The 56,544-nt window shown below is 46.1% G+C and overlaps 1 protein-coding gene across 1 annotated transcript; it reads left to right on the plus strand.

Annotated features, from left to right (window-relative positions):
• The first annotated feature begins 6,887 nt into the window (after positions 1-6,887).
• On the plus strand, positions 6,888-53,233 carry LOC146601155 (calpain-8-like). The gene is made up of 23 exons (XM_085311184.1): positions 6,888-6,945; positions 7,403-7,521; positions 8,752-8,885; positions 9,190-9,358; positions 10,268-10,351; positions 11,193-11,278; positions 12,615-12,689; positions 13,709-13,869; positions 14,573-14,748; positions 16,572-16,583; positions 18,302-18,513; positions 19,131-19,167; positions 19,481-19,546; positions 20,463-20,520; positions 21,046-21,110; positions 21,916-21,984; positions 23,374-23,452; positions 24,348-24,464; positions 25,070-25,128; positions 39,320-39,385; positions 40,381-40,482; positions 42,188-42,337; positions 53,141-53,233. Exons 1-23 carry the CDS (start codon positions 6,888-6,890, stop codon positions 53,231-53,233), a joined length of 2,247 nt encoding a protein of 748 aa, XP_085167310.1.
• The last annotated feature ends 3,311 nt before the right edge of the window (positions 53,234-56,544 follow it).

Below are 56,544 nucleotides of genomic sequence, written 5' to 3' on the forward strand. Positions count from 1 at the left end.
GCAGAGGTGCGCGTGGGGCCGCAGAGGTGCGCGTGGGGCGCGAGGCTCTCCGGAGAGGGCCCCGTCCGCGCCCCGCGCCCCTCCGAGGCAGGCCCGGGAGGACCCCTCGCGCCGAGCCACCCCGCGCCGCGCCGAGCGGCCACCGGCAGCCGCCGTTTCCCAAGCGCGTGCGTCCTGTAAGCAGCCCGTTCGTTTGACATAGCCCTTCTGGTCAGGAGGGGTTAGGTGCTGAGAACTGTTTTAGAGCCGCCAGGTGAGGGCCTCGCTGTTTTTCTGGCCTCTCATTTTCCAGCTGTTTGCTTYTGTCCCTACTTCGTTCCTCTTTCCTTGTTTCACCCCTCCCTGAGATACCAAGAAGAAAAAAAAAAATTGGAAAAAAGGGGGAGGGAGGAAGGAAAAAACCCAGCGATGACTTACCTTCCTCGGGAGGGGAGGGAAGGAGAGGGAAAGGGAGGAAAATTTCAAGGCGTAGAATTTTTTTCTCATAAAAGGGAGACACTGGGAACACCGATGTGGCCCTAGGCAGTGGCTCAGAGGAGACAAGTGTCCAAGCAAGTAACGTGCCACATGCTGCTGATGCCGTCAGGGGCTGCAGCCTAATTTGGCTCCAGTTCGGCAGGTGGGGAAGAAACCCACGGACGACTCTTCCGGGCAGCAACCTCCTCCAGCCTCCTGCCCGCTGGCACAGCCGAGCACTGCGGTACGCTCTCCGGAGCCGGATGGAGAAGAAGAACCATCAACGTCAACGTCAACCCGCTTGGCCGACCCCTAAGGGCCGGGGGGAACAGCGGAGTCGCTAGGAAGAGTGTTAGYGTGGGAAGCAAGCTTGGGGCAGGGCAGCTAGGCGGGAGAGAACCAGGTCTGAAGCCCAAAGTTGGGTTTCCCCGCTGTCCTCAGACCTGCAAAACGTCTCACTCGTAGCACTGACAGTCTGCAGTGACAACGGGCCTCGGGATCTGGCTCGCGGCCCCCCAGGAAGGGCAGGTTGCAATGTAACGATGCAACGCGGTTGTGACAGCTGGTTAGTGGGAGAAAGGAGGAGGTGTGCACTTTTAGGAAATGTTGGAAATGTTTCGTATTTTCTGAACTTCATGTTGAAACAATGAACAAGAAATGGGAACTTTTCAGGCCAGGAAGGATGACGCATGCTCTCAAAATGTTTCTTTCCAGGAGTTATGCCCCAACCCTCAGTTTATAGTTGGAGGAGCTACTCGAACAGACATCTGCCAAGGAGCTCTGGGTAAGCAGACAAATTCTGAATTTTATTTTGGAAGAAAAAACCCCAAAGCTTAATTTAAAAGTTGCTCATACACCACATCCTCTTGGCTACCCTATAGGCAGGCTGGGGCAGAGCCCGCAGCCCCAAGCCAGGCTCCCCTGCTCCGGTGGTGAGGGGCACGGAGGACACTGGACCCTGTAGCCTGGTCCTTCGGGGTTTCATTCGGGAAGGGGAGCAAGCGCTAGCGAGGGTTGTGCCCATCCGCTTGCAAGCGTGCGCTAGAAACGAGGACCACAGCCTAAAAAAAAAAAAACCCAAACCCAACCCGCCCCCTCAACCCCGACCCTCCATGCTGAACGCTCACCGTGTATGTGCAGCTGTCGGGCAGAGCCGTGAGCGCCAGTGCTTGTCATCGTCTGCGCAGAGCCCTTAGGCTGGCGCTCAGAAGGGAGCTGTAAGTGCTTTTTATTCTTGCTGTCGGGGCCCTCATTCCTGGGTCCCCAGMTGACAAAATCCAGCTGCCAAAGACAGCAGCAGCAGCAGCCTCTCCTGACTCCATACAGAGGCAGGAGCCCTGAAACTCTGCTAATGAGAACTTGATAGATCAGACGCGGAGAAACCAGCCTTTCTCACTTGTGTGCTGCTCACTGCAGCACTTCTGACCTTACTGTACTGGCGTCTATTGTGCAAATAATGTGCAAACTCAGTTTCTTCAAGTTGTTGGCAATAAATGATACCAGTGCTAGTCCTGTAAACACAGCACCACTAAAGCAATTGCTAAAAAAATTCCCCAGTGTGTATGCCTATGTTCCACACGCTAAAAATAAGATGCCCGATCATATACTTGCTCCAGGATATTTATTCGATAGATGCTAGAGCAGAGTACAGGGAATCACTTACTGAGTTTTAGGAGAATTGCTTTGACAAATAATATAAGCGACATGTCTTGTCACCTCCAATTTGAGAAATTTCTATAACAGCATTAAAAATAAAATGCCTGCAGTAAAGCCTCATTTTCCTTGGCAGCTTACAAGCTAAAGAGCTGAGGAACATTACCTGCTCTCGAATTAGAAGAGGTCAATGCATCATTTGTGCTAAGCCTAGAAACTGACTGCAAACACCTTGAGCCCCTTTTTATTTCTGTCACCTCCTGAATGTCTCTAAGGACTCCTGGACCTTTGTGGGGCTTGACAGGCTTTCAGTACAGAGCAGTGCCAAAATCCATTAGATAGCGRTAACAACAGAATTGGGCCCTGACACCTCCCATCAATACGGGGGCACTGCCGGCTTCCCAGCTCGGCATCCTGTGGGCCGAGCCCCCACGTGCTGTTCCAGAAAGCTGCCCCTAAACTCACAAGAAAGGCCCCCAAAATCCCACTCTGCTTTTGTTAGGAGCTGACTGTTCTCTCTAAACAGGGAGGAAAAAAAAATCCCAAACCAAAAAACCCCAGATTTCCGCGAGGGAAAAGAATAAGAGAGYGAAGAAAATCCAGTTTTGGTTCTGAGAGGCTGTTTACAACCACTTCTACATACGAACTTCAGAATACAGGCATGGGGATAATCTTTTAGTGTTCAGGTATTTGCTTAACATTGCTGAGGCACACTATGCTTTTTTGTTATTTGATCCAATGCYTCAAACATCAAAGTACTTGTTATTAAAGCCCTCATGTAAAACACTTCTATTGAACAGACCCCGATTACGTATTTACATAAGCAGTGTATGTGACCCATTAACAAGTCCTTTAGGGTAATAAAATCTATTTTTAATATTTTTTTCTGACATGTTCCTTTTCTTTTAAAAATAACACTGCAGGTCTGGGTTTATATGAACAAAAGGAACAAGAAAAGCCAGAGTTAGTCTCGCTCCATTAAACTTATTTCTTTGACAACAGCATAAGCTAGATAAATATCAGCTTGGGAAGTTTGATGGGAACTTGAAAGACCTGAAATATTTTAAAACGCTCTTTGAACTGTATCCTTTTGATAGCCTAGTAAAACTTGAAATACAGTCGCATAGTCTTAGTTATTACAGGTGACTTATGAAGTTTACTTATAGCTAGCTGAATAAGTTAACCCCAGAGTTGTTTGCAGAAGGTCTTAAGTAGCAAGTGGCAAAGATTTAATTTAAAAGAATAGAAAACATACCCAAACCCTCTCAATTTAGTRCAGCTTTCTAGATCCACACCAGTTGCGCTGGTAAAGCTGCTTTACTTTGTAAGGAGCAGCAAGTGCTCCCTGCGCCTCAGCTCTTCGGCTTCAGGCTGGAGGAGAGCATCCTCATGCAGACTCATTTTGGGGGCGCCTTGCCTTACAGCAGCTCTGAGAACATCGCGGAGATTTGAAAGCAACCAAAGCTTTTAGCAGCTCTGAGATAGAGCAAAACCAGGAGTCAGATCTGCTTGGTGTGCTGGGAAGTCAGAGCAACAGGACTGAACCCTGGTCCCTTCTTGCAGAAATGGCAGCCAGGACACAGCCAGGRCAGAAAGGCCTCTATACGGGCCAGGGAGATGGTGGAGCTGGATGCTTTGGACTTTTGGCTTAAGCTCAGYCCTAGGTCCATGAAGGTGCTTCAGTGTAGATGCTTGGATGGTAGCTAAGCAGAAACCAAATGCTTCTCTGTAGGGACTGAAACTAATCATATTCCTCATTAATTTTATGGCCTATGTGTGTGCAGTGCACTTGGGTAAACATCATTAACATAGAAAAGAGGTGCAGTTCCCTGCTCACCCCAGATGCAGTGGTCACCAGAGCAGTTCGGTTAGCTTTGTAAAGCAGGAAGCCTGCTGCCTAGCACTGGAAACATGGGCCTTCTCCACGCATCTCTGAGCAGGGAGTGATTTCATCCGAGGTATGCTAATAGTCAAAGTAATTCTTCAGAACTGCGTATATATGCATAGCTAGGTTTCATGTTTCCATCACAAACTCAAGGTTTGAATTTTTCATTTAAAATTAAAAAAAAAAATTGGATCTCACTAGCATTACAAATGACTTTGGGTCCAAGAATCAAACCGGCTCCTTTTCAGCACATATATCACCAGCAGCAAGTATTGTAATTGGCAGCTGTTTGAAACTTCTATTGATGAAATATGAGACTCAACAGAAAGCAGAGTATGTACCTGTAGGTGACACAGCCTTGCAGGGTCAATGCCAGGAAGGCTTCTTTATTTTTGTAAGCTAAAAAGAGTACAACTTCAAATACATACAGTGAGCAGAAATGCTTTTTGTTGCGGTCATTTTTTTTTGACTGCAACTGTGTTGGAAATACATTCTAATTAAATATTTAATTCTTTGGCCAATTGGCCTCATTTTCCCTTGCTCCAAAAATTCTAGATGCACTTTTAGAAATGGAATCTAATGGTTTCCTCACATATTGAAAGGTGACTTGTAATATGTGGTTGTATTACGACAAGTTTTAATGGTCATACATAGGCTGCTCTACCAGGGACAGAGAGTGTGTGCTGCTGTGCCATGCACAGGCACAACCATATGCAAAACTCTGAAAGATGCTGCTGGCAAAATGGTGTTGAACTCTGAAGAAATGAATGTGCACTATCAGCTTGCACTTTTTTTTGTTTTTTTGTTTTTAATTAGCAATTTATTATTCTAGTAGAGCCAAGAAACTTTACTTACAGGCTGAGATCCCATCGTGGTGTACAAGAAGATAAGAGACAGGCTGTGTAATGTAGACCCCATCCTGGAAGTTCCTTGGTATGCACAGATTCTTGCATCCTCATTAAAACACAACAGCTAATTCCCAATTTCTTCCTTTCTGAAGGCATGGTTAATACTTGTTCAGCCAAAAGCTTAGACAAAGATATTAGGCTCCCAAGTAGCGTTTAGCGATGAGACTTTGCGTTGCTCAAGGCAAGCGTAGCAATTTTTAAGACAAAGTTTAGCCCTGCAATTCTTTCAAAACAGTTCTTTCCAGTAATACTTCAAGCAGGCTTGCCCCCGACGCTTCCGCAGGAGGTTAGGGTGCATTGTACGTTTGCGAGAGGCAGAGGCGTCCACACCAATGTCACTCGTTCTCCCGGTTAATTGATACTCTAGACAGTTGCAAAGGATTTTGCTGGCTCTAAAAGCTTGGTCTGAGCCAGGGAGGGGGAAGCCCTTCCAGAGGCTACATGTTGGGAGCGCACCACCTCATCACTCCTACAGACCTCCTGCAGCCTCCCCAGGGCACAGGGGGACAAACAGGGACACCAGGAGCCCTGCTCTGGCATCTGCTCAGAAACAGCCTTTTGTGCTTCACAGCAGGCCAGGAGCGGCTGGGAAGCAAGAAAGCCGGGGATAACTGAAAAAATAAGGGTTTCAATTGTAACTTTATAAGACTCTTCATCTTCCTCCTGTGAAGAGCTGTTCCCTGGACTTGGCACCATTATTTCTCCCTCTCCAAGGGGAAAGAGTAACGATAATGGCATAAGGCACGTACCAAGGAAAGCCTAGAGAAACAGCTGCAAAGTAGGTCTGAGGGCTCTCGGTCTTGCTTTTTCTTGTGTCTATGTTTCATTGGGAGAGGAAGCTCTTAATGCCTTTTTACCCTCATGTACTCTCCCAATTTTGCTTATTTTACACAGCCTTCTCTTTCTGAATGCAAGCACTTTGTAACGTAACTAAGTTGAAGGTGAGCTTGAGAAAGTTTTTRCTCCTAATTGCTCTAGAGGCGTAGGCTTCTGGACCCTCTTCTATATGCACGGCAGCAACTTTCTCTATTTCCAATTTAAACTTTTTATGAGCCATTTATTTTAATTTATTTCCTCTTCTGCAAGGGGATCTTAGCTTTCAAGTAAGAGCTCTTGGCTCAAACAGCTTTCCTCTAAAGTAGTATTTAACCTGCCTCACACTTCCTCTTCAACCTTCACATGTGTAGGATGAGCACGATGAGCATTTTTATTCTCTTCGCAGGAGAAATGCAGATGTTGGGGGAAATGGATAATCCAGCCATTTTCTACCCCCTTCCATCTTGAGCGCCCTTTCCTGACCGTAGCCAGCSTGGATGGTGTGGGGCAACCCTGTGGGAGGCTCAGCAGCGGCTCACGTGCCAGCACCCTGCTTTGCCTCCCYGTTGGCACGTTTCACACCTGCATCAGGTCACCCTTTCACACCTACATCCGATCAGTCAGCTCAAGTGCTTTGCACACACAGGACTGTCTCCTCAGGTGCTATTCCCAGGCAAGCAGCCCCTAACACACGTAAACGGGAAGGTTACAGTCCATCGTGCTCGGGGCTCCTCTTTGCAGGTGTTCCTCAAGCCTATTCTTGCCTAACTGGGAGCAGCAGTTTCTGGGTCAGCTCACATGAGGCATCTGGGTWTCTCCCAGCAGGGATAGAGAGAGCAGAAAGCACATAGCACTGGGCAAGTTCCCTAGTATCTTAGCATTACAAATCATATTCATTGCAGCATTGCAACACAAGACTCAAATCAATATAAAGAGTTCACTATTGCTCTGAGATATTAAGCCATGCTACGGTTTGAACTCTTTCATTGCTTTCTCCATTAGTTTATTTCCACTGAAGGAAGAGTTGCTAGGCTGATTTATTCTGCACCTACACAAAGAAACTAAATCTAGGCACAGATAATCCATGGGGAACCAGGAAGATTTTAGTACCTTCAGAACAGTTTAATTTTCCTAGACTTTCTGCACACCTAAGAAAGCATCACCGAACCATGGAAGCGCAGAAGCAGCTCCTTCTTCRTGTTTGCAGTGTGCAAGTACTGAGGTACTGTAAGAAGCCATGAGTTACTGAGTTTCGCAGGGCACCAAGTTCAGGTGCAACAGGGCCACGTACTCAGCCTCCAATCCACAGCAAATAGGCAGCCCAGCCTCCAGCTGAGGCTCTGCATGCCCACCCTTTCCAGGATAACCTGCAGTCCAGAGAAAAGACTCAGCTCCTTTCAGACTTCCCAGTGGACCTTGGCTGTTGTCAGACTCTGAGGGAAATCTGTAGTAATAGCCTGAAGTGCTGGTCCAAATKCAGACCTTCAAAGAAAGGTCTAACTGGGACTAGCCACTCAACTCTTCCTGCTGTCAACCAAACCTTCTCCAAAAGCTAAAAATGAGAATCTGAGTAATTAACTATTATAATCCTATTAACTATACAATTATATATCATCACAAATATTTATATTATAATTATAATCCTATTAATTAACTATTTGCTTTGGAACTTGCATGTTTTTAGGTGACTGCTGGCTCCTCGCTGCCATTGCATCTCTTACTTTGAATCCGGATATTCTGTACCGCGTTGTTCCCAAGGCCCAGAGTTTCCAAAAGGACTATGCTGGGATCTTTCATTTTCAGGTACCTATATGATCTGTGTATTGTGAATAAAAGAGAATTTGCCCATATTTAGCTAAAAGCAGCTTTTTTGTCTTTGGCATGGGGGGATAGAAAAGAGGAACAGAGTTAAATATTAAATCATGTTACATGACACATGTTCACTAGGCTAGGTTGTACTTTTTTGCAGCTGACATTTTACTGGCTTTTTAAAGWCAGCTGAACCCATGTTGCCATGTGGCTCAAGCCAAGCTATGTCTGAACTGCTTGTGGAGATGGAGTTCAGGTTGACAAGATTCCTCCTTCTTCCCTTCCCTCCCTGCCGCTTTGTCCAAATTTCCTTCCTGGAGAGCCAGCGCACCAATTTCAGGACTGAGCCAATCTACTTTACCTTCCAGGCTGTGTTGAGGATGTGGAAGTTAGGTTCAAGCACGAGCTCTGCTCCCAGAGTAACCTGGCGGTATGGCTTTGTCCTGTGACACTAAAGGACGTCTTTTGTTGAGGGCAGGTGCACTGGAGCCTACATCCCTTCTGCCAACTCATCCCAGCAGAGGGTTTATTGTGTAAATAATCCTTTTTCCTTTTCCATCTAGGATTGCATGGAATTCTAGAGGAAATGTTTCAAGTGTTCAAGGAAAAAAAAATATTCACAATGTTTCTCACATTTTCCAGTGTTTTCATAGCAGACTGGCACTATTGGGTGCTTCCAGTTTTGGGTCACCTCTCCTTGCAACGTTTTTACAGGGGCTTGATTTTTACAGTGGATGGCCTTCAGTGCTTTCTGAAAATTGAATCTCTTCAAGGTATCTTGCATTAAAAGAGTAGATTAGAACAGGAAGAGTTCAGAGTATAGTGTGTACCCAGTAGCTTTGTGTGGCCTCCACTACATAACCTATACACGGATCACAAGCAGTGTTCTGGTGTTCAAGATGTACAAGAAGTTGCTGTTAATATTAGCTATCAGCAGAAGTCTAATACTGTGTTAAGAAGCCTACTCAGTGGCTCACAAGCATAGGAAGGAGGAGTTCTTCCAGCTATTACAAAGAAGAGGAGTCCAGAGGAGTCCATGGGAATGACAGTCCAYAGTGGCTTGTCCAGGGGGACTAGATGACAGGCCAGTGGATGACRGTCAGAAGCCCCAAGCTGATACAAAACAGAAAGAGTAACATGAGCCTGCATTAAATAGGGGCAGGAGAGTGGTAATATTACACGCATACCAGCCCTGATCAGTGATTTCTCTCATCTTTTCATCAGTTCTGGCAGTATGGGCAATGGGTGGATGTGGTGATCGATGACCGGCTGCCCACCAAGAATGGGGAGCTGCTCTTCGTCCACTCAGCGGAGGGCAGCGAGTTCTGGAGCGCCCTGCTGGAGAAGGCCTATGCCAAGTAAGCTGGCTACCTGCGAGGCAGCATTCCTTTTTGTGAGAAACTTGACTGCCCAAGCAGTTATGGTGTGAGGCACAACATACTTCACCCAAACGCAGTCTCTGTTCCTCCCATTTTTAGTTTACTGTAGGTCCATAAAGGACACAACCAACCATCTGTTTCAAATTTCTTTAATTCTAGTGTCCCAAGTCACACTGATGATCGGAAGGACCAAGAGATACTGAATTGCAAGCCCTTCTTTCTGCACTGCAAATGATTATGAACCGAGATTACTCTTTATATTGCTCTACTGTCTCTTCCATAGGCTGAATGGCTCTTACGAAGCTCTCACGGGAGGTTCCACTATGGAAGCATTTGAGGATTTCACTGGTGGCATCTCTGAGTCCTACGAACTGAAGAAGGCTCCTTCAGACCTATACCAAATCATCCAGAAGGCTCTGCGAGCTGGGTCATTGCTGGGCTGCTCCATCGATGTAAGAGGCTGCCGCTGTTTTACTCTGTCACTCCTCTTCTCAGAGCCCTGGTCCACACTGTAACAAAAGCTCAGATCAATGTTAGGCATTGGTCATAAGGTCTGAACTAAAAGTGAACTGCAGTCAGCGAGAAACTTTTATTGATTTTGATGATAAAACCTTTGGACTGGGTTCTAAATAATTTACTCTTTTCATACCTCCCTTTTTAAAAGAGAGTCTGCTATAGCACTTAGAGCCATGAACCCCATGGGGACTGAGCTTCCTCAGTTCCGTTCTTCTGTCTCATTCCCTGAGTATCTTTGCTCATTTAAAATCTGTGTAATTTCAGCTCCAGATATTCAAMTGCTGGAGCAAACTCTGTGAGGTAATTTCTAGTGGTCTACAGTCTGATTCTAGCTTTGTTTTTTAATCCTAAAAATTATCAACACCTGTAATGCAAAGTCTCTCAAGTTACAGAAGATGTTTGTACATGTTTTGAAAACTCCACGCCTTCCACATCCTATTTCATAATCTGATTTCAAATCCTGGTTTGTGGCACATAAGGTTACAAAAGTTCAGATTCAGACATACAGGATGTAAACCAAGATAGCCTGGAGCTAAGTTCACACAAATGTGTCTTTGCAGGTGGCTGGATCTGTTACCTGAGATGAGTGTCTGGATTTAGATTTAGATCTCATAGTACTTTCTTGAATCTCGGCAGTGCTTGGGGCTGCCTATATAGGAGTATAAAACTCTGGATGTGAAATTTGGCTGTGGATCTAGCTTCTATTTAATATACTTGGCATCAGGAATGTTGATATTCATTGTGGATACCAATTTGGCGATCTTCACCTGTACTAATTTGTACATGAAAGCTGTGTGCTTGTATACAATGTGTGGCAATAAATGTGTATATTGTTACTGCCCCAGGTAACTAGTGCAGCTGATATAGAAGCGATCACGAGTCTGAAGCTGGTAAAGGGACACGCTTACTCTGTCACTGGAGCAGAAGAGGTAAGCCAGCCTCTCCTAGGTACTCATYGATTTATCCAGCTCATCCAGCCTGGATGAAGCTGTTACACTCACCAGCATACAAAATAGCTTGGGATTGCAATACTGCAATGTCTTCACCTTTCCAGGGTCTTTGTGGGGCTGACCAAATAAAAATGTTGCTAAAGGATGCACAGCCCTTACAGAAGAAAAAAGAAAAAAGACCATAATACACCCGCTCAAGCTCAGTACACTACTGGTAGTTTTACAGAGTACAGTGTGCAACCTCTAACCTGTATTGTATGAAGAGACTGGTGGCCCTAGCTGTTACTGCACTGGAGGARGGGAAGGAGAAGCAGGAGAGGAGGCAGCCACTCCACCACAAACTTGTGCCACATGAGGCGAGAGCATGAACTTTGCCAGTCAGCATCAATGTGAAAGGCGCTTGTTAATAAGCTCCCCTCTACATCTGTTCCCGCACAGGGACCCCTAGATATTCCTCTTTCCCCCCAAACTGGATTTTTTTCAGATATTCATACCAAAWAACCTCTTTCCAACTTTGCTGTGTTGTGAGATGCCTCCTGCTTTTGAGGATGTAGATATTCCACAATTTTGTAGCTGCTGTTTTTCCTTGCAGGTTGCTATCATTATATGAAATCGTGAGCGATGCAGCTAACAGCTCACTTGGTGGCACAGGACAGTGTCAAATAAGGGTGGAAGACCTCTAGGTGTCTTTTAAYTCTTGCAAATTATAATGGACCGCATCACTCAAGTACAAATAATATTTAACCTGTTTGAAAGCAGTTGCTACATAATGACTGGGATAATGGAAGTGCTCAGGCTCTGTTTGTTGTGACTCCCTTAGGTTAATTACCGAGGACGGCCAGAGAAACTAGTYAGGCTTAGAAATCCCTGGGGTGAAGTGGAATGGACTGGAGCTTGGAGTGATAAGTAAGTTATTACATACCCCTGCCTCTCTCTCTCCATTGTATTTTGGTATCTTTTAAAAATTAATTTGGGAATATGCAATTAATCRAATCACAGAGCACATTCATGGAAGATACTAAATCAGTTGGAATAAAATGCTATTAATTCATTAGCAAGATTTGATATTGATCTGATCTACCCAGAGGACACACTTCCTTTCTGCAGATACAGCTTTTTAATAAGAGGCAACAGTCTACATTTTAACTGTGAACAACACAATGCAAATCRTATCCATGTCATTTTGCAAGATGACATTTCCCAGACCGACCCTACTGATGCTGCTAAGACCTTAGTAGAGYATGCAGATCAGTTCCATTCCTGGGAAATAATGTAGTAGAGCTAAACCATTTTGCCTCTTCTCCAGCTCTTAGGATGTTGATGGGCTCTCCATCAGACCTGTATTGGATTTCTGCTGGAGAATCTTGTAAAGGTCAATTCAGCTAAAGAGCAATTCAACTAAAGACCTCGAAATTTGAATATCTGTCTGGAGCTGTCTGGTCTTAGAGTCTCATGAGAATGCCAGTAAAAACATCTCTTTAATTTTTATGTCTAGAATCACATGGATTTTACTTTCATTTAGGTCAGGATATATTTTTTTCAGTCAGTGTTTCGAGATCTATATTACTGATACTGATGTATAATGCTCGAGGATAGAAAATACAGGCAGAAATTAGGATTATTCTTATCTGTATCAGAGCTGCTTTGCTCAACCCCAAGAAATAGCATGCCTCAGGCACATGTACATGCCACATCTGAATCTTACTACACCTGTTCTAGCACAGGACAGCCCTGCTGAAGCAGGTGTAGAGTTTTACAGCTATATGGGAGCAGATCAAACTAGAATCCAGCTTGTCACACAGTAACATCAAAACAGCAGAGAAGCAATATATTTTCTAATTCCACCTTTTTGCTTATTCTTCCGTGATCCAAACAGTGGCACTTACATTAATTCCCTAGGGAGAATATCAGGCATTCGAGCAGACCTCACAGCTGAGAGGCGCTGCCTGAGCTGCCGCCAGTCTCTGCGATGTTTGTGCATTCTGGCACCTCACGGGGATGAGCCGGTTTAAGGCTTATTCACTGTCTGTGCAGCTGAAGTGTGATCCCTCTGCAGAGGGATCTGACCGAGCTCTGCAGAGTCCAGTTGCTGGGTGCACTACCACTGTGGGGGCAGAAGGTCGAATTGTTGCAGAAATACATACGCCTTTGTCAGCTGTAACCCAAGATAGACCCTAACTCTGCTCTTGTCATGAAATTAAATGTAACAACTGAACAGCTTGCTTTTGTCTTTTGTCTGCAGTGCTCCCGAATGGAATTACATCGATCGCAGACAAAAAGAGGCTCTGGATAAGCAAGTAGATGATGGAGAGTTTTGGTGAGAATCGTTCAGTCTAGTTAATCTTTTGGATGTTTTATGTGCACATATGCTTTCTAAGCAGTCCTTTCATTTGGATGGAGAAAATCTACCAGTACCAAAGGAGTTACTAATGTACCAGTGACATATGTGAGTTGTTAGCCTCTTGTTTCTCTCCCTTCCCAATCAAATATTACCTTTTATTAGAGCTTGCGTAACTTAGTGCTTATCCAAAATATAGAGACCAGATGGCAATAAAATTAATGAGGTGTCAAGAATGAACCTCAGATGCTCTATATTTTGAGGCTTGTTTTTTGGCTAGATGCTACACGCTAATGAAAAAGTCTAGATTATCTGCTTGGGAAGAGTCTATTTACCCAGAGCTAATGGAAAGCCTGTCCCAGTTAGCTGATTACACAGATCAATGTTGAGCCCGTGTYAAACTCCATCCTAGACTGGATTAAAGGATAAACACCCGCCGTCCTTCAGTACAAGCAACTGTGTGGGGCATAAGGCAGTGGAGAGCTGAGAACCTGCCTCATGCTCGCAGCACGATGCAACAGGTCTTTCACTCATGCAGACCTACTAGAGATGGTGAAAATAAACATCAATAGTGGAGTTAGAGCAAAACACCAAACTGAGGCTTTTTTCTTCTTTTTTCACAGAGTGACTCTTTTAGAAGGGCCAGCTCTTACTTGTATTAGGTAGCATCTTATTGCACATATGGTTCCACTAGTTTTAGTGAATTTATTTGTGAAGTACAATCCATGAGGGACTGCTTGCCTGTGATTGTGCTTGGTAGCAAATGGTATGATTGAGCCCATAAGGCATAATGGCCACAGATAACAAGTGGCTTCATGAGATACAGCTATTTTCACTGCGGAAAGTGGGGTTTCTACCCACCTTTAAATTTCAGAGTACGATTAAATGCAATTTTGAGCAGTTCTGTGACACTGATATCTGCTGCCCCATTGGGAAGGGGATCTGCTTGCTCTGACTGTTACAGGCTGATGAACTCACCTGGTCTTTTTGTGTGCCAGGATGGCATTTTCAGATTTTCAAAGGCAGTTCACCCGGCTCGAGATCTGCAACCTGACTCCCGACACACTGACCAGAAACACAGTCAATAAGTGGGACCTGACCCTGTTTAGTGGACAGTGGAGACGGGGCTCCACTGCTGGGGGCTGCCAAAACTACCCAGGTAGAGACATAGCCAAGTGGGCACTTGGTGAAATAACAAAGAAAACAAACAAAATAACTCTTTTTGAACCAGATGGGGTTTAGATAGGCAGGTTTTGGAGGTGAAATTCTTCCTGTAAGGTTTAGATAATAAGCAAAAGCTTGGCAGTCTAAACGAAGATCTAGTTCACACTTCTTTCCTCTGCAGGGCATTATCTCCCCACTGCGCAGTTAATTTATGCCTCTCCTCTTTCTCCTCTCTGTGCTCTTCCTGCTTACGCTCCTTCTGCTTCAGACTGGAATAATCCTCCAAGGGGTTAGATAGGCCAGGAAAGTGTCCCAGGTCAGTGGCAGTGTGGTGTGGTATGCATTTTCAGGTTAGACTTCTGGAGAGGCCTGCTGGCATTTGGTCCTCTTGCACCAGAAGCAGCCTCAGCCAAGGACATCTGCTGGAGATAAATGCCTGGTTGGAATTAATGGCAAGAGTTCCTCCTGTTTTTTTGTTACTGCCCAGGAAATATCTGGGTGCTGTGATTTGCTATGGCTCCACTTGATGTTTGACATTGCTGTGAAAACATAGAACCATATAATATAATGGAAGCGTATGGGCAAACTCCAGGCAAAGGTTCTTCCAAGCATATATTTGTTGCAATTCAAGTGGCAACCATCTTGGTTTCAATGAGAGCAAAATCTGCTCCTTTTTGTTTTGCCTTGGGAATTTTTAGCAACATACTGGACCAATCCTCAGTTTAAAATCCGGCTGGATGAACCAGATGATGACCACGAAGGGAGTGCGAACGAGCCGTGCTGCACTCTGCTGGTGGGTTTGATGCAGAAGAACCGTAGGAGACAGAAGAGGATGGGGGAAGCTCTGCTTAGTATCGGCTATTCACTCTATAAGGTATAGTTTGTTCATCATTTAAGGTTTTGTTTGCTGTTCCGTTCTCCTGGAAGAAATCASTAATGTGAACATCTTGACATTCAGCACTACACTTCAGGAAGAACTGGATTTTGGAAGATGATGCAAATCATTCTCTCGTTTTTTATTGACCCACATAAATGGGAAGTTTGAGACAAAATTGTGTTCAGTTTTTGTCCCGCTTGAACAAGAGGGAGGTGTAAAACTAGGCAATTAATTTGCAATAATCTTATTGAGAGCCTTCTCTTTCAGCGTCTGAATGGGGGCAGGCTGAGGGAGCCTGGCAAGTCCAGATAACTGGCTTTGATTACAGCCTATCATTAATGCTCAGTAGTTGCTTGCATTTTTTTTCCTTTGCATTTGAAAATTGTTTTCATTCATTGTCTAGATGCTGTTGTTCTGGTTCAGAACAATAGTTTTGCTTTTTTTTCTGATTTTCCCAGTGTTGCTTCTGTCTCTGTAAATACGATGTAGGGAAAAATTCTCCAAGGGTATCTCTAACTTCCGTGATGTGAGGGGAGAAAAGCAAATGTAAGAATTTTCAACCAATATTTTAATTCATGGCATCATATCTGGAGAAAAGTGACTAAATGTAGTATAGATTCCTCTGGATGGAGATCACTAACTGGCACAGGTGGGAGCAGATGGTAATGGCTGATTTTTGCTAATGTGTCTTGTGTGAGATGGTTCAAAACTGGGAATTGTTTTCCCTAGTCCCTTTCTGCTTTACACGTAATTCATCTCATCTGCTTCCTCTGTGATCTTTTCCTTATTAGGGAGATTTAGTGACTCTTAACAAGACGAATGCTTTCTTTTGAAAGAAGTGGCTCCTAAGCCACCTGACGTAGACATCCAGCCATAATCCAAGTCACTCAGTGCTGTAGATTTACATCATTGCAGCTGATGCTGTGGCTGAGGGAATCCGGTTAGGGCAACACGGGTGGCGATCCGAAGCAGATCCCTATACAAGAGAAAGTGAAAACGTGTGTGCTCATGCCCACCTGCCCTGCAGAGCTTTTATAAGTTGTGTAGCTAGAACTGCCAGGTGAAAAATCCTGTAACAGGACCTGTCCCTGAGCTCCTGACTTCTGGTGTGGTGGATATAAGGAACAAGGACTGAGGTCCCAGGGGCAATCTCAAGTTGTTCAGAAGCGTTGTACAAGCGAAACTGCCAGAAGCTCTTCATGACTTGGGCGCACAATCCCTTTGGCTGTCATCAGATTTTGTGCTCCCACTACAATTGATTGCATTTCAGAAAGCTACCTTATATTTGAAGCTACCAGTTAACATAGCTGATTTAGTCTGGTTGATTTAGCAAGGACTAAATCTTGAAATTTGTTACTCATTATATTCACCTTACAACAGTCTATTCATTCTCAGGCTGATGGCCAGTGGCCTTATATTTTTATCAGCATTCCCRTAACTGTAGACCTGCAGATTTTAGGTCTGCTCTGAAAAATTCAKAGGTCAGTTTTACAAGGTGAAACTAAATGGTTGTTGAGTCTCCTGACTGAACATTTCAAGGCTCATCCAAAGGTTTCCAGCCAACAGTATCATTCACGCCATCACATCTGGAGAAAAGCAATTAAGTGTTGTGCAGATTCCTCTGGCTGGAGATCCTGGTTTTCCTTTGGAACAGCTCTAGCACAAGCTAGAACTTCCTGCAGATCTGTACACTACAATATGTGGTTGTAAAAAAGTATGAAAAATAAGTGTCTGAATGAGGCTTTATCTGATGTTTTTCTTTACTGGCTGAAGAATGTATGTAGCAGCCCTTTAATATTAGCTCTTTCTCTTCCTTTCAGATTCCTCCGGAGGTATGTGATCTCTGCTGAAGGCTCCTAACCTTCARATGGACACCTCCTGTCACACTGGRAAGACTACCAGCAGGACTTCTTCCTTGCTGATGACAGTTCTTCTGGAGAGCTTTGCTCTTTTATCACTGCACTAATATCTCAAGTTCTCAATAAGCATTCCCAAGGGATTGGAGCACTAGCTTTTATTACAGAGATCTGAGTCCCAATCTTGATCTYATTTAAGCCTGTTGAAATTTGATTTCATATAGCAGAGGTCAGAATTTGTCTATTTATTAAAGATGAAGGCAGAACAGGGTCCCTGAACTCTAAAAATGAGAAAATGAAGCTAATGTTTTTTAGAGGAAATACCAGACTCTGGGGATCCATTCCTTTTATCGTTCTGAGCTGGGGCTGCTGTTAATGAGCAAACCCAGCTCAACCTTCCTGAATCCTCAGAGCTGTCAATATTAAGGAAAGAGACTTTTCATTCCTGAAGAAAGAGACCACAGGGGTGTCTGGCAGTAAGAATAGCCTATACTGATTTCCTTAAGTCCAGTGGTCTGTGCTGCCAATTTTTCCTAGGTTTTCAACCCTTTCCTTCTCTCTCAGTAAATTAATGTGTGGTCACGAACCAATTAATTTTGCTCTTTTAGCAGCCTTGCAGATGCAAAGGGAAAATGAACCTTATGCATTGAAAAAGATGTGCGATCTGACTTCTTAATCTTCGCAGCTCCACTTAGCTGAAGCTTGAATGGAGAGAAGTGGTGAGGGTGTTGAATAAATCCCAAATCCAATTTCATCTTCAAACCGCCCAAAAGATAAAAACCCCTGTTATTCTACCGATTATGAGAAAAACACCGAATTAACTTAAAGTGTTTGATAACACCTTTGTATTCTCTGATCTTAGACAGGCAGAATTTTTATCAGTGTGTTGTGTTCCACAGCCTGTGTCAAACATAYATCTCTTTTTGTGGATCATGGGAGTATACTTTTTGAAAGACATCCTTGTGGAGGAAAAGTCAKGAATGTGAGGTTCAAAAGCAGAGATACTATTCTTCCCTGTTACATCAGTGCTTTATGAGCTATACTGTGTATCACTTTTTTAATGATACATGGATATTACGGAAAAGTTGAGTACTATTTATTTACCTCATAATCCAAATTGCTATATACATATCTTTAATATTTTTAATAGAAGGTGGCTAAATCCTCTAAACTGGCCTGAAAAATCTCACCCTCATGCTAATATATTGTCCTGTTTGCTATTCTTTTCTGTCTGTTTAAAGAAATCAGGCAGCATAATTGCTACGAATTAGGAGTTCTATCACAGAGCACAAATTGCTCCAAAGAAATGCATTTGTGAAATCAAAATTTTTTTCATGACTAGGCTATGAAAGGAAAAAGTGCTCAATACATGAGACAACTTGTATAGCAAGTACTAATTTGACCAAATTTGAGTGCATGTTATGGTGTTTTAAGTTACTTTTATAACACAGACTGTGAAGAGGTATGTGAGAAGATAATCTTTATAGAGCAAGACACTTTCCCCTTCTAATTATCTGCCTGACTGTTTCCCATGGCAGAGTCCTGACGGTTATCTTTTGTGCCATCACTCACGGATTTAGTTTCATGCTAAGAAGAACTTCTTGGGATGGCTTTTAAGCAATGAAATTGAAGTAAGGTGTCTGGCTTACCAGTCAATTGACAAATGAATTCTAACCAAAACATATTCTCCACAGCTGGAAAATAGCACGGATATTCATCTGAACCGTGATTTCTTTGCAAGAAACAAACCAGCAGCCCAGTCYGGCACTTACATCAACCTGCGCGAGGTCTCCAGCCGCATGAAGCTGCCCCGAGGAGAGTACCTTATCGTGCCCTCCACTTTTGAGCCTTACAAAAACGGGGAGTTTTGCCTTCGAGTTTTTTCTGAGAAAAAGGCTAAAACTCAGTAAGTATCTTCTGTCAAGCCTCCTCTTTTGCTGGTGAGATGCACGAAGGAAAATGTTCGGCTCTGTGCCAGAGACCCGTGTCCTCCGTATGCTTCCCCTTAACCAGCAATTAATCAGCCAAGCAGATCTATTTCTAGGACCTATTTTATTACACAGTCCGGCCTATGTGGCTCATACATCCAAAACACACAGTCAMGGCTTATTAGATGGCCTCCGGCGAGCAGCGATGTCCTAACTGGACCCCCAGGACTACAAAGTAGAAGTTGCGCCTACTTAAGAGTGCGGGGAAGGATTTGGGAGTATGGTGGTGAAGAGATGGTTTTAAAAAGTGATGTTTCACCAAAGCAGGCACKGAATGAAAGAACTAGGAGTCTGCATAGGAAGCAAGAACAATAAAGCTGAATTTCCCAATGAAAATATCTTAAAATGAGGTGGTACAGGCRGAGGTGAAATGGGAAGCGCAGGAAGCAGGGAAACTAGAGGCTTGTTCTGTGCATTTGGCAATGCCTTTTATATTAAAACGTTGTTTTCTTWATTGTTGTATGGGCAAATGGTAAACTAGTCATTCTGGGTTGTTGTGTTTTATTTGTTTTTTGKTTTTTTCTTTTTTCCTTAGGGTGATTGGTGATGTGGTGGCTGCAAAACCATATGAGGTAAACACCTGAACTGGACAGGCTGGTTTTTTTCTAACGCACTTTTCTTTCAAAATGAATTATATGACTATTTTGATAATGCAAGGAGACTTTTTCAAAACKTTTTCAGTCTTAGAAAGTGGTTAGTCCCAAGGGAAGGCAACCCGCTGACCAGCCTTGATTTAAGGAGCGYTTCTGTTCTGCCACTGCTGCAGTGCAAGCAGGCATTTTCCATGGTTGTAACTGGTCCCCAGTGAAGTTGCTTTATGCCACCCACATCTCACTTTCTAGTACCACATCATAAGTCACATTCTTGATCATCTCTTTCCTCCAGCCTCGTGTTGATAACAAAGATATAGACGATGAGTTCAAGAGTCTGTTTCACAAGCTTTCAGGAGAGGTAAGTGGATTAAAATTAAAGGAAAAGATCGTGACCTCTCTGGTGTGATTATGCAAATATTTGGCTGGCCAGTTTGTTTTAACTCCTGGCCTTCAGAGACCAGGCACTTCTCCCCTTTTATTAGCTCACAGCTTCAGTTCAATTTATTCCACAACAGAGCAGTTCTGCTAAAATATTCCCCATACTGGTGCAGAATGTGATTTGTTCACTYGGTAACGCAAGGTGTCGAAAAACTCTGAAAATATGGATGGTGGGAGTCAGGCTGGTGAAAATATTATTCCATGGTGAAATAAATTATCTGTGGAATTAGCACCTAATTGTAACAAATGGCTATTTGGGCAATCCCTTGCTTCTGTTGTAGAAGCCGCTGGAATCAGAGAGCCGTCGGGTGAAATTTCTCTTTATTGATTGTATCTGGCAGACATCAGTATCCCCCAAAGCCGCTGTGCCAGGCTGCAGCTGGCACGTCACATTTGCTCCTGATGGCCATGGGCACCGGAGCGTGAAAACCTCTTMATAGTTAGAAAGACTTTTCTATCTTGTGAGAAGGGAATTTCGGTATTGTTTGCTTGTCGCTTCCATAAGCCTGGAAAATCTCGAGTGTGACCCTGTACCCCTTTAGCCGCAAAAGAAACGGAGATATGGAATCAATCCAGCCAATCCTGGCAAAAAGTTTAATATTTGCTGGGTCACGTCACCTAACAAACAACGTGTTTCCCATTTGAAAGGCTAGGAAATATTAATGGGTTTCTGAGGATCTCYTCCATGGGATGTCTGCTGGAAAATGGGAAGCTTTAGAAAAAGATTTACCTGCCTGAGAATAGGGTTGATAAAATAGTCTCCAGGTAGCTGGCAGAGAATGAGTACAGTTTTCTTCAACTGCTTTTCCCGTTACCGCGTTATGTTTTCTGCCCAGGACTGTGAAGTGACTGCAGCTGAGCTCCAAACCATCCTGAACCGGGTTTTGGCAAAGCGTGAGTTGCACCGCGGGCTGCAGGCTGAGCGGGGCGGCATGAGCTGCGCTGGGACTCAGCGGGAGGCGAGGGGAGCGGAGGGGGCCCGCGGCAGGACGGGGCTCCGCAGCCAGGCTCCGGCCGGCGCCTTGCTCCTCTCACCGCTGAGTTTCTACTGACTTGCTGAACCCTTTATATAGGGGGAAAAAAAATACTATCCGGCACTCGCCTTCACAGAGCTACCAAATCCCCCCCCCTTCACCATGGGAAATTATTATTATCATGCTCCTGTGTGATTTTGGTGGGCAGATGGAGATTTACCACCCCCTAAAAGGAGAGCATCCCCTGCCTCTGCACCAAAAAAGCCATTTTAATGTCCACTTATTAATAAACTGAGAGACACACAGCTGGGAGGAAACAGTGCAATGTCAGACCATTTATTTTGCTAGCGAGATTTTAACGTGGCCAGTACCTCTGGGGTGGCCTGCTGAGAAATATTGGTCTAAAAGTACTTCTGACTTTCATTTTTACTTACTTTGTGTGCAGGAAGGGATATTAAAAGTGACGGATTCAACATTAACACTTGCAGGGAGATGATCAGCCTTTTAGATGTATCCTTTAAAAGTCATTTCATCACCGTTAAAGTTTCTGGATCTCTGTTGCGTGTCTTTGCCAAGACAAGGCTAAGTTTGCGTTTTCGATGCCTCAGCACATGTATTTTTATTGACCAAAGGCATAAAATTCGGCCAAGGAAGCTCTCTCAGCTCAGGGCAGCATCAACCTGAACCGCTTCATTGCTGGCTGCTTCTCTCTCCGGCTTTTTCGCCTCCCATTGCCTGAGCATTTCCCCAAAGAGCAGCAGTGGAGGGACGTTGAGCCGGGGCGTCCCCRGGCCGGGGCCAGGTTGAGACGCACAGACAGCTCGGTGGGAGCTGGGGTTTTAAGCACAACTTCAGCTTCGATCTCTAGAACCAGGCTGGAGAAACTGTTGGAGGGGGAAAGCCACGAGTGCGCGTGGTTTTCTGCAGGAAGAGGTTTGCAGACGGCGGCGTCACCTGAGACCAGCTCCTGTGGTTCACTTGCRGTTCAGGGGTCTCCCCCAAGGCAGGTGCTTTGTTTCCTGGGGGGCTTCAATCCACTGTTAACTGTACAACATACGAGTGGATCTAATGACGCTTGGGTGTTTAGCAATCCCATGAATCATTCCTTGAGAGTGCAGATAGCCTAGAGACCCTTTCCCTAAGCAAATATAAAAATATGGGCCTGTTTGTAGGAGATGGAGATTACAAGAGAGAGTGAATATGGCATTAAGATTACACTGTGATGGGTGGTTTGTTTTTGGCAGAACTAGTTGCCTTCCAGCTTTGATGAGGATAGAGGAATCCTAATTTTTGAACTCTGCCTTAACAACCTCAGACGAACGGGACCGGCTCCTTGGGACTTGTAGAATTCAAGACACTTTGGATGAAGATTCAAAACTATTTGGTAACATAATATTTCTGACTGTCTCCCCTTCCCTCTCAACTCTAAAGTGCAGATCCAGAACTGAGGYTGGGTTAAGGCACCAAAGGCAAATATACATGTCAGCTTCCGTTCTTGCAGCTGGAATTTGATCCAGGGCTCAGAAACACCTTCCATTTAAAAGGGCACAAGCAGAGCCTCTTTCACCTTAGTCCTGCCATTCCCCATAATTTGCAATACCTTCTGAAAAGCCAAATTGACTCCCTTTCATTGCTGGACAAAAGACAGAGTCTCACCATGCTGATTGCTTTATTAAAGCTCATATGAAGCTGTCTCTGGCATTGCGGTGTGTTACATTATCGCCTGAGCACCACAGTCTCTGAGACATGCTCTGGCACTAGAGTTTGCTAGTTAACTGCTGGAGCAAACACAAGAAATATATGTTTTTAGGATCTACCAAAAGCCATACCATACATTTTTAGGATTTAGCATCTTTGTATTTTTAAAATCTCGTAGAAATACTACAATTATTTTTCTGATGGAGGATTTAATATCCCAAGAAGTTCACCAAGAAGCAAGCAGTTTAAAGGAAGGGCAAATCTGGTGACATCCCTGTAAGGCAAGTCTGCTGCTACCATGTTTGATGCTGCTCAGCACGGAGCACCTTTCATGGATGTTCATGAAGAAGTGTTCAGATACCCTCAGGCTGGAGGCWCTGGGTCCATCAGGAGGCTTACGTCAGCAGAGCAAGCCCTGAGAGCCAACTCCAGCTTGAGCTCTAGGCCTACATATTTTCTAATGCTGGATAACAAACCTGCTGGCAGTAGGAAGCATCTGTCATCGTGTCTGAAATATTAAGCAGAATGGACTTTGTCTGCTGCTGTGTTTGCCAAACGATAGAATATTTTCCTCAATGCTCTGTCTGCCACCACGCAATGTGAAGACAGGCAGGCTGCCAGCCCTTGGGAGAGTGCTTCCCAGTCTGGTTTGCTTGCCAGTAGCTGCTTGAAATGTTTCCCTTCTCATTAACATTTCAATGAGTAGAAGTTCTGGSTGATAGGGGCAGCGCCTATCCCAGCCCATCAGAAATCTAAGCCTGTGTCTACACAGCAAAGTGGTGGTGCGGACGCAGCAAAGGCTTTAGTCTAGCTTTAGTCTAGCTACAAGAGCAGGGACTATGGCAGAGCTCCGGTGTGGACTAGCAAACCAAGGTTAGACCCTAGAAAGGCCCTAATATTTCATTCTGGCTGCCAACCTCTGGTGAATTCATGTGACCATGTCTTCACTGCTGTCATTACCCAGCTGTGGAAGTCAAAGCCCACCTGCCTGTGTTCKCACAACCCCCACTGCCCCACTGCTGTGCAGGCACACTTTTAAAAGCAGCTCCCACATTCCCTTGTTCCTCTGCCACAGGCCATCTATAAGAAAGTGGACAGTGACTACTCCGGGACCATGGACTCCTATGAGATGCGGAAGGCCCTCAGTGAGGCAGGTGGGTATGCTGCTTGGGGATACCTTCTGACCACTGCAATCCCCCACTAAAAACAAGCACTGAGAGGCCAGTGGAGCATGTTAACTGCTCCGCTTCCATCTCCTAGATTGCAGTGTTGCCAGTGCCACTCTTGCTTTTTGACATGCCACTAAGTCCTTTTGCTGTTATATACATCAAACCCTGTCCTCTTCTCTGCATTCTCAACCATTAATATTTTTGTCTATGCTGTGATCATTTCTTGTCCATCTGATTATTACTTGCTCTATTTTTGGCCTCATTATTTCCTAATATAATCATCTTCTCCTGAAGCTATGCCCAAAGTCTCTTTTCCCTTCATTTCCTCCCATCACCTTCCTCCACACTAGAGATGGTGCAAGCCTTATCAAGGCATGCTGCAGTTGTATCGTCTCTGATCTATGCTATTCATTTTTGCARCAGTGCTTGCCAGCTCATGGGCATCTAGAGAAGCGCTGCTTTTTGATCTGTTTTGTGCCCAGTGGAGTGCTATGTGAATGATCCAGAGACAGAAATAACACTAATACGGGCCTGAATAAAGCCCAACATGTTACATGAGCAACCTGCTCTGCTGCCATCACTGCTATTCATCTGGATCCCCTTGACTCACTAATTAGGGGTTTATCTAGGGAACAGAGGACTGATAATGCTGTGAAACGATGTTAAATATGCAGTTTGACAAAATGCTGTGGGAGAACTTTATGTGTCCCTTCACCATAGTGCGATGGGCTTTGAAAGTGTCCAACAGACCTTCTGGGATGAATGGACTCCCTCCTTCATCCAGAGCTGCCTGCAGCTGCAGGACTCCACAGATGAGTCACATCAAAGGCAGCATATTAACCTGCTGTGGCAGTGATTTGTGTGCTTCCCATGCCTTCAGGTTTCACTCTCAACAATCAAGTGCAGCAGAGCATTGCCATCCGCTATGCCTGCAGCAAGCTGACTATCGATTTCGATGGCTTTGTGGCCTGCATGATCCGCCTGGAGACCCTGTTCAGTAAGTGCCGGCCTTCATCAGCCAAGGAAGATTCCTGATAACTTTGGATTTTTATTAAGTATTTGGTGTCTTTTAACTCTGAATGTAGCAAAGTGCATGGAAATGTGAGGGAGCCAGCAAAAACGTGCCTGTTCCAAAAAGCAGCAGAGAAATGGCAAAGGCTGCTTTGTCCAAATGGCCGTGGAGTTGGGGGGAAATGTTTTTATAATCTACCAGGCTCTTCTGGTTGATGACTATCTACACTTTATGTTCAGTGCTCTGGCCCCTTGTTGTCCCATCTCCTCCAAAAGGTACCATTTTATCATTTACAGTTCTGACTCAGACCTGATTTACATGTGCATCCCCCAAATCATACCAGATATGAGCACGTTGGATTTTGTAGTTGTCCTGCTGCCAACTCTGTTTGCTGCTGTAGATCTAACTGTTCTGCCTTGTGAGGTGGCTTAGAAATTACATGCAGTGGAAAGGAGAAAAACCGCTGTAATCTCAGTAGGTCTGCAGTAGGTCATAGTAAAAGGCCGGACCTCTACCTTTTGTCAAACAGTGGTTCTCTATATGCCAAACTCTGGGGTTTATATCCATTTTTTCCCTCTTTTGCTTTTTAGAAGTGTTCCAGCTCCTCGACAAAGACGAGAGTGGAGTCATCCAGCTCTCTTTGGCTGAGGTGAGGCTAGTCAAATTGAAATACCACGTGGTTAAGCTATAACAACGAACACGACTAAAATTCATTTCTTTAAAACAACTATTGTAAGTATTAAATTAAATATTGATTCAAAGGGAAAGCTTACTTATACAAAAAAGCTCTTCAGCTCAGAAGACCTGTCCAAATTAGTAAGCCAAACACTTACTTATTATGASTAAAAAAGTAAAGATATGTTCAAAACACCCAAAGTGGCTTGAGGAAGTGCTTTCACAGTATGTTTTACTGTCTACTTTCAGGGGGGCAATGGTCAATGTTTTAGAAAACAGACAGTAGAAAACTGTTCCTGTCTGGCTGAAAATAAACTGAACCACCTGCCAGAATTAGAAAAGACTTTTTAAGATGTCAGGTCTTTTTTACTGTTGATAATGCAAATTTCTCCTGTTGAAGACGTAATAAAAGCAGTCARCTTCAGTCTTCCCTTTGCAGAATACAAATATATCACAGGAAATAGAGCTGGAAGGGGCCCCAAGAGGTYCATCTAATTAGTCTTCTCAGCTGAAGACTGTCTCTAAAGAGGAGAGGATGCCTCAGAAGCCCTGTGGCCATCAGTCAGAGTTATTTAAATCCAATTACATTTGTTTACGTTGCATAATCTTGTCCTGGAATTTTAAAAGAACGTGCAACTTGCCCTGGAGAACTTTGTCCTTCCTCAATRGAAACCCTATGTGCAAGGTCTGAAGCCCATCCCAGCAGTAAATTTCCCCAAAGTTCCAGTGCAGATGGATCCTACACGTACAACATAAAAATACAGTTCCAGTCTTTCACAGCATTTTCTCTCAGAGCCCATTATAGAGAGCCATGATAGACCATGCTGTGAACCTTCCAGATGATCTAACTCCTCCTTCTGTTTCTCCCGTAGTGGCTGTGCTGCACACTGGTTTGAACAACTATAGATGAATTCAGCAGAGACCTCTACAGCTCTTACAACCAAGGAATGACTTGTTTGGCTTCTCCCTATTACAGACAACAGAGAGAGCAAATCTTTTTTAATTACTAGCAAATTATTTTAAGTCAAATAAAAATGAAATGATTTCCTTTCAGTTAGAAGATATAGATGTTCTTGAGYAAAAAAAGTGCAAATAAAACAAGCAAACTCAGTTCTATCTTCCTTTTACTGCCCAAAGAATATTTCTTTGTGTCATGCTGAAATGTCACAATCTTGACTTACCACAGATCTGTCTGGGTGGCTTTGATTTGTCTTCTAACTGTGCACCGTAATTCAGCAGCGTTCAAAATCCAGGAATGGATCTTTGTTGCTTGCAATATCCAGCATTTTTTTTGCCCTCTGAGTGTGGGCAAAAATTGTGTTCAATGAGCTACAGGGAATGAAAAAGAAAAGCCTTGTCTTGAGTTTCTTAGGTGCCCATGGACCCTTCAGAGTGCCACATAGTATGGGAGAAGTTACCCGTCTTATTGAAAGCGGTGTTTTCCAAGGTGCATATCCACAGGTGTCTTCAGGATTTTGCATGAACAGTACAAACTTGATGCACACGTACCTCAGCTCTCTTCTGCTTTGCTGCTCTGGTTACCTCCCTTCCTAGCCAGCTGCCTGCTTTGGCTATGCTAAGTGTCAGCAGAAGCTGGGATGAAGAAGCTCTGAGGGACAAGGCAAGCTGCTGAAAGGATGCAGGGATCAGGCACGGACATGGCACCAAGTCCGAATGGGGGAAGCAGGCAAACATGACGGCAGCTGTCTGTTAGGCCTGCCTTGCTCTTCCAGGCAGAGGAGTGAGGATGGGAGGCTGTAGGCATGTTACTGCTTTTCCTTCAGCTGAGATTTTCTCCTTTGAATACTTGTCCATTTGCATATTTCAGTGCCCAAGGATGGGGTTTGGAGCTTTAGGAGCTAAGGGATTAAAGTCCAGAAGATCAGAAAGGCAAGTATGAGAGGAGGAATGTAAAATGCACTTGCAGGGGTCTTGGAACTTGTGTGTGACGGACGTGCTAAGGTGAGTCGTGATTTAAAGAAAAAACTGAAGCTAATAGTCATTGGCCAACAGTGCTGTTCTTCCCTAGTATCTTCTAAAACTTTTGTCCTTTCAAAGATCTCTGCCTTTAATTTCATGGTATCATAATAACTGTATTTGTGGCAGGCTAGGTAGTCTAGCAGCCTCTGTAGTAATTAGAAAACCTTTCTGTACCTCACAATATTGTTATGGATTGGCAAGACGATATCTATGACACTTTATCTGGGAGCCAAAGAAGTGCAGACAAAGAGCTGTACCCTCAAAATGGGCAGTGGGACCACAGATCTACCCCCCTGTCTCGTCAGAGCTATCTTTAAGAGAAGCTTTCCTTCCATGCTGACTTTCTCCTAAGCAATTTTCTTAAGCAGGAAGGAAACTGGTGGTTGCTCCTCATCTCCGAACAAMAAATACCTCATGACAGCCTCCGAGTTTCAGTTTGACAACTCCTAGCATTTCTCCTTGGTGCTGGATATAGTTGTATGACTAAAAGGGAACTATATCCTGTTTCAGTGCATTACTCTACCTCTCTAATAGATGGTATTTGCTACACTCATTTAGAAATCCTCTGCTAGTAGAAGAGAAATAAACATCTTTTAGTTCAGGTTGCAGGGTAAAAACAGCTGGTGAGGGGAACTGCAAGCTTYCCCCTGCTTGCACTTGAATGTCATGGCCATGACCCTATCATCAGTCATGACGTGCACACAGCCGTCTTATGTTGCTACCAGCTTCTCATGGTGGATATTTGCCTGTTAACCAGCAAAGGATATCTTCACACCTCCACTTTCCTGGAAGGGAGAGCTACCTGGGACAARTTTAGGTCTCAAGAACTATTGCCCTTTTCTAGCAAATACTCTGCCTGTTCAGCAAGAACATGTCCTTCTCTGCCCGGTGTSTTGAGTATGCACCACATCTCCTTTCTAACCGTGCAGCAGGGTGAGCTAACTGCTTACAGCTTTGGATTAGCTTTCTGCTCACATGCAGCTATTTATCAGTTTATTCCAATTATGGTCACAGAGAGGCCTCTCTGAACAGGATTGGGAAGAAACAAATATACACAGAAATCCATTGCATGCTCCCAGTCCTTCTCCCCTCACATTAAGTGAGATACCCCCATTACAATGCGTTTCATGGTTATCTCCATGACTCTCACCTTCCTGCACAGGCTGGGCAGAGAGCTGCACTTCATCTTGCTTTATCTTTGGGAAGCAGGCAGCTCCCGAAGAGCCACTTCCTCTCTCACTTGTTCTTTGAGCACAGCACTTGGCTATCAGGGCTYTGACGACTGCTGAAAAATAAGCCTTTTCATGGGATTGAATGCACTTCTTTTTACTTGATGCACCTGCAAAAAGATGATTAAGATCCCCTTATTAGCCTTCCTTGTGCTACAAGCTGAACAAATGTCTGTTCTCATCAGTTTCCCAGTTAGCTCTGGTGGGCTGTTGACTAAGATGCTTGCAGCAGCTCCAACGGCAGCAGCAAGGCACGGTGGCCTGAGCAAGCGCTTGGGCATCTGGGCTCCTTGAGCTCTACTACTGCTTCACCATGCTCCATTTTCAGAGCTGCCAAACACTGCTTGATCCCCTTAGATTGAAGTAGCTCAGTCATGGGGAATTGTAATGCAGGCAAGGCACAAGGGTTCATGAATTTGTGATATGTTCATCATTACTGCAAAAACCTTGCTACATGGCACTTTCAGGACTTGGTAAGTAAGATGGGGCCAAAGAGGCCTCCTTGGAAGCTCTGCGGTGGCTCTTCAAACCTTCCCCTTCTTTCCTCCTTCTCCCTGTGGAAATGGTTTTGTTTGCACTGCAGCCTGGTGCATGGAAACCTGAACTCTGCATATTGCTCCTGTAAAATGTGGTTCATATTAGTCCAGATTCAGACTTTCAACCTCCTTGTGGTCTAATTGTCTTGCAGTTGCTTATACAGGAACTTCCTGTGGGTATAAATCCTACCACATCAGCATCTGCCACCAGCTTTGCACCAGAGGAAACGTCTGCACGAGGCACAAGACAAACACTGTGATTTAGGATTCTGCCTAAGAGCTCGAAGCATAGAAAGAGTCAAACCTAGTACGTGCAGTTATCTGTCGCCTGTTCATCCTCTCAGAATAGGAGACTTACATGGGGATCTCGCCTTTCTCATCACTGCAGGCGAATGAGCACGTTCATGGATTATGAGTCAGGACAGAAGGAACAGTCCTTCTCAAACTTCATTTCACCCTTTCAATTCAGTTCTGCTGAACCGAACTCAGCTGTGTGTTCTGGGTGTGAGTATGTTTCACGGAGTTTTGTGAGTATGTTTTTCCTTCCTGCCCTATTCAGGATGCATCCAGAATCCCAGTCTGCTGCTGTTGTTATCCCAGTATAAACTTACTGACTGGAGATTCAGATAAAGCTCAGAAAAGCCAGTGAGATTCTGGGCTCAAAACAACCCCAAATTCYGAAGGTTTTGAAGTTTCTCCACCACTAATGATGTCCCTAGTGATAGTTAATCTTAAAGTAGTGCTCTGCTGCTGCCTGACAAGCTTGTTGCCATGGTGTCTGTCTCTCTGCATAACTGGCACGTACAGCATAAAATCCTTTCTTTAATACAGCAAATGACTTCAGTTGTTACTATTGCCWCTCATTAACTCTGTCCTCAGTCTTTGAATTTCTTCGGCGCAGCTCTCACCTGAAATGTCGGTCTCCATCACTGCCAAATCATCTGGCTGAGCAGGTGGAAGGGCTTTGGTTATGGTGCTTGGGAAGGGCGTATATGCAAAAGGCAGGTTGTGGAGCTGAAAATAATCTGTAGGGGTGGCTCTGGGTGATGGACTAAAGAAACAGCTGATCAAACGCTGGGATAACAGCCAGGAGGAGGTGAGTGAATCCGCTTTTCTGCAGTGTGGGAGCTGAACGATGTCAGGAACGGGAGCAAACGGTTTCTTCCTTGACTCCTGCTGCTTTMTGGGAAGAAGGTACATGCACTTCCCTGGTAATGCACGGCGCTGACGCAAGAAACCGAATGGCTTTCCACTGCTGTCTTCTTATGTGGGAAACCCTGAAACATTGCTTTTTCTTGTCTATCCACTCACTTCTAAAGGTATAAAAACTACATTATTAGTTCAAGGGGTGATTCAGGTATKTTTTTCTAACTCAGTTCCTATTTGCACCTTTAAAAAAAGTCAACAGCTCAGTGATGTTTTAAGTTCAAGCTAGTCGGTCTGCATCTCAATATGGTCCTTCAAGCAAGTTGAGGTTCCGTAGGYTGGTTTAAACGGACTAGCTTGGTCTAGCTCTTACAGAGAAGACAACAGTAAGGGTCTTCCGGTGTCTTACAGCATTTCAGCTGTTCCTATATTCCTACATCCTTTTTGATATTCTCTTTCTTATTCTCCTGACTGCACACAGGGTCACACTTCTGTCTCCACTCTATGTTTCTCCTCTGCTGCTGTGGTAAAACATTTTCAGCGTTCCTCTCTACTATGGGAAGCAGATCCAGACAACCCAAGTTATCAGCGGTGCCGCGGGCTGAGGCACAGAGACTKCAACGCTCTCTGGAGCTTCGCCTAAATTCACCTCTGGTGCCAGCAAACGTAGCTCACACCGAGAGAGAGAAAAACCTGCTGCACCAGGACCCCACGGGCTCCAACGCGCTCGTGGCACCAGGCTGACCAAACGTACCGTGCCGTCCTTAGCAGATACGGCACCGAAGGCTTTTTTGAAAGGGAGTTTCCATCCTCCTCACCAGCTGTAATCGCCCCTCGGACGCGTGCGCGAGCTTACCCCCCGAGGCCGGTAAGCTCTCTCGGGATTTTGGGAGGCTCTGTGACCCACACAGCYCGTGGGGCGTTGTGTTCCGCCGTGTGTTTTAAAAGCTCGTAACATCTGTCCGCTGATTTCCCGCGGAGTTCGCTCGAGATCGCGAGGTGCGGTGTTCGCTGGGCGCAGGACCGCTCGCGCCGCAAGCCGGCAGCGCCTCCAGGGTCCCTCTCACGGGAGGGCAGCGGTAACCCCTGCCGCGTCGGGGTGTATCTGCCGGGTGTTAGGTTGGTGTTCGCCTCGCGCGCGAAGGCTCCTTGCACGCCGTGCGTTACACGGCCTCTTTCTGCTGGGAAAACCTTGCTGAGGGAGCGGTAGCTGTAGCAGGAGGCCTGGAAAAGACGTTTGCTTTCAGAAAGAGTCAGCCTGGAATTAGTTAAATGGAAGAACGGAGATTAAAAGAAAATGAGGAAATGAAAAAGTACCAGCCTGACCTCTAATTTGTAAAACGCCTTAGTCCAAATCCCGTGGGAAGGGGCTATCTGAAGCAGCAGGTGTCAACTCAATAACAAGAAAGATGATGTTACTTCCAGTAGAGYGCCCACCTTCTTCAGGATAATTCAATTTGAACACATCCTTGTTCTGGAGTAAGATTTTCRTGTTGCATGTTTTTATGTAGACTGATAATGTTTGCATTTCAGACATGCTGGTCTGGTACATGAAAGCTTGGAAGAGAAATCATCTAACCACRTTTTAGTGACCAAGCTGACAAAAGCACAAAGAACAAACAAGCTTTACGGAGGCAGAAAATAATAATAATAAAAAATGCAGGTCAYGGCTTGTGTTGTATAGTAGTGCTAGTAACACAAGTAACAAGAAAAACCCCACTATTTTAAAAATGAGGTGGGCCTCGCGGGGGGCTCCCAATGTGTCCTGTCAAAGCAGTAGCCAGATTAAGCATAACCTTCCTAGCTAGGAAATTGAGTTCAGTTCTCCCCTTGGCCAAYGACTTCCTGGGCATCATTGGGGAAGTCACTTAAGCTGTTTATCCCTGTAGTTTAGGCCCTGACCCCAAGCTACAGTCCTTGGTGTTGCCTGTGGTCGGCTGCCGCTTGCCTGTGAGATGCCTCAGCTCTGGGGACACTGCAGCTTCTGAGCTTTTGACAGTTTTCAGTTTTTGGCATCTCGCTCAGACTCAAGCCCACCCAGACTTCAGGTACTAGATGTTTCTCCAGACAAAAGTCCTCTGAGAGACTCAGTCCAAGAGGCACCTTAGARTAATGCCTAAAGCTCACCAGGCGGGTCCGGCTCGTTTTGAAGCACGGTGGTGGCTCTGCTTTCGTTCGAAGCACATTTAAGCGGGAGTTGTTTCCCTGCCAGAATCACAGAATGGTTGAGGTTGGAAGGGACCTCTGGAGATCATCTGAGTCTTCCTGCTCAACCAGAGTCACCTAGGGCATGTTAGACAGGGTTGCATCCAGGCAGGTTTTGAGTATCTCCAGAGAAGGAGACTCCACAACCTCTCTGGGCAACCTGTCCCAGTGCTCTGCCACCCTCACAGTGAAGTAAAGAAGTTTTTCCTCATATTCAGGTGGAACTTCCTGTTTCAGTTTGTGCCTGTTGCCACTTCCACCTGCCTCCCACACGTGGTGGAGGAGCAGACCAAGCATTTCACTAGGGCATGAGAAGCTCTGCTTCAAGCCCCCCATCTCTGCAGATGATACAGGTGAGCCTCCTCCATCCCCATCCCGGTGGCGGGAGAGGTGGTGAGGCACCTGCCAGCCTTTCTCTGGGAGCTGTGCCACCACACAAAACCAAATCCAAACACTAGTGTTCCAGGGAAGCGGTAAGCCTGTGTGAGAGGGAGCGCCGTGGGGTGTAGGGCCCCTTCGTGGCGCMATGTAGCCTGAGGTCTCATCCCCAAATGGAGGGCTGCCCATGAGCAGTCGGTCAGTCAGCATAGGTGACTGATCACCAAAGGTCTGTGACTCCTGCACCTTGGGACAGAAGGGGCCAGGGCCATTGCCACTGGGAGACTCGATTTTACTTTTCCTCGTAAGCAGCCCTGAAGCTCTATCCATCAAACTGCCAGCATTGCTCTAGTTTTAAGGGTACCTCTTTCTTCTCTACCTGGTGTCCTATCATCTTTCTTGGATGAGGTGGTGATATGTAATGGGGATGTCTTATTGTCAGTGGGGAGGTACAGTTTTCAAAGACAAAGTACATTGTGTGAACAGCATACGCAACAGCATATCTTGAAAAAACATGGTATTTTTCTAACCAGGATATCACTTCTCTGAATTCCTATGTGTAGAATAGAAGAAGTTTTCACAGATATGAAGTAGGTGATTTTATTTTTATTTAATTTTTRTTTTACTCTGAATTAACACTTCTGTTTCAGGGTTCCTTGAAAACAAAGGTAYGTAAAATATGTTGGCCAAGTCTCCAAGTAGTTGGCAGCATAGTGATAATTAGCTTGAGGATACTTGGTGTGGAAACGTTTCCATCCCTGAACTCATGATCATTGCATGGATGGATGGAGATGACTAAACCAGAACAGGAGCCTTTCTGAGGATGATGTGTTTACCTGGAAAGGGAATGAACCTGACCAGGCCACAGGGGTTCACTGCATTGAGCAAAGACTGAACAGCATGTCTGGCTGATGATCATTTTGGTAGGCCAGAGTATTCTGACAGATGTAGTAAATTATGTTACGTGCTACTGGAGTGGCCAGTAGGGAAGTCTGGGAATATAGCTCATTCAGAGATATAAAGCCAATTAAACCACCAGCAGATCTTAAAAGCACCACAGAGTTAGACAAGACTGTGCTGTAACATGTCTTCAACCCACATTCCCTAAACATTTACTTCTAATTAATTTTCTTAATTGCATAACAGTGCATTTCCTAATTACACTGGGGAACCACTCCCGAATTGTAACAGGGTCTTTATCTATCACTCAGATTATTCTGGTTGTCACTCTATCAGCAGACTCCCCTGGCCTAATTTTGTGATAGCCTTCATGTATACGAGCACAGACTGCTTGGGGAATGCTTGACAGATCCTCCAGCTGATGCAGCTACATCTCCAAGGACCAGATGGATACTCTTGTTCACACTGAGTTACTACTTGAGAGTTACTACTTGAGTAGCATCATTGAGATCAATGGGACTACTGTGGAGACACTGCTTGATATAAGGGCTTCGTTAAGAGCTCCTGTAAGGAACAGCCAGAGGAAGCCATTTGCAGAGCACATCCACAGTTTTATTGGTCCTACAATACCCAGGAGCTAGACTATGTGATCTTGAGAGCCATCTAATCTAGGAAGTAACTAGGTCCTTACAAACAGATGGCATGCAGGGAGCACAATCTGCCCCCTGACTAATCATTTCCACATGATATTAACAGAAATGAGGCACCCTGTATCCCCAAGAGCTATGCAGCCACTGCAGTTRGTGTGTAGAGCAGTACAGATTGGTAAATAATAGAAGAATACAAGATTAATTACAGTCAAGCAGCTTCCATAGAGCGTTGATGCTTCTGGGTTTCCACTACTGCTGGAAAGTGGATAAAAATCTGGATCCTTCTTGCCCTCCCCTTGTATTTTACTGAAAACAAAACAAAATCTCCTAATAGTAGATTTTGTAAGTCTTCTCCTCCTTTATTTTCAAGTTTTGTAAAATCTGACTTCTTAGCCAGCGGGTTTACCAGGAGCTCTCTTAAGCACATCTGCTTTACTCCAGGGGAAGGGGACATTCAATATAATATCAAAGTAATAAATTTAAATGTGGTCAAAGGAAATGTATTTTGCAGAATGTGTAACTTAACTGCAGAGCTTATCGTTGCTGGACATTGTTGGTCTTCARTATTTGGCAAGATGAGAAAAGCAATTGGATGTCTGCGTGGTTATAAAGGATATCCAGTGTTTTAATAGTTATTGCTAATATATCTTCTAGGAAATTATGAAATCTCATAATTTGAGGCTCTGAGCTGACCCCTAATACTAGGGATTGAGAGGAGACCCGCTGCGAGGTTTGCAATACCCCTACGACCGTGCAGTTCCCCTGAAACACTTGGGCTTGGACAATCTGAGACAGGATAGTCTCCCGGCTGGGCCACAGGGCGCTTCCAGGACGCCAGCGTTTGCTTCACTTTCTCTCCAGTGGACTTTACCCATCTGTTGTGCAGTTACCATTGGCGGTTTGCAGATGACCCTGCTACATGGCTGGGAGCCCGTCGTCTGCGTCGGGGAGCTGCTGTCTGGCCGAGCAGGGAGGCGCTGACTTGCCGCAGGACAGGATGAACTGTGCCCTGCGGCACAGAGGAGGTTTCACTTCTCCTCTTCTTGCCATTAAGTAAAAGTGTTTGAGTGCTGATTATATATTTATTCTTTATTTATAGACATATAAAGCAATGGAGACTGTGAAGGGTACTCTCCAAACACAGTTCTGGTCAGTTTAGGAATTACTGAATTGATTGAAATGTGCCTGACCAGTAAGTAACAACTACTGTAAAGCAAGGAGAACACACAGAGGGGTAACTGTGGGATTGAGGACACTAAGGTATGTATTAAAAATGCTGTATGCCACCCCAGTCCACGCCAGCTGTGAAAAGCCTCTGTGGGGCTCAGGCTCTGTCCCTGGAGCTCCCTCAGAGAGCGCAGCGTGGGCAGACCCACCGCTGTCTTCTCCAGGCTCCTGGAAGCTTCCTTTTCATCGTGCCCTTTTAACGCAACCACAGCGACACGTGGCTTCAGCCTCGGTTTTCCTCAAAGTCACCTGCTACAGCGACCAAGATCTGTGAGACAGAGCTGCTTTCAAATCGGATATGACACGTACCAGGCGCCGCATCCATGAGTCCTGCACAAACAGCGAAATCCAAAAATCGCCTTTCAGCGCAGCCTGATTAGAGCTAACACAGAACAGCAGCGGGGGCTGCCTGAGCCTCAGAATCCGCCTTGACGTCTGCTCTCTGCGGTGCTTTCCAGCCCGCACTGCTGGAGGCCTTGCTGCCGTGGTACTTTCCCACGGTGTTAGCAGAGGAAGGCTACTAAAGCAAAGGGACGGCCGTGAGGGTGCTCTTAGACCGGGGCTTGGCAGATCTGGACTCAGCTCTCCGTTACGTCGTGAATGACTCGTATGACTTTGAGAAAGTCGCTTTATCTCTCGTTGAGTCCCCGTTCCCCACATATGCCTTTCTCTTCTTAACAGCTTGGCTCTCCACTCTCCTTCGTAGATCCCATCGTGTTGGGATGCCTCCACCCGTCGATGTGTCAGAGCTGCTCTACTGGAAACGCGCTGCCGTGCCACCGCCGCAGGTCCTCTTCGAAGAGTGGGGAGTTCCCCAGCGTGCAGGCGGCAGAGCCCCGTGTCTTCTGTCACCCACCATAACCATACGAAATGATATGCTCCGTTTCCAAGCAAAAGAGGTGCTGCCTTTCTCAGTGACACTTCTCAAACTGSGCACATGTCCAAGACCATCATCAYGAATGCATATTCCACTGGAAAAAACAGGTGCTGGTATTTTTTCAGCTTGGACCCTGCATGGCATCTTCGCCCTAAGGGCACTTACACAGTTATAGACGTTTGGGAACTCAGCAAATTATTTCCCTGGCAATGCAGAGGGGAAAAAAATCTGAGCCACTCTTTTCAGAGTTTATAGGAGTAATAAGAATTAAAGGCAGTAAAATATAAATTAACACCAAAGTTACAAGTCTGACTGCAATACACGCAATGGTCAGATCAGCTAATAAAAGAATTCTTTTTTTATATATAATTTATATATATATTTATATATAATTTATATATAATTCAGAGAGCACCAGTTCATACTCAGATGAAGGAATAAATATCTCTTGGTTTCAAAAGGAATTTGGGGTTAAGACTGCAACTGTTTAATTGCAGAGACCAAGTATTTTTGCAAAGCATGATGACTGAATGTGGTGAYGCACCAGCTCTTTCGACACACCTCAGCTGAGGTCTCCTGGAGGTTTTCGTTCGAGCTGAGCCGCTCCCGAGTGGAGAACCTCTGCTCCCCTGGGGTCTGGCTCCGATGGGCTCATGGGTGCTCCTAGACGGTGCTCCTAGCYGGTGGGGAGCCTGCAGGGAGCCAGCGCTGCATGGAGGAACGGGAAACATGGGCTGCCCTGGAGTTTGGACCAAGCTGAAAGTGCCAGAGGAGCACAGAGGTGCAAGACCTCCACGAGAACGTCCATCCTGTTTTTTAGAGGTCCTGTGCTGAGATACCTGTCTGACAGATGTGGCCAGGGTGAGCCAAAGAGCCATGAATGACTGGGAGATGTGCAGCCTCCCGGAGACTCAGTCCAAGCTATCCTTGCTGAAATGTTCTAGTTTTGGCTGTGTAAGTTCTAATTATCTCTATTTATTTCTTGCATGTGGAATTTATTATGTCCATTTCCAATATTTTCTGTTTCTAAACAGCCGTGGACAGATTGCAAAAGCTACTAGGATTCTGTCGACACTGARCTTCAAATCTGAGCTCATTTCTGAGCTTTTTAAGCATGTCATGAAATTACTAAAAAAAAAATTGAAACATACTAAAATTGGTAGGCACCATTTCTAGTAATAGCGTAAAGCTTGTGATAACTGAATTTGAACATAGTGGAGACGTATGTGCACTTGTCTTGGGAAAAAAAATATAAACTGATAGAGGAATTGATGCTTCCTAAAATATTGCTTAAAACAAAGCATAGCCATGCGCCCCGCGGTGCCGGGTGAGCCCAGCCCCTGCCAGCGGGGCCACCTGCAGCGAGGTGGCATGGGGCACGGAGGCCACCAGAAATTCAGGTGCCCGGGCCAGGGAGCATCGAGGGGAGTTATTAGACTAAGCCTGGGGAGGATGGCGATATTTTTCAGCAGCAGCTGATCGTCACAGCGAAAAGCGTTTACATGTTGAAGAACAAGCAGAGTCTTTCTTACCGCTGGTTTGACTCCCTCCCTACGGCATCWCAGTGCCCCAGGGCCAGCTTTTCACATCCTTATAACATTCATTTCTTCGTCCACTTTTATTTTGAGATTTTTTTGCTTAGTTGATAAGCACTGAATGTATCTGASCTGAACAGCACAAGATAAAGCTCAGCTTGGTAATGTTCATGAAACCTGGGAGGCTGGGAGAGAAAAGCGGGAGGTGTTTGAAGAAAGTGCTTGTATTTCACACCGTGTTGCAGCAGCTGAAGTTAAATTCAGATTAATACTGTTCACAGCCAGCAGTAAGCGCCTGCACYGACCCTTGATCGCCAGCAGTGTTTTAATACACGCCGGAGGTCAAAGAAGCAAAAGGCCAAGGAGGGATGGCCAGGGGCAGGGGAGAGGCTGTCGGCACCTTACGCGTGGCACCTGCATGCCTGCTCTTCAGCTGCTCCTCTTTGCTGCTTCTGGCCCTCGGGCAGCCTGGAGCGAGCAGCCCGGCCACCCGGAGAGGGAGCGAAACGCTGATCACCACAGTTTCGCTAAATAAGGGATGCTGAATTAATTATATCGCACCCTAACGAGACTGGCTCTGGTTGRCTCCTCTCTTTTCTCCTGGATCATCTTCACAGCGAAGGCTGCGTGTGCTTGCCCGCCAGCTGACGCTGAGGGTCCCTCTCGCGCGGGAAAAGAAGGGGCACTGCGGGGTGACGCAGCCGGGGTGACCTGCTAGGCGAACCTCTCGCGCCTCRAAAGCCCAGCGAGCAAGGCTTCCCRGGAAGGGCAGCGCAGGCGGTTTTTGTGCGTGACGTCCCCCCCCTGGCATCCGCGTGCGCCTCGTGGCTTCATGCATTGGCAGGCAGGAAGGACCGCGTGGTCCCGGGCTTGGGCGTCAGCTCTCCCCTACGGAGGTACGCCCCAAAGCCGCGTCCTCAACCACTTCGGTCGGCCCAGGGTCCGCCGGCCGACGAAGCAGCCCCGCCGTCCGGCACCCCGGCGGTGGTGCCAAGGTCTCGTCCACTCTTGCAGATGTTTTTCTTCAGGCACACGCTGGTTATGAAGGAGATGCGGCGTCACCCTCAGATCCCCAAGGATTTGTGTCCTCTCWGCAGTGGTATTTTCACCCTATAAAAATGAAACTTATTGCCTGATTAGCAATATTTTACCATTTACAGTGTAGAGATCCCTAAGGCCTCTCAAAGGCTATTTACTTTTTTTTTTCCCCTCCAGTAAAATTTACATTTATTTAAGATAAGTGAGACCAATAATTTAACTGGCAACTGACATTAGATGTTGTGTAAAAGTATGATCTGAATTCAAGGCTGACAGTAGCAGGGGTGAGTTATAGACTCGGGTCTCTAGCCAAAGGAAATAAGTTTCAGCGACTCCCCAGAAGAGGAAGTCGGTCACGACTGATGTGAATATGGCAGTATAAGAGCTGARGAGAGCAAAGACGTCTTACAGGAAGGAAAATGGCCATTTACCATCAGTATTAAATTGCTATCTTTATTGCCTAGAGCAAGTATGAAAACTCTATGTCTTACACAGCCATAACAGAGAGAGACATGATGTCCACTGACAAGGTAATATTGGCTAAAGGAAGCATTTCTTTTTGGCTTTTTTTCCTTTTTTTTAGGAAGACTGGCTTTCTCCAGGTGAGGTTACTTCACACTTTACTCATTTCACCTCYGTGTATTATCCTAGTTAAAGGACTCGGAGTTGTTGTGTGGTTGACTAAGCCCATGGACTGTAACAAAAACTACTTTTATTGTCACGGTGTGAGGTTGAGGAAGGATTTTCAAGACAACATGCTTTTATCCAAGCCTCTGAAATCATGCAGTTCTCCTAGTAAATCAGTGACTTCTCTGCATATGCATCAACCTGATTTACATTCTCTGGAGGCCAGGACAGTCCAAAACTGAAACTGAAACAGTGCTAGGAGCTGCTCTAACCTGTGCTGCAGCTCACTAGAGACAAATACAGAGATACTGCAGCCCTCAACTCTGACGTCTCCCTCTCTGCTTGCTACACATTTGCCAAATGGCTCTTTTACAGGGAGCATCAAGGAACTACAAGGTCCAGACTGATGCTGTGTGTCCTGTGCAGGACTGAACAAAAACTATACATTTGCCAAGGGACTAATTTAAAACGCATAGTTTTACTCAGCCATTTTACAGCGGGACAGTAACCCTCCCTGCAGCATTACTGAGGTCCTTTCTCACTCTCCTCTCTAGGCCGCTTCATTTTCAGGTCCTTTTTTTCTTTTTGCAGGTGGAATTTTTGCCGTAACATCCTTGGCTACTTGCAAACAAAGCAGAGACAGTTTCTGTCTGGTGGCTTGTATCAGGGCATCTGGCATCGGACTGACATCTCAGCGGTCTTACGAAGGGTCCGGAGGTGAGACCTGCATCACCGCCGGCCGCGGCCGGGTGCTCGTGTGCTGGTGCAGKGCTGTGCAGAGAGACTCGATCCGAAGCCTGTATCTTTGTTTTTTTTTCAGCAAAACGGGATTTCTTTCACCACTATATAGCAGACTATCGAGCGCAACAGCTGTAGCTGGCCCTGGTTACTCCTTAAGGAGTACCGCTACGCGGGGGAGATCCGTGGGATGCCACGGCGCCTCGTGCGTTGGACTGACGGTAGCAACCTGCCTGCAAGCAAAGAGCACGAGGAGGAAGAGGTTGGCTATTTTAATGGTTTTGCGCAGAAGGTCGCGTGCAACCTCTGAGGGCTCGTGAGCCTGCCTGAAAACAGTGACTGTATTTGGATTTTCTTGTAATAAGGAGAGGCAGATGTGGCTGGATTAAGGCAGAAGYGTGCTCCTAAACCTCGGTGGAATTTACTTTGGGGGCGTGATTCAAGGGAGACATGCTGGCTGCTGAGAGGTGGGTAGCRGGATACAAAAGCGGCAGTTAAAATGAGAAGGCAAAAGAGGAGAGAAGAAAGTGTAAAGAATAACAATCGGAAGCTGAAAATCCCTAAGGAAAATCACAGCTGTAGTGTATCCGAAAGCACAGCACAATGCTTAAGGTCAGAGTAATTCTGTTTTTAACCCACATCGTTGCCAGTATTAAAATAAAAATGAGAGATAATGCAAATAATCTTGACATTATGAATCATTTTAGACTTGGGATGAGTCGTTGCAATTCCACTGTCATTTGAGTCCCTCTTGCTTAGCTCMGACCTGCCTTTCCCACGCTGTTTCTGCCTGCTCTAACCCTGACCAAGCCACCGAGAGTCCCCTTGCAGCTCTGCTCCCTGTCTGTAAAAGGTGGCCAAGAGCACAGCAAGCCGGCAAGGAAAAAAATGCGCGGATCGAGTTGGTGTCGTTCAGCAAGGCCCGCTCTGCGTGCACCTGCTGCCTCCCCGCTCCGGTTTGGACTAATGAGGGCAGAGCCTGCACATCTTGTTAAACGCTTGCTGCAATGTTGGCAGTCGCATGCTTGGAGAGGCTTAAAAAAAAAGCCCCCCAGCCTGGAGCCAYGCACAGAAGCCTTTCATTAACAGCTTTCGCTTTGCACAGAATGACTCAACTAAACGCTCTGTTTGCAATGTGCTGTTTGTAGAAATGTCATTTAAAAAGAGAGCTTAAAAATCCTGAGCCCCGGGGAAGAGCAGCAGGTTTTTCCCCCTGCCGGGCACGGTAATGCCCTAGACTCTCGGCGAAGCGCTGCCGGGGCACGCTGAAGCGTTCGCAGCCTCAGACGCCGGCAGTAAGGAACCAAGCGTTGTAGAAGACACCCCAGTCCTGCCTCTGGGAACCTGCAGCCAAACCTAGACACGGCAGGGGAGAAAAAGCACGCGACGGGACCGCAGCTGGGAGGGTGCCGAGAGCCGGGGTCCTAGCCCTGCGGGGCCGCGCTTGCTGCAGCACCCCGCGGGTGCKGGGTGAGAACCAAACGGCAGCGCCCCGATGCACCGTCATTTCACAGCCGCTGCGCGTCGGRTGCCTGACGCCAGTCGTGCCGCAGCAGCGGGTGACCGGGCCCTGATGGAGGCTCCTGGTGCAGAGGGGAACTTGGAGAACAACAGACAAGGGCCTGTCTCCGGCACGAAGGTGGAGGACCGATGTAGAAATAAGGCTTTCCCTCAAGAAAGGAAAAYGACTGTTGCCAAGAGCAAGCAGTCAGGAGGATGCATCTGGGACGCTATTAGAAGATGGGTACATGGGATAAAATGAGACGAGAAATACATGAGAAACATTGGTCAAACGAGAAATGGAGAAAACAGTGGAAGGCTGGAGCAGTTGCAGAGGGAGAGGACCTTTGCAGCAACATTTTCCGAGAAGTTACTTGTGGAAACAAGGAGAAAGCAGGAACAAAGTTATTTTTTTCTTTCCGTTAGATTCATTTTTTCCTTTTTTATTGCTGTTGTGTTCACATCAGGGGCCTGCTAAACCCCCCRTGCCTGAACATCGAGAGATTTTCATTGAAATGCCATATAGCTTTGAAGCGAATCCGAAGAACAGCCTTATATTTTCAGATCTGGTACAAAGTGTAGAAATAACAGACTCCGAGAATGGCCATAGTAACCAGGTAAGATACAAAGAGTTTCTAAATCCCACTAGCACAACGGATAATAATGGTGGAGGTGGGTTCACGCTGTAATTTGTGTTCAAAGTCTGAACACTACGCAGAGATCATCGCTTGCACCTGGAATTCGGAACAAGCTTGCTATAGAGATACRGCTGGGAGTTAACAAACGCGTGCGATCTCTTTTCACCTTAATATCCGAGACGAGTCAATTCAAGATTTAATTTTCTCAAAATAATACAAAGCCGTATCCAAGAGCAAGTGAAAATTGCAAAGGTGAGCAAGGAAGGATTATCTACTCTTTCTTATAACACAAGGATTACCGGACATCACAGGAAATTATTAATCAAAACAAATGAAAGGAGGAACATCTGCACACACACATAATTAAATTGGGCAACTCCGTGCCACAGCATGTTTTGGATATCACAAATATAAACGGGTTGAAGAAGCAATTAGACCGAATSGTGGAAGAAAGGTCTCTCGTGGGCCATGAAGCACCTCCAGCGGTCCCTAAGCTGGTGGCTGCCGGCAGGCAGAGGGTGCAGCAGGAGCAGRAGCACGCTGCGCTTGCCCTGCTCCTTGCTCGCTTTCCCTGCACATCGCTCGCCGTTTGCACTCGGAGGGAGGGTGCTGAGCCAAACGACCCYGCGCGGCACGCAGAGCGCCAGCTTACGGCCTGGCGAGTTCTGCCGAATATTGATTTACGGCAAGAATTTGCGCAGAGTTCACGAAGCGGCTGAGCTGGTGTGTTCACACGATCCCCTTTCGCCCCATCCGAAACCACGTCCCGCCTCTTCTGCGGCTGCTTCTCGGCCTGGACGCAGCTCGGGGTGCAGCACATCCTCTCCCGCTCTCTCCCTCCTGTTCYGAACAGCTTGCGTCGCGCGAGGGGATGCGTTCGCGCGCTCGAATCCGGAGCGTCGCTGTTGCTTCTCGTTGACGGCCTCCGCACGAGCAAGGCACGGAGAGGTCCCGCTGGCAGCAAGCGCTAGCAGCCACGGAGACAGCCCTGCAGCCGCCCGCAGATGGGCCGTTTCTAGCTCACATTCTTGGCTTTGCCTGCCTTCGCTGTCCCTTTATTTTCGTATAAACGTTACATAAACTGCTGAATGTGTTCTGTAATTAGTCTGAATGTCCAGAAACACTTTTCTTAATGTTTCAGGTACGGGCTAAGGCCACAAGCAGAGTTCTTGGACGTTTTTAGTGCGCAACCCATGGGAAGAAAAAACACCAGTTTCTTGGTTTTACATGCAACAGGTTCATGTTGTCAGAGAAGAGGGTGGCAGCGGGTCGGAGGGCTGAGAGCKAACCCCGTTTGCAGGAAGGACAACTTGATTCTCCGGAGAAAATCAGGCTGCTGCTAACAACAGTTCTCCAAAAATCTTGCTTCCTGGTGATGCATTTTACTCACAGTAAAGCCTGCTTGTTTGGGCCTGCGTACCTCACAAGTCTTTGCAGAAATTATTTCTTAAAACAACAACCCCCCAAAGCCCTCCCAAAGCTGCCCCCACCCGGAACGACGTTTTCTGCCGGAGGGCAGGACGAGGGCGTTGGTGCAGCGATCAGGGCTCCCGCGTTGGAAACGCTGTCAGGCGCTGTCCTTTCCGAGCTTTGTAAAGCCATTTAGTGGTGCTCTCGAAGTAATTGGCTTTTAGTACGCTGGCCGATCAGATCCCTTCTTGGTTCACCCTAAACTAATTAACTCTCATCTCTACAGATTATTCCCAGCTGGTCATSGAAAGACCCCCAGTCCCCGTGCGGGGGCTGCTGTCCTTTACTGATAAGGTGAGACATTCTCCATCATGAGACACCTTCCCCAGCAAAACGAGATCGAAGTGCTGACCATTGCCAGGATATTGTACCAATAACAGCATTTTTTTTTTTAAGCTGCAGATTTTTCCTCTCTAGTGGATGCTGCTTACTGTTCTGGATGTGGTTATTGCATTAYATGGGCTGCAACAAGTTACTAGGAAAAAAAGACTGTGCACACGGGACAGCTTGGTTTGATCGAGCGCCCTTGCCCTTTGCTGGTGGGGCTGCCGCTGCACGTGTGCTAAAGGCCTGCACAGGTTGTAGGTGCACAGTGCAACTTCATTTTCTGAGCCTGAACAGTGTCCCTGGGAAATACGTTATTGTGCTTCCCTGCACCTCTCAGGTAAYGGCTCTCATGTAAGAAGTGGTTAAATTACTTGAGGTCAGCATCAGAGGCCAACACTAAAGCAAGGAATTGCTGGCTCTGAGACCTTTATAAACACCAAGAACAAGTAAACAGCAGTTATTTAATGCTGAGAGATAGAGTGAAGCTGGCAATTCTTTGGAAAAGAGATAGCTAAGGCCAGCGAATGTGTTTGGATTAAGCATACTTATGCACACCACCCAGAGGTTACGTGTTTCTGGTGTCACTGTTGTGAACAGGTCACCAGCAATTCCCAAAACACTCCGAGAGCCACAGAGAAGTTAACGCAGTTCATGGCTCGAGGAAGCCTTCGCTAATCTCGCTCTCTCTGGTACTGAAAGAGAAGCTCTAACTTGCTCGTGTTATTGCTTGTATCTGAATTTTTAAGCCTGAAGCTCAACATCACGTAAGAGAAGACTGTAGGAAATACTGAAGTTGTCTGCCTGTCAAGGGGGCCTCAGATGGTGTCCATCCAGGAGACTTCGTTTCTTACTCTACTCACTTGGCCACAGAGACGCCTTTTGTTGTCTTTCCACGTTCCCTTGGCGCCCAGCGATGCAGTCTTCAACATGGGAGTCTTCAGCTTTAGAGTCGATTCCTATTAAATCTCTGACACCGAACTTGAACTTTTGCAAGAGGCCTTTTCTCTTCAGACAGCCCCAAAGTCAGACCTGAACAGCTGCACTAATCAGAAGTGTTTGAAATTCATCTTTGGATGGGAACRTCGCAGCACAGGCTTCAAATCCGTCCCTTATTAACCTTGCAGATGGCAAGCTGAGGAGACGTGCTTCAAAAGATGCATGCACAGTGAAATTTTAATTAATGGTCAGTGACCTTTAGGAACTAGGCTTAGCAATCTATGTGCAATGCCAGACATCACAGATATGTTAGGAAACTGCAGGCAGTGGCTGAAGTTTCTTCCTGTTTCTGAAGCTGGATTTTTTTATAACTAGATTTTAGTTAAATACTTTTGACTTGAAAAGTTGTTTATCTGCTTTCCTCTCAAATATCTTAGCACTTTCTTGCAGGCCACTTCAAGATGCTTGGATGGTCTCTCAGCGTAGATTGATTAGAGTCTCTAAATCTCTCCTCTGGACTTGCTTGTCCCAGAACATTCACAAGAAGTTAACCAACTAACTAAGGATAACCAGAGAGGAATCTGAGGTGGTAGAAGTGGAAGGAAGGTTTTAATTTTGTTATTCTTTTCTTGCTCACACCCTACCATTTTTGTGTCATCTAAATTTAAAATTATTCTTCTGCGCTGAGCTTCATGAAGCCTTAAGTTTAAATGATAATGCCAATATGCTACTCCTCCTTGACTCTGTTCCCAGACCTGACCCAAAGCTGTCCCTTACTCCAAATCTTCCAGACCCAAGAACCACAGGATCTGATGTTATCCAAAGTCAAAAAGAGATAAGTTAGAGAGGTGTCCAGACCACATGGAGACACCCGGGAGCACATCAGCCTACCTGTAAGTACAGGGTTGCGTGTCAGATCTGGTGATCAATGCCAAAGTGAGAAGAGAGGATTTCTGCAAGCAACCCTGATCCCACCTGCTGAACGCTCAAGAAAGCAGTGGGCACTTCAAGGCACCTGGTTTATGACGAACTGCTCCACTAATGTAGTTTTCCTTGCATGTTACCTAGATGATTCTTGAAGATGCAGCTAAACTAATTTGATATTTTGAAGTACATCCTTCCCGTTGGCTCCAATTTTTGGATTAAGCAGACACAAGTTCCACAACGCCATGGTATAAAATGGATACCTGTTCATGTTACATCTAGTTACTTCGAAATTGCTGGAGGCGCAGTGAGCTGTGGAGCTCAAGATCCTTACTTGCTCCCCCGAGCGGGAGCCMGCGGGAGGGATCCGAACGGAGAAGATTTCCACGCTCACTTCGTCACGCTCGTCAACCTTTGCTCAGAGAGACCTGATCTGCGGTGAGGGCCGGCAATAATTAGGTTTCTGCCTGCTCAGCTTTCGGATGGCGGTGAGCGAGCGTGGCCGGCCCAGCCGAGCGTGGTGCCCCCGCTGCGCAGGGCTTCAGCTGAGGAAAACTCGAGCTCATCACGAAGGTAAAACACATCATCAGTTGATGCACTGGGAATTTTTTTTTTTTCACAAGGAAAAGGAATTAATAACATGCTACCTCATCCAGTTACCTCTGCGTTTAGATGCTTGTAACAACCAACCTCCTTGTTGTAAAAGCAAACTCACTTAGCTGTACCACCGTGGCATTGCCTGTTTGCTCTAACACACACGCGCAAAATTCGGTCATGCATATTTTGAAAGGAAAAAAATAGTCTGAGTAGTGAGCTACTTAGACTCCCTGCTACAACACAGCGAAACATCTTCACGTACACAGTGAGTGCCCTCCTACCAGCAACCAAAGAAATCATATGAATAAGTAAGTGTTAATGAATTGCACATGCACAATGGCTTATTTTTACACTTAGATGTGAGTTACGGTTCCTTTTTTACAGGTTTTTTGGTACAGGCATTGTATTGCTGCTGGATACGACAGCTTGTAACATTTTAAACAAATACTTAAGTTCAACATACAACTACCTCTGTGTTTTGTTCTGTTTATGGTTTGAATTATTTTTTGTGTGTGTTACGTGTTTTCAGTGGTGAGAAAAGAGTGAAGAGCGAAAATCAGCAGCTTGCTGACTAACCTCTCACAACGCACAACGGATGTGTGTCAGACTACTTGCTAGGGGATAACACACCCGATGTGCTGAGATGGATCTGATTCTCCAGYGACTGCACCCCAAACCAGACATAAATCCGAGTACGGCTGCGTAAGGATGAAGCTCYGGAGTTTGCTGAGTTTTCAGTATCATACACATCGCTCCACACCTGAGCATGTTCATTTGCCTGGGAGATTAAAGCACTTTCAGATTTACCTCAAGCTTCACGTGTTAGTGGAAAGGCTTGAAAGTGAGGAGTAGAGCAAGTGATGTCAGAGCTGGCATCTTTCAAGTGTTTTTCTGTGTTTTCTTCGGAAACTGGTAGATCCTTTCTATGAAAATCAGCACATAACTGTTCCTCCCTAATACACAAAACTGACAGCAAGCTTCCCAGTGGAGACCAGGGCTAGGCTAGRCTAGACAACAACAGAATTCAGCCAGGAGGAGAGTGACACTTTCAGGGCATCAACCCGCTTRTCTTCTAGTGCAGCAACACTTTTCTTTTGGAATTATCCATCCAAATTGCACCAGAAAATCAAGAAATTAGAACTGATTATGACTCCAGAATGATTATCACAGGTGTAAACGTAAGGTAACAGATACCACAGAGGTGTCGCACAGGCTGAGAAGAAAGCCACCGAGACCAGAAGACCCGCCGTACTGCCTTCCAGGCACRTGCCTCGGGCAGCACTTCCTCCCCGGGCATGCACACCTAGCAGGGTGGGAGTTTAGAAGAAAGCAACCACAATGATCAAACATCTGGAAAAGCTGGCGTATAAGAAAATGCTGAAGGAAGGGAGGATGCTGGTCTAGAGAAGATTGAAGACTGCCCTCAGTTATGTAGCGAGCACTTGCAAAGACGACGGGAATAATCTGTTTTCTGCATTCACCGTGAATGGTGCAAGTCTCTGTCAGAAATCACGTACGTATCGATGACCCAATCTTTAGGTAGCAAAACTGCATAGAAGATCTCTCGGGCTTCTTTCCAGCACTGGTTTCTGTGACTGCTAGCAGCAGTATGCATGTGCATGAGATCATCTGCTTCCCACTCTCTTCCCATCAGTAGTGTGTAATTAGCTACTATTTCCCATCTTAGCAATTGGTACTGAAACAAATTCCACCTGGTACCAGCCAGTGTGTGACAGCATGGACATTTGTGTGAAAGATCTGTATGAATAGACCTGCTCTCACTCCTTTCACCAACGTTTACCATGGAAATACTAACGGAGTAATGGAACGATGCACAAAAAAGGAGAACTCAGAAAACATAAATCAAGTATGCAAAGAGGAAGATGCTAGGTTATTACACCTTCATGGCTCTGGGGAGCTGTTCTTGTAGTGATGATACACTTAAAGGCATGAAAGCTTGCTTTTGAGCTAATTTAACACTGCCCACAGATCTGTAATTTCAACTGCACAACAGTGAGTTTTTTCGCTTTTGCCGCATTTGACCTCTATTTTGGTGTGTGACGAAAAAAGTTCAAAGCCCTCGTAGCGTTTTTCTGAGCAGCACTCATTGTGCCACAATCTTAGCACAAATTTCACTTCAACTCTGGTCAAGCAATGGCTTGAGTGGTTTTAAAATTGGAGACAAGCAAAGTGGCTTGTTTCTGATCTTCCTAATACCAAAGCAAATCGGGAGCCTCTCTGTAAGTCATTAGATTTACTTTGCTGCAAAACCAGCATTAAATCATATCTATTCTTTATAATTTCTTCATGGCAAGATTTTCCTCTAACACTCAGAAAGCTTAATTTTGGGGATCGTCAAATTAAATATTCAAACATAAGTGAAAATAAAATTAGGATCCCGCTCTGCAGAACTGACTTCCATTGGCCCAGATCTCGCGGAGTTGCGCGGAGATACTGCATTCCTCAGCGGTTTTGAACACTGTAGCACAACCGTGACAGTGACGAGACAGGAGACGGATGTGGGCGAGAGCCTAGGAACTAAATCTGCTCTAATCTGCTTGACTGTAAATCCACTCGCTTTGGCTGYGTAACTCTGGAGGGAGACTGCAGCGTGAGAAAACAGAATCTAGCCCCACCGTACTCTCTCTCTCTCGCTCTCTTTTTTTTGTCTTCYCCTTTTTTCTTTACAGTTTGTTAGCTGGCAGTCACAGCAGAGCACGGATGAGGTGAAAAAGTGTAAATTGTATGTCCTCAGCCAGGACCTTTCTGCTGGTAACGCTGGCATACGTGCCCATCTGGGATCAGGCGTAGGAGGCATAACCAGCAACGCGACCTGCGCGAGCAGGAGCAACCGGAGAGCCTGAAGATTTCAAGACCAGCCCGGTCGCTGCCGAGGTCGAAGGCAAAGCCCCATGAGCTTCAGCGGTCTCTAGCAGGTGAAGACAGTTGTTACGGCCAACCTGGGCTGTGTGGATGGACAGCGGTGGGAACAACAGACTTCTGGAGGCACCTGGAGAGCAAAGCCTCTGCCCACCAGGACAGTCAACRAGCTGCTGCTTCGTTTGTGCCCAGCGGCTGGACGTTCAGAGCAGCCGCTCCGGGAGGCGTCCGCGGGGAGGGACCTCGCGGGTCCCTTGGGCTTTGCTCGGTTTAGGTTTCTCGCCCTTTTTGCAGATCACATCCTAAAAGCCTGACCCAAAGCCCGGAGAAATCAATGAGGACATTTCCTAGGCACCGAGTAACTGAAGGACRAGACGACCGGCTAATTCAGCACAGCTCTGCTCCTCCAGGCTCGGGCGGCTTTCRGCTATGCTTTTCCTACGCTGAGATTTCTCCTCGGGGAGCACAGTAAATGTTGCCTAGAAACACCCGGRTCTCAGAAACATTTGACGCACAGAGAAACAGCCACGGACTCAGACACGCGACAAGGACCACTTGTCCCCACCAAACTGAACGTGGGGCGGGACCGGTCACATAAATATATGTGCATTAATCAAAACGTTGTTTCCCTATTTTTCTCTTCAAAGCTTTTTAACTATGGCTTCACCACCCACAAATTTGCTAGTCAACTTTAAAAWTTTAATAAGCACAGTGCATTAGTATAATATTCTGCCCACTGCTGAATTGGTATAAGTAAAGGTTTTAATTAGCAAAATTATGCAGTTATAAAAATAATTTAATTAAATTATTCTTTCCATTTGCGTTCATGGGCTTCCTCTATTCAGGCACCATGAGACATGGCAAATTACCCTGCGCCGTGGCAGAACAATTCTCGGCGTTGTAACCGCCTGAGGACTGGGCGCTCGCGTGGCTTCAGATCCGAGGGAAACCAAACCGCAGGGACGAAACGCGATGGGTGACTTCAGAAGTCACTATCCTCTGCCTTCTGCTGATGGACCGATGACCTAGGCACAGACAAAATTATTTCACGGCCAGGAAGAGGACCCGCCTCCGCTTCCCGTGGAGTCCTTCGGAGGAGACCTTCTGCGGTCCGTAACGCAGAATCCGTTCCCCGTAGACGCAGGTTTCTGGATGACGCCTTCGTCGGAGCGCGTCTTCCCTGATCCGAACGGCTGCCTGCTCGTTTCAAAGCCAGTTACCTAATTTCGCTTTCCGCCGCTCAGCATCTCTGGTGCCCAGAGGGGACCGCAGGCTCCCTGGGGCAGGCTCTGCGCTTTCCCTGCTGACGCCCCCCGCTCCCACGGAGACGGCCGCGTGGGGGTTTTCTGCAGACCTGGGACCTGCTCCCATTCCCACTGACAAATACGCACCTCCAAAAACGTAGCACTGACAAGAAAAAGGATCAAACGGAGGGAAAAGCCTGAATGAGCCCGAACAGTTGCCTATGCTGAGAGCCAAATGCACAGCTGATAAAATTGGCACAACTCAGTGGTAATGTGGCTATAGCTGAATTAAGCTATTTTTGTGGCTACATAAAAAAAAGTAAAAAATACATATGGAAATTAGAGATGAGCACAGCTCAGATCCAAATCTCTGTTTCTTCAAAGCCTGCTACTGCTTAGAACTGCCTAGTATGTTTTAATTTCTGGTCCATCTCTTCTGGCTGCACTAATTGACACTGTATGGCCATAATTTGACATTGGGGATTTTTCTAAAATGTTTGCAATTAATATTTGTGGGTTTTATTATATTCATCAGAACAGATACAGAAGAAAGTAACAATAATTCTAATGTAACATGATGGGACTATCCTTTTGTAGCTCTTACATGGCTTTGCTATGAAATGGAGTTAATACAAACCGCTGTACCTCTATTAAGAAATACAGAAACATATAAATATGGAATATAGAAAATGTAACTATACCCGTTTCTACCAGATTTGCATTCAACCATGTGCTACAAAGTCTACGTTTTGCATGGCTTAGGCACTTGGTTAGGAACCAATCCAAGACATCTAACAACTTGGAGAAACGGTGCTATGAAATTGTGATATTTTACATTTTTCTGCAAGGGCAGGCAGTGCAACCTTCTTCTCCTGTGCTTTTGYGAGGAGATCAGCAGCTCAGGGCTGGGCATGGGGAAGCACGTTCCTTCTGGTGTAAAATACCAGAACCTTCAAACTGGAAGCGTCTTGCAGAGCCTTGACTAGCTCACATGCTCCTTGGCATAAAGCGTAGGGAGATACACCTGGATGAGCACCAGATCTGCGCTGCTGAGCCTGAGGGCATATCCCCACACRCAGCTCCAGCCCCTTGGGGCCTTTTTCGCAAAGAAACAGTGCAGTGCCTCTCTGTTACGTAGCAGCTGAGCAGGGGGTTTGAAGATCRCCCTTGAATTTAAGTGCCCTTTGGGGGCTCTGAGTGCGAGGGTCTACTTTGTGGTTATGAAGTTCACCCAGGAGCAGGAAGCCACCTGTGTTTTTCAGTCGCTGCGTGGGTCCCTGTTTAACGGACCGCGCTGCCCGCTCTCGAGGTCCCCGGAGGGAAGCTGAGAGCCTGCCTCCTCGCTCTGCCCTTGGCTGCTTCTGCTCGACCGGCAAAAAGGGCTGGAGGGTCTGATTTARAAGCATTTTCCAGGGGAAAACGAATGAGGACTCGCACCCATATTTCCACAGCCCAGCCTTCAACGAGAAATGACTCTGTGAGCTAGAGGTGAAGGACGCTGGATCCTCTCATGTAGAAGTTAAGATATCATATTATGAAGAAAATTATCCTTTTCAAGCATGCTGTGAGCCTGGAGAAATTAATCACGAGTTTTTACTTAAGAGTGATGGATATTGTACATGCAAYCAAATACCACATATTGAATTTTGTATTTGCTAGCTTCTTCTTGCCTGGTGGGRTGAAGATGGAAGCATGCATAACCTCTTTACGTTGTTTTGGTTTCTGGGTTTGCTTTTGAGCAATATACTACTGCTCCCATTCTTTTGCTAGAAATCACTGTTTAATGGAAAGCAAGGGCCAAATCTAGTCACAGGGGTGGTGACAAGGAGAATCTGGCTGCAAGTGGAAAAGCAGAAAAATGTTCATGGGTTTAGATGAAGAACAGACTTCCCGGTACATGCGGTGCAGTTTGTTCTCCTGTTACCCAGACATCATTTTTCCTGTAATCTCTTCTAAACTTTGATGAGGGTAATAAAAACAAAGCATAGTTTTACACTTAATAAACCRTTGTTTCCATCAAAATGATCTTAAAGCTGGGTTCTTTCATCAATACGTAGGTCAGTCAGAAACAAAAAAGTAGTAGTTCAATCTCCACCTTCCCTGTGCTACTGCCAGTTTTTCTAATAAATGGTAATTCACRCTAATTGGTAAAACTATACTGTAGCTGGTAAAACTATACTGTTTAGCAAAGGAGAAGCTTCTTCCAAAGACTTGTTTTTATAGGAAGCTAGARGTTTATCAGATTTTATCAGAATAATTATCCTCCTAACTGCATACCTGTTCTTGAAAGCAAATTAGGAGGCAAGGCTCTCCTCTAAGCAATTACCCTCAAGTATTCTGCTTAGAATAACTGCTTTCCCGAGATCCCAGCAATTGCTGAACGGACAGCAACCCCCTCTTTCAGGACGAGTATGACGAGAAAGCAGGCATTTTCAGGGATGAAATCAAGGATGAGATCAAGACTTCCAATACAAGTATATCCAGAAAGAAGGCATAGGGGTTGCTCCTTGTAGAGGAATGTGGCTACGAAAGGAGGGGCTCCAGCATGCTCTGCCTGGGACGAACGCAGCCCTGGAAATAGGCTGGAATATATTCAGGAGCTCATTCACTCATCAGTATTAAGACATTTTAAACACCTAAGAAAATAAATCTTTTCTTTGAAAAGCACGTGTGTATTCTTACATGGTTTCATAAGGAATGCCCTCCAGGTCACCCAGTACACCTTACATCAGTGAAATCTGGGCTCATTAATATTGCTAAATTAAAACAGAAATATAGCATACTCCATACATGAAGGATTTGCTATGAATGTCTTGCTTTCTGATTTATAGAGGGGTTAAACTAAACTGCTGCAATCAGCAATGAATTGTATGTTTGCATGAAAATGTTTGAAAACTTGAGCCCGTTAAGAATACAAGAAATACCATGCATCTTAGGCTATTGCCTGCCATAAAGACATGACAAGACCATTATTAAACCTCTGTCCTTAATAGTTTTGTACCTTATAAGCATTCAGAACTCTCTTCACAGCACCCCTGTGTTTAATTGGATGATGTTTGAATAATATTTCTTATTTTTACAGTCAGAATTGCCTTTAACAGCRTGACATATGTGGGCTAGGGGGCTGGGAAGTGATAGCTCTTCCTCGTGGCTGATGAAAAAAGAAGCTGGTTTGTGGCCAGAAGGTCTGGAGGATGTATTGCAACAATATGTACTTACAGCCTCGCGTGGTACTCTGCCAGCCAAACCTCAGAGCTAGCCATTGACATTTTGTATTTTAAAATAATTAATTGCAGACTTCTAAGTGAAGCTGTTTTTTTTCCCCACGGACTAACCACCCCTGTACTCACTCAGCTGAAAGTAACCTGCCCTGATGTCTTCTTTACAATCCCACGCTGACACAAATAAATCCTCTCGTTCTCACTAGCTCCAATCACCACTACATGCTTTGCAGCCTTAGTGGAATCCAATTAAAGGAGGAAACTCATCTACTCAAAAGTCTCATCACTACGGCAATTCCTTCTGACTACTTCTGAGCAGGAAAAATACAGAAAATCAATCTATCGGGGGGGATAAATTGAAAAAGAATAACAATTTAGCAATGCAGAGAAATAAGATCTGGTGTCCTAGAATTGTTTCGTGTACTTTAGGTAGATGTAGTTTCAATGTCTATAGGTTACACTTGCAAAAAGGGAGAAGATAGGGGTTTGAAGTCCTTCAGGCCAAGGAACTTGGTTTCCCAGGCCCCGGATGAGAGGTCTGTTACGGCATCCAGCAAACAGGGGCAGCACCACRTTGCTCCGAGTGAGGCCTGACCTAGTTTGCCCAGTTTGCTTTGTGGAAAGCTTCAGCTGGTTGGCGTTTGAGGAGCGCTCTGGCCACGGCGGTCACACGCAGCCCCACGTCGGCGTCCTGGCCCTGGCCAAGCTCAGAGCTGCTGAGTGCGGGACACGGCATTAATTGCAGTAGTGAGCGTCCAAAAGCTTCAAATAAACAGGGAAGAATCTAATGAGTTTTGGCACAGCCTGGGCTCATTTGGGGATGGGAGAAGATCTGTACTGCAGAATTCTCGGTCCCAGATTTTCCACTTTGCGCTGATGTTAATTCACTCCCCAGCTGGCTTTTGGAGTGAAGAGAACGGTTCCCTTCGAGGCAAAACCTGCCTGTAGTTCCAGAAATAATTTTAGCCCACAGGTCTTCCCAATAAAGCATGCGAAGGAGACTGCACCAGCGCCAGCTCCCTCTGCCCCTCCTGTCCAGCACCGTGTTCGGTGGCTTCGCCCCCTCGAGTGCTTTCTCACACCGCAGTGCCAGCACGCAACGCCAGCCACCAGTGTCGTGCTGCAATAGCAGCATCGGTATTGGTGACAGCACGGCCCGCACGCTGTCTTGGACGCTTTGAGGAGCACTTCCTGTGCATTCCCACGCACGCACCGAGAACACGACTAAATGCTATTGCAGCCATGGGAGCGTAACGTGGGGCTCAGAGCAGACCCAGGGCAAAGTGCTGCATAGGGCAAGTACGGTCTTCACGTTACCTAGGCCTGAGCTGAGTCAGTATGACCACTCCTGCTACTTGGCCAGGGGCAAGGGACCACTTCTGGGGTTGGATGCATTTGGCTGCATTTTTTCAATCTAGACTTCCAGCCAGTAAGGATCTCAGAATAAGGATCAAATACAGGAGTGTGCGTGGCGAAATAAAAATAAATTCCTGCAATTTCAAGCATATGCACAGTGCTTTACCTGTGGGAGGCTCATTGTGAAGGAGATCAAATGAAGTTCTTTGCTGAGTTTGCTTTTAYTCCCTTGGAAAAGGAGTGGTCATCAGGTGTGTCTCTGCAAGCTGGCTGGAACTGAGCAAAGAAAGTAACGCTAGCTCCTCCAGGCGAGGATAAGCTCAAACCCCACAAACAGCCAAAATCTAACTTGGATGCTCACCCCGGGCTTGCTAGAAGCAAGCCACAGAGACCTGCCACTTGCACCAGTCGGAGAGGAGCTGAGATGCTCCCCACCTCTGACCGCAGGGCAGCGAGCCCATGCACCTCCCACTGTGGGGCAGCACCCACCACCCGCCGCCAGGAAGCCGAGGTCCCCCGCCACCGCCACCTCGACGGTCAGGCGTCCCAGCAGCGCGAGCCTCTGCGGTGGCTGCAGCTTTGCGCTGCCTCTTCCYATCTTGGTTCTGGAGGGTGGCCGGCGGCAGCAAGCGGTCCTTTTGGCCGTGCTGACAACGTGGGGAGATGGAGGCAGCTCGGTGGGGAAGGATGGGAGGAAAAACCCACGGACATTACTTTCCTAATGGAAGAAGTGTCCCTGCTGCTACGAGATAGCCATTCTCAGATAAGGAGGTGAGGAGACAGAGCCTCTCACGCTGCTCTTTGAACTGACACACGATGCACCGATTTGGCCTAAAATCCTTCTCGAATAGCCTTAAATTTTAACTTGGAAGAAACAGCATCACGCAGCGGAGATACCTGAAAGCACCTCCAGCCTCATGAACACGTCTGTCAACACTGACTACCAGTTCAGAGGCACGAGGATGTGCCCCCCGCACACGCCCGCCCCAGGAGCCAGCACGTCTTCGGGCACCGTCTCGCTCTGGGCAGCAGGTATGATTTGCCGGGTGCGTGTCTCCTCTTGTCCCCATTTTCTCCCCGTTCTTGTGCCCTCTTCTCGGGGCGTCCAGCCCGCCCAGGAGCGCTGGGTATCGGCGCGCCGCACACCCGGCCGTGCCTCAGGAGCACCATCTCCGYGGCCGGAGGAACCCCGCGCTGCTCCCTGCGCCGAGCCGGCGAGCGGGAGAGCTCC

This window comes from Rhea americana, unplaced genomic scaffold, assembly GCF_003343005.1.
Source record: "Rhea americana isolate MKP2758 unplaced genomic scaffold, rheAme1 scaffold_109, whole genome shotgun sequence".
Lineage (NCBI taxonomy): Eukaryota > Metazoa > Chordata > Aves > Rheiformes > Rheidae > Rhea > Rhea americana.